Source organism: Gracilinanus agilis, chromosome 4, assembly GCF_016433145.1.
Source record: "Gracilinanus agilis isolate LMUSP501 chromosome 4, AgileGrace, whole genome shotgun sequence".
In the NCBI taxonomy this organism is placed as follows: Eukaryota; Metazoa; Chordata; class Mammalia; order Didelphimorphia; family Didelphidae; genus Gracilinanus; species Gracilinanus agilis.
The window spans coordinates 45,773,216-45,845,304 of record NC_058133.1 but is presented as its reverse complement, the minus strand read 5'-3'; the positions used below and the strand labels follow the sequence as shown (position 1 = coordinate 45,845,304).

Genomic DNA, 72,089 nt, shown 5'->3' with positions numbered 1-72,089 from the left:
AATCTATGCTCATCTTCCATCAATATTTTTCTTGTCAGTAGCAAAGCAAAATAATATAGCACCAAGAGAATTCGATTTGGACCCAGATGACCTTAAGTCACCATGGGTTCAAAACCATATACCTATAGAAGTCAAAACAGCTCCATTTTAAACTATGTACCTGCTGAAGTCAAAACAATTCCATTTTAAATTCATGTAACTAGATGGTTTGTAATAAGATAAAGAAAACTTTGGTTCTGGGTATTTGTGTATTTAGTAAAATTGGATTCACCAGTAATAATAATTCACAATAATGCCAGCTGTAATTTCAGGGTACTTAAAGAAGCAGCTGGGCTTGGGGAGGATGAAGCAAAAGGAAGAACAACCACTTGTGTGACTGCTATTAGACTGGTCAAGTTTCATAGGGTCATAAATAGTCCTGGAAGCCGTACCATAGTACAGCTAAAGCTGCTAGTCTAAAGCTTCTCCACCTGGCATTTGCGAAACTTAAAATAATGTGGGTGACTATATTTTGATATAATTGCTTTCCTTTGTAATCCTGTGTGTTTTATTTTATGCATTTGAAAACAGTATTCTGAGATGGGATTCATGACCCAAAAAATCATAGTCTATAATCTAGTCCAAGTCCCTCATTTTACAGATGGGGAAACTGAGACAAAACAGAAAGGTCATCCAGATATATTTATTTAGCACCTACTGTGTGAAAGGCACGTGCTGATCTAAGAGATGACTTTCCAAAGGTCACATGGTCAAAAAAAAATAGCAGAGCTGGTCTATGAATCAAAGTCTTATAATTCCATGAACATGGCTAGAGAAAAGTGAAGAAATTCAAGAGAAAACACTCATTGGTCTGAGGAGAACTGAGAAGCAGTTTATGTAAAAAAGGCTAGAAAGAACTAATTAAATGGAGTAACTTTGAACAACACTATTATTGGAACCAGGACAATGCTAAAAAAGTATTGGACTTAGAGTTAGAAGATCCAAATCCTGTGTCTCAGCTATCCCTCCTATTCCAGCTCCACCTTCATCTTTTCTGTGACCTTGGGCAAATATCTTCATGTCTCTGGGTCTCTGTTTCTTTACTTCAAAAATGGGAAAGCAGAAAAAGATAATTCTAACTCTCATATGCTATAATTCTAAACCTATGATATATTTTACTCTGTAAATATTTCCCATAACATGGATTTTCCTCATGCTGGTTGTAAAGTAGGGTTTTATGGATCACTTGCCAATGACTATATTTTTAGAACTACATAGGAGAAAAGAGGGAGGGAAGGAAGAAAAGTGATCAGTTGGAGATTGGAAAAGAGTAGGAAAAAACCCCTGTATGGACCTCTAGTTGGTGGTAGCCCAGAAGGAGAGAGAAGACTCGGGAATCTGAAGACAAAGCAAAATATTCCAGCTCTCTCAGCACCAGTTTGTTCCATGGTCCCTGAGCAAGAAATCCAGGAAGGGTTCCTTTCTTCCATGGCTACTAACTGGGAAATAAAAGGGTCATCCAGCAGAATAGGACCTACTTGAGTCTCATTTATAAAAATAGGAGTATCTTATCAAATTGAGGAAAGACATATAGATAAACCAGTCCTATCTTTCCAGCTGCCTTGTCCTGGCAGTTGAGATCTCTGAATTTCATAATGGAAATCTTATTATTTATCTTATCTTCATGGATGATATAATTAGTATAACATACACCACCAATCCTGGCCTATAGAGAATGAAATATCCTAGTCAAAAACCTTATATTAGGGCTTTTGTTCTCCTCTAGAAGGTAAGTAATGAAGTATAATAAAGACTGAATAAAAAAGAACTTTTTAACATCATGAACCTAATGGGATGGAGAGTCAAGAAAACTAGATTCTAATTCCAACTCCATCAAGGCTTCACTGAGCCATCTGGAGCAAGCCATATGATCCATGTGTCTATTTCCCCAACTAAAAGACTGAGTATAATGACAATTGTTTTGTCTTTCACAAAAGGCTACTATTAATTAGTTAATTACTATAATTAATTACCCAATTATGACGAAATAGGTCAAAATACTTTGAAAAGTATAAATCCACATACAAAAGCACAGTCTGGTTTTTTGTTTTGTTTTGTTTTTTACTTTATTGTTTAATTAAGAAAAATTTTCCATGGTTACATGATTCATGTTCTTTCCCTCCCCTCCTTCCACTCCCCTCCCATAACCAACGTGCAATTCCACTGGGTTTTACATGTGTCATTGATCAAGACCTATTTTCATATTATTGATATTTGCAATAGAGTGATCATTTAGAGTCTACATCCCCAGACATATCCCCATCAACCCATGTGATCAAGCAGTTGTTTTTCTTCTGTGTTTCTGCTCCCACAGTTCTTTCTCTGGATGTGGATGGCATTTTTTTCACATAAGTCCCTCAGAATTGTCTTGTGTCATTGCACTGCTGCTAGTACAGAAGTCCATTACATTCGATTTTACCACAGTGTATTGGTCTCTGTGTACCATGTTCTTCTGGCTCTGCTCCTTTCACTCTGCATCAATTCCTGGCGGTCTTTCTAGTTCACATGGAATTCCTCCAGTTTATTATTCCTTCGAGCACAATAGTATTCCATCAGCATGGTCTTATTGTCTTAAGGAGAGCAGCATTATTTTTTTTTTGCAGGAAATAATGTAGAATGAATTGTCTTAGGTAAATCTTCTTTCCCTCTTTTCTCCCATGTCTTTCTAAAAGTAATGCTCAGGATAGTTTGCTTGGACCCAGGTAGCAAACCAAACATTCTATAATTGGTGAGATATATTTTTGCACCACTACTTCAAAAATTGATTGAGTTCAAGAAGGTCAGAAGCCTGAGGGAAAAACAAAGGAATTAAAGGCAGGATTATTCTAAGCATTTAGAGTTCTACTGGTTTCTGCTGGGTGCTTGGAAGTGTGGATTTGACTCACATAACTACTAACTTCTGCTGGATGCTAGCAGATAGATGTAGCTGTGGATTTGACTCACAAAAATAACTAAAGTAACCCCTGAATCTACGGTCTAAAAAGATGAGATCCCTTTATGCAGGGAGGAAGTCAAATGAAAGAACAGCAAAGGGCTGAAAGACAGCAACTCAATAGATAATAATGGCCCACAAAACCAACAAAAGTGGACAAAACCAGCATCTAACAGCATATTGCATTTTATTGATTTTCTCAGATAAACAAGTGACATCACTGATTCTACAAAAAAGCAACAAGAATAGAATAGAAGGTAGAGGGGGATTCTGGTTAGGATAAAAGCCTAGTAGTGTGAATTATTCTTGCTTCCTCCCCACCCCCCTGCCAAGCAGATTCCTTCTACCTCTTATGTTCCCTAGTCACACCTGTTGCCTTCCTCACCAGTCAGATGGAAATCAGTGGGCAAGTGAACCCTTGGGTAATGGGTGGATGAGAGGAATGTTTCTTATCATTTATTCTCCTTTTATTTAATAAATGTCTTTTTATTTAAACTAATAAGCCCTTTGGCTGGTCTATTTTTTTTTTAAAATCACCTTGATGGGGGCTCATGACCAATGGGTTTTGATTAGATTCTAATTCAAAATTTGCCTTACACCAGAATTACACATGAAAGTGTATATCTTCTTGAGTCTTTAAAACTATAGCACCCTGGGAATATGTTTCCAAACAGGCATTTATTTTTAAGGCTGTCTTTTTTTCCTGATGGTTGTTGTAACTCACTTTCCACAAAAATTATTCCATACAAAAGGAAAAATACGTGGTATTAATTTCAAGAAGCCCATGAAGGAAAGAAACCCAAACTACATTACTATTAACATCATCACTGCTTTGGAGACTGAAAATAAGAAGACCTAAAGTGGAAATACTCACCTCTTGTAAGTAATAAATCTATCCTGAGACTTTTTGATGGTAAAATGGAACATATTTAGTATTCCACTTACTTTGTTAACAATGATAGCTGGGGTGTCTTTGGGGGCATAGAAGTTGCCAATGTGTCTGTTATTATTCTCAAACTTATATTTGGATGAGGCCAGATGAATTTCCTGAGTGAACTTAGGTGAGTAAATGAAAGAATCTTTAGTTCAGATACTGGTACATTCTTCTGGTTATGGAGGCTGAAGATGGAAGGGGAAAAATGGAAAAACAACACATTATCTTAGCCAAAGAAATGAGTCTTCCCTTCTAATGCAAGCAATATTTAATGTGATACAAGTAATCACCAATCATGATCATATTTATTTTATTCCCTGTGTATTCCTCCTAGGAGGTCATTTGGAAAGATGGTGGAGGCACAGTTCGCAACCCCATTCCTCTGGGGGCAATCTCTTTCTGAAATAGAAGCCAGATGGAAATTCAGAAGCTTGTGATTTAGGTTTACTGACTTTACTGGATAGAATCTGATATTAGAGTTTTTCATCATATCTCACACCATTTTGGCATCTATCGTGCTGGCTGCAAAGGATAGCAACCAAGTCTCAGTCCTCTCTACCTCTGTTCACAGGCTCTCTTCTCACTCCACTATTCCTCCTAAAATATTTGTACAACCTGTTCCTCTGGCTCCTGCTTTTGATAGTACTAACATTCTCTGGTCACCCTCCTCCATTTCCTAATAAGCTGCAAACACCCTCAGTGATGCAGCACCCAAGATCTACTTACATTCAGTTGCTTTCACTGGCTTTTCACCCTCACAACTATGGGAAGTAGGTACTACTATTATTGCCATTTCATAGATGAGAAAACTGAGTTAGACACTGCTTAAGTGACTAGCCCTGGGTCACACAGCAAATAAGTGTATGAAGCTGGATTTTAACCTGGGTCTTTCTGACTCCCCAAACACCAGCTTTCAACCCCTAGCTACTAAAGAACTCAGAAATAATGTTGGTGAAAAGTTATGGAAAAAAGAAACAGATTAAATTGTCTAAGAAGAGGTGTAATAAAACACTGGCAGCATCAAAAACCAAATGAGAGATTGCCAAATACAAAATATATTTGAATAACAAATATAGTGAAGAATTAAAGGAAGCTGTGGAATGAACAAAAAAAAATCCAAAATCATGAGAGGAAATGAGAAATGAGGTAAACACAGTGAAGGAATCTTGGGACTAAACAAGTAGAAAACTCAGTAGTTTAGAAAAATGGGATCAATTCTGTTCCTCTGTGGGAGGAGGCATATATTTGTTCAAAATATTGTGAATGAGTGAGCTTTGAGTATTTAATTACAAGGTTATTATCATGATTTTTGTGAATTAAGATTCGGTTTCTCTATCTGCAACATGGTGAGATGAGGCTAGATGATCTCTGAGGTCCTTGCAAGTCCTAAAATTTTGTAACTTTACAGCTTTATGATTCGATGTTCAGTAAATCATCAGGAAAAGATTTTATAGAGCACTGATGGAATTTACAGAGCATGACAAATTGAGCCCAAAGCTCTGAGGGGGGGGGGAGCAGTGTGTAAAAGCATCAGAAATGCAAGCCTGAGTCAGATCTATGATTCATCCAGCCCAGGAATCTATCTCTGATGTTGACGCCAAGAGATGTTTGTGAATATACATACACGAACACATCCCTCGCTCCTCTGAATACTCCACAATGGATTTATCATTCAAGAAGTTATCTAAAGTCACTGTTCAGTTCTTTGTTCACCTACTGATACCATCTACTCAACATTTTCTTTGCTCTCATCTACACACTTAGGTCATTTTACTGACTTCCTTGATAAATGGTTCTGTTCTATTTGCTGCCTGCATACCCTATCCTCTCCCTTGAAAACCAAAAGATCCTACTCTTGACATTTCTCAAAGTCCTCAACTCCCATAATGCCCAAGTCTCCTCCATTTTAGCCATCAGTCAATGCAATACCGCTTTGACACTTATATTCACTTTGAACTACTCTATCTCCAAAATCTCTGACCCAAAGGTCTATTCTAACCACAGCCTCCTTGCCTGTAACCTCTCCCACTGGTCTAGATCCACTAAGCTGCCCTTTGTCCTCTTCATGGTCCCATTTACTCCTTTTCTATTTTGTCAATCCTAAAATCCCAGAATCTTAAAGCTGAAGGAACTCCAGGACTCCAACCCATATCAAGAATCCCCTCTATAACATTAATGATAATTGTTGATCCAAATTTTGTGTGAAGATGTCAAAAGAGGGGAATATTCTTCTAATCCAGTTCATTCAAACTTAGGATAGGATAGCTCTAATTGTTGGAAAATTTTTCGTTGCATCAAACTTAAATTTGCATCTTTTGTGGCTTCCATTAATTGTTCATAGTTTTGTGTTCCGGAAAGAACAAATCTAAGTTCTATCCCATGTAACAACCCTTAAAATGCCTGAAGAAAATGATCACGTCCCCTCTCCTGAGATTCTTTTCTCCAGGGTAACTATGCTTAATATCGTCAAGCATCCGATGGCATACACAAGAGCTCTCACCATCTTGGTTCCCTTCCTCTGGAAATAGAAATTTTTCTTTTCTTACATCAGGCAGCCTTCACTCTTTTATACTATTTTTGAGCTTCCTTACCCTGAAAATCTCTCAAGGGAATAATCCATACTATTTCAACTCCCCCCACCCCAAGTAAGCCTTTACAATCTGGGACCTCATCCTACCACTACTTCACTGAAACTGCTTCTCTGAAAATTCCAATTTTCCTTCTGATTGCTAAATCTATTTTTATACCTTTTGGTGATGGGGTGGGGCTGGGGAGGCATTAATTCTCATCATCCTTGAATGCAGTATAGCAGAAAAAACATTGGCTTTGGAATCAATCAACCAATAACCATTTATTAAATACCTCCTTTGTGCCGGGCACTGTGCTAAGTGCTGAGAATACCAGATATGGCATGGGTTTAAGTCTTAGCTCTCCTGCTTACTATATGTGAGCCCTTAACCTCTCTGGAACTCAGTTTCCTCATCTTTAAAATAAGAAGGTTGAGCCAGATAACCTCTAAGGATTCTCCCACTCCTAAATCTATGATCTTATGTTGTTGGGGTTTTTTTTCTGCAGAGGTGAACACCCCTTCATTCTTCGAACTTTCCCCTTGTCTTCCGTGACATTGAACTAGCCTGTCTCCATCAGTCTGCAATGAAAAATTCTTCTCTTTCCTCTTAGTTGGCCTGTCCCCTAACACTCCTTTTATCTCTCTATAATCCAATCTATTACCAACTAGATACAGAATGACTCCCAAATCAATATCAATGAATCTGGTCTTGCTCCTTCGCACCAATTCTGCATTTCCAATTGTATTTTGGACATTTTCTCTTGGATGTATTGGTAGGACAACACATTTAATACATTTAATGCCAACCTTCTTATTTTAAACCTCAAACCAACTTTTTTTCCTGGTGTTCCTATTTCTTTAAATGAAAGAAAGCTAAAGTAGCTAGTGAATAGAACACTGGCTATAGATCTGGCCTCAGATACTGTGTGACCCCTCTAACAACTCACTTCACCTCTGTCTGATTCAGTTTCCTCAACTGTAAAATGGGGATGATAATAATAATACCCACCTCCTAGGGTTGTTGTGAGGATCAATTTGAGATATTGTTTCTAAAACTTAGCACAGTGCCTGGCACATAGTAGGTTCTATATAAATGCTTATTATCTTCTTCTCCTTCCCTTCTAATGGTACCACTAATTATCCCAGTCACTCAGGCTCAAAACCTTGCAGTGACCCATGATTGCTTCCTTTCCTTTCAGCCCCTTCATCCAATCTCTGACAAGTATTATCTGTTCTTAATTTTCCTTTCTCACCTCATTGCCATTCTTCATCTCTCTAAATCTATCCTTTGTTGTTGCTCATCCTTCAATTTTGAAGAGGATCAATGACGTCATGAGCTTATGTCTTGACTTGCAAATGAGTTGGATTTAAGTGAGGCAGAGTTGCACAGATTCATCAACCTCACTCTTTTTTTTAAACATTTATTCATAATTATGTTTTATTGACAAAAATTTTGGTGTGTAATCATTAAAGTATAGTGGCAAGATAAAAGTTCAGGATGACTGACAGTGGTCTGGGATGCAGTAGATGACCTTGGCATCTTTGGTGTTTGTCCAACCTCTAAACACTCCTCAGAGCCTTCTTCAGCTACCTTCATGACCACTGGGACAAACTATTCTCATTTACCCATTCCACAAGGGAAAGACTTCATATGCTTGGGGTAGGCATCTCCCTAACTCATCAATAGGCTTGAGGTCCATCAGTTGACCCTTACTTAGTCTGCCCATCTGCCATGATGATTTTGCTGGGGCATGGCCACTGCACACACTACAGCTTCTTGGAGACACAACTGAAAGTTGAGTGAGAGGTGGACACCAAAGGTGATTGAGCCGCCTTGAAAAGGACTTGGCAAGCCCTCACACTAGAAGTGCTAATCCTCCCTAAAAACCTCATGCACTCATCTTAACTAATCTTCCTAAAGTATCCCTTTGATTTTGTTACTCTTATTCTGGTGTCTCCTCAGTCTCTTCTGCTATATCTTCATGACATGCTTTCCAAGGGTAGGTATCCTCCAGTGTTCTTTCCTGAGCTCTCTTCTCTTTTTTATCAGTACTATCTCACTTGATGATCTCATCATCTCCCATGGGTTCAACTGTTATCTCTATCCTAATAATTTGAGGTCAATATAGCCAGCTTTAGTCTGTTTCTTGAGATCCAGTCCCACATCTCAAACTGTATTTTATTTCAAACTGGATATTCCATAAGGACCTGAATAACATGTCCAAAGCAAAACTCTCCAAAAGTTGCCCCTATTCCAAGTTTCCCTGTTACTTTGGAGGATGCTACCAACTTCCCAGTCAACCAAGTCCTCAGATTCAGTGTAATACTTGAATCCTCACTCTCTCACCACATATATCCAGTTGGTTGCCAAAACTTGTCATTTTTACCTTCACAACATCTCACAATCTGAACCTTCTTCTCAATTCACACAAGTACCACCCTGGTTCAGGCTATCATCACATCTTGCCTGCATTATTGCAATAGGTTCCTAATTGGTTTTCCTGCCTTGAGTTTCTTTCCCTTCCTTTCCATCCTCCACAAAGCTGCCAAAAAATTTTTCCTAAAGTGTAAAGCCTAACTATGTCATTTTGAGTTTTTAGAAAGTGTGTTCACAACTCTCTAGGACCAGTACAAGAACCTCTGTGTGCAAATCCCAGCTAGTTGTGCAAGTGGATAGTGCATAATACTGTATAATTCCCAGCTTCTCTTTTTTTTTCAACTTTGAGTTGAACTATTCTTGGTCATAGGATTATAGATTTTCAATCCAGAAAGAATCTTCTAGCACAATGAGTCCAAGACCTTTATTTTACAGATTGTAGTTATTTTATAGGTGAAGAAACTGAAGCACTATGATTTGCTCAGGGATATATATGATAAGTGTCTTAAATTATATTTTTGCCTAGTCTTCCGGTGCTTAGCATAGTTCCTGCTGCATAGAAGATACTTAGTAAATGCTTATTAACTCACTGGCTTACTGATTCTAAGTCCAGGACTCCATCCACCTGTCATACTGATGGGCTAATTCAAAGGATGGATTAACTTTCAACTACGTGTCACAGTCTGAACAATAGGCATCTTCTCATCCATTAAAGTTTTTCCTCTTAAGTTGATCACTTTTGAGGAATCATCCATCACACTCAAGGAGGAGCTGTCATATCATGATGCTTAATAAAGTCAGTACAATATCACTTACCAATAGGAGGAGGATCTGGTGGATTTCATCATTCATAAAGTCTCCTTTCCATTTGGTCCTTGCATAGGATACCCCCTATAATAGTAACATAGCTATATCTACCAGGTTCATGTTTACTTAATAACTGCAGGGATGTTGACCTGTTATTTCAATTCCTGCTTAGTATCAAGCTCATATTAAGTGCTTAATAAATTCCTATTTAAAAAATAAAAATCTTATTTTCTGTCTTAATTACATGCTACCTTAGTAACTATGCTACCAATCTGCCCCAACAAATGTATATTGGTTGTTTGATTTTAGCAGAGTCAAAATGAAAGAGTTGGGAAGCTCAGAAGGAGGGGAAAAAGTATTCATTCTGGCTTTGACTAAATCACCATAGGCTGATGAGTAGGGCACTTAAAGCAGAGTGGGTGTTTAATAAATATTTACTAGTTGACTAAAAATACCAAGCACACCCCAAGTTCTCATGAAAAGAACAAGCACCTTTTGGTGAGCCCTTGTGCAATGTGGCAGCATATATGTCTTCTTTGGGGGTCAAGTCACATCTTAGACCTCAGGATTACAAGAAAACTTAGTGACATTCTCATACAAGTCCTTTATTTTCCAGATGGTCTAGAAAGATTAAGTAGTTTGACAATGTCATAGTCTGGTAAGGAAGAGGAAACCAAATCTATATAAGCTAGATTATAGTCCAAACTTTGAGTTTTTCTTGTTTTTCTGGAAAATCTTGTACATTTGTCTCCTCTTCTTGACATACACTGTTACTGTCCTATTCCTCATCTTGTAAATGTTAAATGGTTTGGCTACATATATGAAAATTATAAATCTTTTATTTATAAAAGAGGTAAAAGTAGCAAAATACAAAAGGATAGAAAAAAACATTAACCTGTCTAACTAAATATTGTTCCAGTGCTTGGCTCAGCCAGGACTTGTTAACCTTCAATCAGAATTAAACTATCTCCAGAAGACAGGAAGGGAAAACCAGCTATCCACTCACCCAAGACAATGATTGGAGCTGAAGGTGACTCCTGAGGCCAATTTTCGTCTTTGAGCAGACCTTCTTCTTGAAGCCGATTTCCTTCCTGGAGTGACTCTCTTCTTGGAGTTCACTCTCTACTAGCCTCCTTCACCAGATTCCTTCACCAGCCCTCTCTCCTCAGGGATTTTCATGGCTTTTATGGTGGTTTCCTGTTCCTTCCCCTTTTCATGGGGGCCAATCACAGTTTCCAAATTGTCTGAGTTCTCACCTTTGGAACATCTTTCTGAGTGTGTTGGAACATCTTTCTAAGTTTCTCGCTTGTTCTCACCTAGCATCAAGTAAGGTGTAAACTCACAGAGAACCAAGAATTCCCCTTCACAACCTGGACTATAAAAATATACAACACATTTTATAAGGCATGTAACATATATAAGATATATATGTACAGCATATTATTTTCAATATATAATATAAAAATTTGCCTTCTGCTAGGTCTTTCAGCTACTAGTCTCTTCTCTTCACTTTTTCTATAGCTGCCCAGTCTAATCTTTATAGAATCATGAATTTAGATCTGAAAGGGACCTTAGAAGTCAGCTAATTCAACAGATGACAGAGGGATAGCTGGAATACTCTGCTGGTATCCTCAAAAAATCAAGTACTAATAATAGCACAGAGTGATTCCTTTTATCATGATGAAGATCCTGATTCCATGTTATGACAAGAAACACTGAGGTCTCCAAAATTTTGGATACATTCTCTTTCACTCTAATCCCCTTTGTCATTAACATTCTTTACCTCCTCAAATTACTTTGGATTCATCTTTATAGATGTAGACATCCCCTTGAGTGCAGGGGTCATTTTGTTTCCATTTTAATAAGTAAACAAACATTTGGTGAATTCATGGAATCACAGAATCTCAGGCAGATGGGACCTCTGAGGCCATCTAGTCCAACTCACACCTAAACAAGCTTCCATTAAACAACATAACCAACAAGTAAATATTCAACAAATCTTATCTTTAAGAAATCTAATGAAAAAGAAATGCATCAGATTTCTTGGCAACCAATTCCACTTCTGGACAGTTCTTAATGTTAGGAAATGTTCTTTGACATCGAGTTTAAATTTTCCACTTCTCAACTTCCATTTCTCGCTCCTAGATGTGCTCCCCCTAGGGTAAAACAGAATAAATCTAATCTTACTTCTGCATGGGTCTCCTTCAGGTACTTTCAGATAGCTTGCATGTCCTTCTCTCAAAGTTTTCTCTTTTTCCATGGTAAGCATCCTTCCACTGATCCTCAAATGCCATGATCTGGAGGTTAAAGATAGCCTTAAAATATGTTACCCAAATCAAATGCAGCACTCCATATCCAATTTGACCAAGACAAAGGATATCGGGATTATTTCCTTCTTGTTCTTTGAAGGAACACCTCTCAATGTAGCCTAATATGATTTTAGCGTTTTGGGGGTGCCATATCACACTGTGACTCATGAAATTTGTGGTTTACTGAAACTTGCAGATCTTTTTCAGATAAATGTCCATCTAGCCATACCTCTCTTACCTTATGATATTTTTTTGAACCAAACAGTAAGATTTTATATTTATTTCCATAGAATATCATCTTACCAGATTTGGTCCAATGTTGATGATTCTGGAGACTTAAATATGTTAATGGACATGTTAGCTGTTCCTTCTAGCTTCATATGAACTGCAAATTGTATAGGCATGACCTCTATTCCATTGTTTACTTAGGTCATTAACTAAAAATGTTAAATGGCATAGAGCTAGATACATATCCCAATGGAAGGCCACTGGAGACCTCTTTCCAAGTTGACATCTAACACTGAATGACTGACTACTCTTTGGGTCACGCTGAATTGAATTAATATCTAGCTTTAAATTTCTGACAGTATACGACAACATTCTGCAGCTGTGAGGGTAAGACTTGCTGTGATAAAGTTGTGTCTCTATTCCTAACCAATTATTTTTGAGTCCAAGTCACATTCACTTGGGGGAAAAATAACAAACTTTCATTAGTTTTAAAAGTGTTCCTTACTTTTTGCCTCATTTTTCAATGTGTCATATATCGTGGGAAACTTTATTCTCACTGATTCAGAGCACCATAGATTTAAAGCTATAAGCAACCTTAGAGATTACCTGATCCATTGGCTTCATTTTCCAGAAGCAGTTCTGAAAATCAATTAGTAGAATTTTAGTGGAGGAAAGAAACAGTCAACCCAATTGCTGCAGATAATGATTGACTATTGAATTCCATCAATCCATTGGCTCTTAGGCTGAGCATAAAGGAAACTTGCCATTCAGACACAGAGCAGCAGGACCAGTGAATCAACCATGGATCCCCAAAAATAGTAAGTTTGACGAAGGACCGGAGTATAAAAGCCATAACTACTAATGTGTAACTATTACATATATTAACAACCATGGCGCCTAATCTGTGAAACTCATTTATTCCCAACATAATTCTAGGATTTTATCCCCTAGGTCCAATTTATGGACTCTATACTTCTAAAGCAGGATTTCTTAACCTTTTTTGTGTGTTAAATGATTTCTTTGTCCATCTGTAGAAGCCTTGGACCCCTTTTCAAAATAATATTTTTAAATGGGTTAAAAATAAACACGCACAAAAGAAACTGAAAATTAGTGAAAGTTAAGATGGCTTTTTTTTTACATCTAAGTTAATGGACTCCCAAAAATCTATTTATTGACCTTTTGGAGTTCTGTAGCCCCAGTCTGAGAACCCTGTCTTAAAGCAAAGTCAAAATCACAAACAGTAGATCTCTAGATATCTGTGCCATTGTTGACGAGTCTAGGAACCTCATCATCTCTTCTGAGTACTAGTCAGGAATATTGGCCCATGCAGAAGAAGAAGGAATATCAAGAAAAATTGTACATCTATCATTAGAGAACCAAGAAAGACTGCAGTGAGCAGGAGGATGGAGAAAGATTTAGAAGTGGCCATAAGGGAATGGCCAAACAATGTAGGGCTGTTCCCTTTGATGTGAGAAATAGCATACAGACAGCAGAAAAACTGCTTGGAATCATTACTCTTTAAAGCAGGACTCAGATACTTATTAGGTGTGTGGTCTCAGACAAGTCTATTTACCTATCTGTCCTTCACTTTATTTACAAAATGAGAGAAATAGACTCTCAAAACTTACTTGAAAGGGTTGTTAGGGAAAAGAATTTTGCACACCTTAAAGTAAAAATGAACTATTATTATGAAGTGTTTCATGTGGACTTAGAAGAAGCCATTGTAGATGAAGATTAAAGGCCCCAAATCTACAATTAGCATGGGTGATTCGATTAGAGGGGGATATTTTGGAAACTGCATCCTCATAAATAGCAAGACCTCAAGTCTATTAGCATGAATGGTTCAGATTGGGAGCCACATTTTGAAAACTACATCCTTATAAATAGCAAGACCCCAAATTTACTTTTAGCATGGGTGGTTTGATTTGGGGGGGGAGACATTTTGAAAATGACATCTTCATAAATAGCAAAACCCCCAAACTACTTTTAACATGGGTGGTTCAAGTTGGGGTGGGGACATTTTGACTTCTCATTTCCTGTTAAAAATAAATAAATGCCTATGTGAAAAAATTATTTAATTGGAGAACAAAGTTAGCATAATTGAACAGAGGTATCATTTAACCCAAAGGGAATTGAAATGGGATTCCTTCCCTCTCACTTTGTCCCTATCATCCAGTCTTGGTCACTACTCTCTCTCCAGATTGAGGACCATAAGGTGAAAGCCAGTTCTGAGAAAGGAATCACTGGCTTCCTCTATGACCCTCCACATCCCCACTCCACCACAAACCATCCCAATACTTCCCTCCCTCTACTTCCTCACCTGGTCCCTGCTCCAGGAAACCAGAGCTACCATCTCCAACTAAAATAATAAGAGAGAAGCTAAAGAAGAGCCCTGTCCAGAGACTCATGATTTCTCCTAGAAACAGTGGTGCTCTGTCCTTGTCATTCCTCCAGTCCTGGCTAATGTGCCTGCTTCCCACGCCATGGCCTCCAGTGGCCACAGCCTTGACTGTGAAGCTCCACATTTATGGGTTCCATTAATATATTTCATGCCTAAAAGTTTTCCTCAGCCAAATTAGTTTGGGGAAATCTGGACTCTGGGATCTCTCTGACATTCTGTGAGAGAGAACAACAGGGCCAAGGTGATGCTCTTCATCATGGCAATGAATATTGAGTCTGTGGCAGCCACTGGCTTTTATGGCAGGAGAATAAATCCCACGGGGTGCCCCTTGGGTTGTTTGGCTTTGCTGCCTTTTTTTAAAAAATTCATTTATTTTTTAAATCACCCTGCTGTATGGGGGAGGACTTCTCTTTTCAAACAGAAGTTTGTTCTGGTTTGTTCTGTCTGGCTTTGCAAAGCCCTTTGGTAGGATCTGGAGCATCCCTTTGGGACATTTTTCTAAAACCACCTTGTTTGGAGATGCTTGTGATGAAGAAATGCCAAAAGGTCCTTCTATAAGCATTCCCCGTTGATGAGATTTTTGCCATGACAAATGTCTGTTGGATTTCTATTTGGAAGTTCCACGTATGAAAGCCCAAAAAAGCTCCAAGATTCACAGACCTAAATGCAAAGGGAATTCAGAAACCACCTGGTCCCATTCCCTTATTTTACAGATGAAGAAACTGAGCCCCAGGCAGGGGCAATGACTTGCTCAGGATCATAAAGGTAATAAACTTCAAGGGTTGCATTTAAAGTCAAGTTCTCCTTGTCTAACGCCATTTCTTTTTCTACCATAACCAGAAGAAATGTTGGACCAGGGAGAGAAGGGTCAGATGGCCTGGATTTTCATCCCACCTCTGCCACTAACAGGCTTGAATCTCATCTCAGGCACTTTCTAAGTATGGTCTGGGAGAGATCAATTCATCTGCTATAGCCTCAGTTCCTTCATCTATAAAATGGGGAGGTTGGACTTACTGATCTCTATAGGGCTTCTTCTACCTCCAAATCCACTTTTTTAATTTGTGTATCATCAGAAATTGATGATCCTTTCCTTAAGGGAAATATGTTTCCTTTAAGATTTTTCCGTTAAAAAAATTTGAAAGATATGTTGACGAACAAGATAATCCAGCTGGTTAGTGCCTTGCTGCACCATCACACAGTCAATAGGGCAAAAGGACAGAGCATGGTGACCCGATCATTTTATTTGATAGATCATCCTTGGGGGCACAGATTTTTCTCAGAACAAGGCAGGTTTAGGTGAACACCAATTTTGCAAACACAATCACATTACATTCCTTTTCTAACTCTTGTGTAACTCTAATCTTCCTTTCCTCGTGTCCTACCAAATCATATATGCTATATACTTCGTCTAGATTAATGGGTTTTCAATATGTTTAAATAAGATCTTGCCAGGTAAATTTCTTCTGTTTCCACACATCACATTCTGTGGCGATGCTGCATACTTTTTAAAGTTATAATGTGTATAAATATAATTCATAGAGTTTATATGCAACATACTTTTAAAGTCTTTAAATATGAATAAGTAATCAATTTCAAACAATTTGCAAACTATTAACGATCATATGACGCTAGCTCCATTTCATCAATAATTAGAAGAAACACAAATCAAAACAATCCTGAGAGCTCACCTCAATTCCAGGAAATTGGCAAAGATATTAAAAGAGGGAATAGTCAATACTGGAGAACTTGTGGAAACACAGGTACTCTGATACATTATTAGTTAAGGTCAAGTATTCAGGAAAACACAAAAGAAGTGTAAAATGTCCAAAAATTCTCATGTATTCTTTTGAACAAGAGATAGTTTGCAGGGTAAAGGAGGGAAGGGATATATTTGTAAGTTCAGGTAACTTAAAATAAAAATGATATGGATACAGTTTAAGTCAATACAAATAAAATAAATAAATACTCTTGCAAAAGGATACAGGGAAACTCGGGTTAACAACCAGGACAATTTATGTCTTTCAGATTAGAATCATTGAGTTAGAAGAAGTAAAACTTTAGCTGGCATTTTCCACACTTAAAAGGAAAACATTGGGTCATCCAAGAATCATACTGTATGCCCTCAAATCAATTTTGTGAATGAATGAATAAAAGGGAAAAAAAGGACTTACTTTGTGCAAAGTACTGTGTTTAGAGCTGAGGATACAAATAGGAAATCAAAACAGTTTCTCTTGAGGAACACACATTCTAAGGATATAACATGTGATTTATGATGAGAAAATAAGACAGGTAAGACAAATGCAGCAGACATATTGCCATTATTTATATTTTTATCTGAGAACACATATGATAAAAACCAATCTGCAGGAACTCATGGTAAACAGAATTTTCTGGAGATTTTTAATCACCTGCTGGATAGTACCGTAACCCCTGTATTGGAGTGTTGCTTCTACCCACCCTCTGTCCTACTGGGGCTGGTACTTTGGATATACACCACCACAAGCTTGTCCTGGGGGGTCTCTAACACACTTCTCTTGTCAATCCAATACATGGTTATTATCCTATAAGGGACATTAATTATGGTACTTATAGTCTTATAGTCTATAGTACTTAGTAGCTCCCTGAAAGTCATTATTCTTCCCATCTGAGCCTGGGAATATCTACAACATTGTGGAGATATCTACGGAAGGACTTAAATACAAGTCTTTCTTGATTTTCCAAGTCTGAATCTCACTCTACTATATTCTATCTTCCCATCAAAACAGGACTCTAGTTCCTTATTCCTGGACCCCTACATAAGTTAGGATCACACTTGGTTTCTCGACTTCCATATTAAAATGTTGACATCTATTGAATCCACTGGGAAAACCCAAATAAGTCCTGATATTTATAAAATTTATCTTGTAAACTGAAAAGTAGAATTTTGCATTTATCCTTATTGAATTTTACCTTATTAGACTTGTTTCAACATAGTGATCGGGACAAGATTTGGAGGGATGCTGACTTTGTCACGTTATCTATCCACTCTATCTATGGGTCATCCAAAAATCTGATCAGTATATCATTTAAGACATCTTCCAAACCAAATCCCTGCTAAAGCAACTCAGATCCTTGAGACATCAAACTGAAGACTATTTCTAAGCTGATGTAGATGACTATTTCTTTGAGTCTGGTCATTCAATCATTTCTGAAACAACTTATCTATGCCATCACTCGAACCATCTCTCTACAACTTTTCCACAAAGAGAGGTAATAACTTTAACAAACACTTAGTAAATAATGCCTATAGAAGTCCTGTGATCTGTCACATTAGTAAACCAATCAAAAAAAGAAATACATTTAGTCTTGAAAGGTCTGGTCTTGATATTGCCATCATGATTCATTGTGATCACTGCTTCTTTCTAGATATTCACTAACAATCACTTTAAAAACATTATGTTTTAGTCATGCAAGTAATCAAAGTCAAGCCCACTGGCATCTAATTTTCAGACTCCATTTGCTTTATATTTTTGAAAATCAAAATAACCTTTGCCCTGTTCCAGTCTCAGGATTCCTTTTCCATTGCCCATAATTATTCAATGATAGATGACAATAGCTCACAAATCACATTTGCTCATTCTTTCAGTAGCTAAGAATATAACTCATTTGAATGGAGTAATTTGAGTTATTTCAACCACTAAAAGAAAAAAGGAAAAACCTGTAATCACAAGCAAACAATATATTGACTGAAAAACAGAAGAATTGTATCAAAAAGTTCCAGAGAGGATAAAGTTAACCTGTTATCAATTTGGTAATTATTAAAGAAGCTTTCTCAAATCACATTTATAACATCTTATTGTAAAGCCTTTGACTCAATTCCACACTCATGGCTATTTCATGCCTGAAAATACATACTAAGAACTATAAAGTATTTGAAATCCACATAAAAATTATTCTCTATTTAAAACATTCTATTAACACAATATCAAGAATAATTAGTATAAAATATTTTACATCAGATAACTTAATCCTGTTGTGATTTTATAATCAAATATGGCTTCTAAAATAAAGTAGAGAGGGGGCATCTGGGTAGCTCAGTAGATTGAGAGCCAGGCCTAGAGACGGGAGGTCCTAGGTTCAAATCTGACCTCAGACACGTCCCATCTGTATGACCCTGGGCAAGTCACTTGACCCCCATTGCCTAGCCCTTTACCACTCTTCTGCCTTGGAGCCAATACACAGTAATGACTCCAAGACAGAAGGTAAGGGTTTTGAAAAAAAAATAAAATAAAACAAAATAAAATAAAACAAAACAAAACAAAACAAAGTAAGTAGAGAATTGACAAAAAAATTTTTGATTAATCATTTGATGTATTGGATGGCTTCATGAAGCAAGGATATAACAGCAATAATACGTAAAACAACTCTTTCATCTCATTTTTCTTCAGTGGGATCAAATGCCATTTGGGGAAAATAGTACTTTATATTCTTTATCATATCACTTTTTTGTAAGTGTTCGATATATTCCTGTTTATTTTTCTATGTTCTGTTTTGTAGCCTTAAGAAGTGTTTCAAAAGTATCTGAATGTATAAAATAATAGTAAATGCCCTACATGGTGTGATGCTGCATTGTACATAAAACTGTGCATATATTAAATTTTGTTTGTCTCAAAAAAAAATGCCATTTGGACTTCACAAATGTAAATAAATTCTCCATGTATACCAAGTAAAGACAGAGAATAAAGGCTTTTAGCTTTAATTTGGAGGTCACATTGAATCGATGAATGAAGAGGATTCCTATATATATCTTGTTCTTATCCAAGAAGACACAAAAATATCAAAGAAGGTTGAATATTTTAATAGACTTATTAGTATCCTGAAATTAAAGCTAATGGAAAAAATATTTAAAACAATACCAATCTCACCAGCAAAGCAAGTCTCCAAGATCACCACATGATGAAAATGCTATCCTCTGCCAAAGAAGGAATTTTTGGAATTTGAGTGTATGCCATCTTCCATGATATTTCCTTCCTGAGATTTCTGTTGTAGGTGTGATATGTGTCTTCTATCATGCAATGAACAATAGACAAATGCACATTACATAAATGTTTAGGTATACCCTATATCAGACTATTCAATGGAGTGGGATGAGAATTGGGAGAGAGAAAATCTGAATTTTAAAATGTCAAAAGCAATTGCCAAAAATTATTTCTACATGGAACTGTCCCACATGTTACTTTTCCCTCTTAAGTTTCATATTATCAGAAAATTTTATAAGGATTTCATCTAAGCCTTCTTTTCTTCAGTTTAACGATAAAAATGTTGAATAGCATAGGGTCGAGAACATGTGCCTGGGGGTGCACGCTACTAGATATTTCTTAAGTTGGCACCAACTCATTCATGGATTTATTCAACCAATTTTGAATCTACTTTATTATACCATATTGCTTACAAGAACAATAGAATCTGGCCCTTCTTTTTCTCTTAATCTCTAACTTTCAGAGTTAAAAAGACCCCTGTTTTGAGTTTTTAACCAATACCTGAAGAATATATGAAGAATAACTTAAAACAGGGGTCTTTTTAACTCTGAAAGTTAGAGATTAAGACGAGTGGTCATTCGGTCTTTGATTGAAGACTTCCGATAAGGGGAAATCCACTATCTATCTCCTCAGGCATTACTCATTCTGCTTTTTTTATTAGATCTTAAATATTAGGAACTTGTTCCACACCTTGAGACTAAATTTACCACTCTGCGACTTCTTATTGTAACCTTTGGCATGAAACTGAGGAAGTCTAATCCCTTATTCATATAATAGCCTTTCAAGTACTTTAAGACAGCTATCAGGGTCCCTCTTGAATCTTTCCTTCTCTGGACTAAATATCACAAGTTTTAAAAATTATTTCTTAAATGGTATGGACTCTCCAAGACAACTCCATGGGACTTATAATGAAAAAAGCTATCCACCACCCTAGAAGGAACAGCGGTCTGAAAGCAGATTGAAGCATGCCAATATTTACTTTATTTTCTTTATGATTTTTTCTCTAGTGTAAGAAATATGTGTCTTGTTTCACAACATGATGAACATGAAAATACGTATTATATGACAATATGTACAACCTATATCATATTATCTGCCTCCTTGGGGAGGGATGAAAAGTGAGAAGGAGGGAAAGAACATAGATTGCAAAATGTCAGAAAATTATTATTTAATATTATATTAAAATGTAATATCAAAAAATTTAAATAATAATTATAATAACAAATTTTAATGACGTGCACTCAAGACCCTTCATCATTTCAGTTGTTCTCATTTGGAAGCTTCCCAGATGATCAGTATCTTTCCTAAAAATATGAAATATGACACAATATTTCAGATGTTATAATTAGAGAAGAGCAGAGCAGGATTCATATTCCCCCTTTTTCTTCCTTCCCCTCCTACTCACCATCACCCTCCTTCTTATCCTATTCTCATCTAGTTTGATGGAATTTAAATAGAAACAGTTCTGGGGCAAGTCATCAACCTGCTTTTATTCTTTTATGTCTGTTGTTCTATGGATTGTTGCACTGGTGGAGAAGATAGCTTCTTTTCCTAGTAAAATAAAAATATTAGGAAGCACATCCTCCTTGTGTAGGCTCATTGAAAGCCTTGTTGGTACAACTGTACTAGCAGACAGGTCATCAGGGATGCGAGGCATCCTGTCATGGCACTACATGATTTTGCAGTCTTTTGCTAGGTCTATATTTGAGAAACTTTTCCTTCCATGTTGGATGGAGATTACGATTATCTGGTGTGAGAATATCCATCAAAATGTTTTGCTTACGTTTTCACACTTCAATGCTATTTATAGATAATTGTGGGCACCAGCAATCTATGATGGGCAGGTAGGTGCAATGGAAAATTCATGAAGCATTAAGTGATACATTAAGCGGCCCTGAGCAAGTCATTTAACCCCATTTGCCTCAATTTCCTCATCTGTAAAATAAGTTGGAGAAGGAAATGGTGTCACAAAGAGTCAGACAACTAAAATAACTTTATAACAACAAAAATTCATGATAATGGTCCAGTTCAATACTATCTAATAGTTGAGTTACCTGGGATATTCGGAAGTCTGTATCTGTGACCTGGAGATTTATTATCCATAATGAAGTTTTTTTCATTTAAGACTTAATTGTTTAAATATATAATATTTTTATTATTTTATAATAACGTTACTTATGCTGCTAATTATATTTATTCTTATAAAAATAATTTTAAAACATGTTATTATTATAGGCCTTTTATTTAAGAACTTGGTGATTATTGGGTAGGGGAGCATTAATAAAAATGTGATCCTTAATTTTTAGATGTTATGTACAGGTTATTAAAGGCAATATAAAAAGAAGAAATGGAAATCACACTTAAGCATTTGAAGTTAGGAAGAGTAAATGGGCCAGACCAGATATATATTGAACAACATGAACCAAATGAAAAATATTAATTAATTAAATTAATTTAAAAAATCTTAAAAACCTTAAGGATTTTTTTTCTTTTTACAAAACATCTCAGGGGAGACAAGATTCCAAAAGAAATTTTGAAAGTCATGCACAATATTAGTACTCGAGAAAGTCAATCAATAACTACCGAACTATATGGCTACTTTCTCATCTTTGTCAAAATTTTGATGAGAATTATCTACACTGATAACAAAAGTATCCTAGATGAAAATATAGAAGGCAAGATTTTTGGGGGGAAAGAGGTTCTATAAGTGGCACCTTGATACTGTCACACAATTGACTGAAAAGTGCAGAGAATGCAAGATTCCTCTCTCTGTTTATTGTTTATTGATTTTTTTAAAAAGGCTTTTGAACAAATGCACTCTTAAAGGCTGTCCTTTGTCAAAGACTCTCTCAAGCATTAGTTAAGATCATACAGGACTCTTTGATAAATGCAGTCTCAGAGACAGCTCTATTCAATTACCCTCTGATTATTGATGTCAAGAAAGAATCAATCATGCAAGCAAGCAAAGATTTATTGAGGCAGCTAGGTGACATAGTAGAATAGCTGTGAAACTTAAAATTAAGAAGACCTGAGTTTGAATATTGCTGTCAGACGCTCCCTGATTCTGTGCTCTTGGACAAGTCACTTTGTGCCTCAGTTTCCTCATCTATAAAGCCAGGGAATTAAACTTGCTGACCATTAAAGTCCTTTCCCAATTCTAAATCTAGGCTCCTATAATTTGAAGTACCTACTATGTGTCAGGCATTATGCTAGATGCTAGAGTATACAAATGCATTAGACAAGGATAAATATTTTTGCCATTAGTGTTCATCACTGCTACAGAGGATAACCTCTGAAGATTCCAAAGGAAAGAGGAGCTCCACATATAAAGTGAGATCTTCCATAGTCCCATTTCAGAAAATATTGAAGTGGATTCCCAATATTCCATCCACCATTGAAAGCACTTCCAACCTAGTCAGGGAAAACAATGTGCACCCAGAAAGGTAAATTCAAGAAAATTCTCAATTAGAGAGAACAGTAACAATGGGAGGTACTGGGAAGGCACTCTTACAGGAGATTGCAGCTGAACTGAGCCTTAAAGTAAACTAGAGACTCTAAGAAGCAGAGATGAAGAAGGAGTACATTATGGGCACAGAGACATGGGAAATGGTAGTGGAATGTAGCTTGTGTGAAGGGGAGTGACACAAACTAAGTCCACAGAGGGAAATGGGAACCATTCTGTGGATGGTGTTAAAATGCTAGGATGAAGAATTTGTATGATAATTTATTTTATTTTGTTTTTTATTTTTAAATGTTGATCCTTCTATTAGACTGTGAGTAGCTCCCAAGGATGATGTTTTTGCCTTTCTTCCTATCCCTAGAACTTAGCCTTTTGCCTAGCACATTGACTGCTGTCCTTTATACTCAAAGATGACCAAAATGGCACCAATGGTGTCTTTTGACTCAAATATATTGGATTTAAGTATAGTAGAGTTGCACAAAGTCATCAATCTCACTTTCTCTTTCAGAGTCATAAAAAGCCAGTGGTGAGACAAACGTTGTCTTCCTTGATGTCTAACCAAGTTCTAAGTGCTCCATAATACCCGTTTCCACCTTTTTCGTGGTTATTGGAACAAATCATTCTCATCCATCCATTCCATCAGGGGAAGCCTTCACAAGCCTTGGGCTGACACTCCACTAACACATGGTGGGTTTGAGACTTGTCAGCTCCCCTCAATCTGGTTTTTAGCCCACCTACCAGGACAAATTACCAGGGTGGGTGGGGGGAGCACTGTACCTGCTTAGAAATGGGAGTTCTTGGGTTCAAATCTGGCTTCAGATACTTCCTAGCTGTGTGACCCTAAGCAAGTCATTTTCCCCCAACTGACTAGTCCCATTCTTCTGCTGTGGAATCAATCAATACTTAGCATTGGTTCTAAGACAAAAGATAAGGGTTTTAAAAAAAAACCTTGCAAACATAAGGCACTATAAATGTTAGCTATCATTAGCTCTCAGATGCTTATATACCTTAATCATCATTCCATGAGTACTGCGGATGCAAATAGCCATGAAAGAATCCTATATCCTCAAAACACATCGTCTTTTTTTTCCCCCTTCAGTCTCACGGGGATAAAGAGTCCATCCCCATTCTCTTGCCCTCACCTCTTTAGATACATTGTTTTCCATTTTTATTTCCATTTTCCCATCTTTACTCCATTTTTTATTTCCATTTCCCATATTTATTCCATCTTTATTTCCATTTCCATATTTATTTTCATTTTCCCATCTTTACTCCATTTTTATTTCCATTTCCCATATTTATTCCATCTTTATTTCCATTTCCCATGTTTATTTCCATTTTCCCATCTTTACTCCATTTTTATTTCCATTTCCCATATTTATTTACATTTTCCCATCTTTAGTCCATTTTAATTTCTATTTCTCATATTTTTTCTGTTTCCCATATTTATTCCATCTTTATTTCCATTTCCCATATTTTTTCTGTTTTTCCATATTTACACCATTTTTATTTCCATTTCCCATATTCATTCCATTTTTCCATATTTATTATACCATTTTTATTTCCATTCTTTCAAGGAATTCACCATTCTCCTTGACCAGCCTGGAGAGTAGAGACTCCTCTAGTCTCACCTTTTCATCAAGTGAGGATACCCACCTGCTTTCTATACAGATATAATCATTACTTGGTACTGGGCAAGAAAGAAAGACAAAGCAGAAACTTTACAGGTCACTGCAATAATCCCTTTTCTCCATTCTTCCTAAAACTTAGATCTTCAGTTGCCTATCACTCTTGCTGCTGGCTCCAGCTGTCATCCTCACAGCTGCTCTTTAAAGTAGCCACATTTCTGGTTCTCCAGAGGGCATAATGAGGACTGATGGGTGGAAGGTGCCAAAAAACTTTCTAACAATTACCAGCTGGCATGGGCAGCTTCACAAAATCATGGGCTTTCCACCACTGGAAATAAGCAGGGAATGGCGGAATGATTCTGTCAAGGATGCTTCAAGCAAGATTCTTGCCTTGGGAGAAAGGTGGGATCCCTTCCAATTCTATGAATTTATGCTTTTTGCATTCTAAAGAGTGTCCCAGTGGACCCCCTAGTGCTATAGAGAAAGGAAGTGAGGGAAGAGGGGGAAATTATCTTTTAGCCTCCGTCCTTGGATTCTCTACTTGATTCTGGATTATACTTGGGCTGGCAGCCATTCAACATGGCAGCCACTCAATTGAAATCAACATGCATTTAAGAACCTTCTATATATGTGCCAGGCATTACACTAGTCATGCTCGCAAGGGTCATCTAAGAATGCAGACTATAACTTTCTGAGATGCTCAGGAAGTCATTTTTGTCCCAGCTATGGGAGCAGGAAGAAAATCAGGTTTTATATCCCAGATTCCACTTTTGCTCCTCAATGGCCTTTTGGTGGCTGTATTTTGGCCAAAGTTTTATGAAGATGTTTGTCCAAAAAAAATTCATGCATGAAAAGGTCACGAAAGCATACAAATTCAAGGAGATTTAATCTAAAGATTCACATATTTCTCTGCAAAACAAAACAAAACAAAACAAAACAAAAAAAACAGGTTAGAGAGCTAGATTCCATGGTTTGTTTCTGTTATTACTATTATTGCTTCACATTCATAAGAAGCTTTTACTGACATGACACCAACCATTTGAACAGGTTTAACTAGGCCAATTGAAGTTAGACAAACAATCCAGCCACATCCAAAACCATTAGTGCTATTTCGTATTCAGCCCAACAGAAAACAAAATTAGGCATGGTCTCCATCTACTAGGCTTGAGTGCCAAGCATGCATTTAATTTGCCCATCGTGGGGGAAAAACAAAACAAAAATAAAAAGGAACTTCTGAGGCAGCTCAATAGCACAGTGGATAGAATACCAGGTTGGATTTGGAGGGACCTGGGTTCAAATCTCACCTCAGACACTTCTTAATCTAAGTTACTTAACCCCGATTGCCTAGCTCTTGCCACTCTTCTGACTTAGAATCGATACTAAAACAGGAGGTGAGGATTAAAAAATAATTTTTTGCTAAATCAAAGTTGGCTTTTCTCTGAACGGCTTTCTTTCTTCTTGTATAATTAGTTATTTTATCTTTCTGCTTATCTTTTTGTTTTTGACAAAGTTTCCTTATCTTGCTCATGCTGGACAGGCAGGAGCCACTCACAGTCTGACCTCATTGCTTTCTAGCTTGGGGTTTCGACTTGCTCATTTTCTCCTGACCAGGGCTAGTTTCAGCCCTTTTTTGGTAGCCTGAAGACTCCCTCCCCATCCCCTCCAAAGAACTTGCTATGTTAGTGCTGGATTTAGCTCCTTCTGCAGCCCCAAGCTCCTGAATTCAAATGATACACCAGTCTCAGTTTCCCAACAGCTCAAATTACAGATGTGTACCACTAAAGTCCAGAAAAAAATGTCCTTTAGGACAGAAAGACATCTTGAATCTGTTTATGGAGTTAGTAAAATTCTACAAATTCAACTGTAAACATTTTTATTAAGTGCCTGCTAACATGTGCCATACACCATGCCAGGCAGCGAGGAGAGTCGGTACAAATGAAAGTTTTTGCCTTCAAAAAGATGATTTTCTATTAGAGCCTGGGCTGTATATACACATTGGAACCCTGTTCCATATATGCAAAGATAATTTAACCAAGATTCAATCAATAGTCCATAAACATTTATTAAGAGCCTACCCTGTGCTACGTACACCAGAAAAGACTAGGGGGGGAAAGCTAGGCCCATCAAAAACTTCCTTGGAAGAATTTTTTTTTAATTGTGCCTTCCTCAATCCCATGTGGGATTTGTTGTTCAGTAGTTTTTCATTGTGTCCAAATCTTCATGACCCCTTTTAGAGTTTACTTGGCAAAAAATAATTGAAGTGGTTGGTCATTTCTTTCTCTAGCTCATTTTACAAAAGAGGAAACTGAGGCAAATGGAGTTAGGTGACTTTCCCAGGGTCACACAGCTAGTGAGTGTCTTGAAGTCAGATTTGAACTCAGAAAGATGCATCTTCCTGACTCCCAAGCCTGACATTCCTCCTCTTCACCACCTCGCTGCCCTATCTGTGACATGATCTGTCAAAAGAAAGAATCTGAGCCATCCAAGGCAAAGCCCAGAGTTTTCCAACTTACCATCTGTATTTTGAGTGTCATTTAGAGGAAAAGAGAATCCAGAAGGGTTAAATGAAAGGTTGCATCTCAGTTTGTTCCAATATAGTTAGGGATAACACACATTTCTATACACACAGATGTGCACGTTTATGGGTGTATGTTTGGTGAATATATATGTGTGTGTTTTTTTACACATGGAATAACTTAAAATGGCAAAGCAATTAGCATTTCTTTTCTCGTTTGGCTCTGATAACATCCCTCTAAGAGGGCAATTATTATCCCCATCATCCAGGTAAGGAAACTGAGCCCTCCAGGTGCTTAACGTTCCATTCATCCAAGGTTTCAGGATTTAGAATTCCAAACTAGATCTTCTGACTCAATTCCCACGTTCTGATCGCATTTTCTCCACTCTCCTCATTGAATTTGCACAAAGCCTTCATATCCCAAAGATGATATATCTAATAAGGAGGAGCAACAGTAGCCCGGAGAAATACTGTCTACTCGAAACAGTAGCACTTTTTTGAACTGTATTTTCAAATGTTATTAAAACTCTCTGGGATGTCTTTCAGAACTGATCTCATTTCTCTTAGAACCAGGGCAGGAGCCGAAACTCATCGGCAAGAATAGTTTGTGTTTTTTTTTAAATGTTTCCATCTGTCCTTTAACTCTCCTTTAAGGAGCATAAAACCCAGAAATATGTTTCAATTACATTTGTTGGATAGGATTAGACTATCCCTTGGGGACACTGGGTGAATTTCCAGTGTTTGAGAGGCTGTTAAACTACTCATTAGCACATTCTCTTAAGGTCTTTAGGAGAAATAAAATGAGATGAAACTCAAGCATACCAATTTGGTCACTTGCCGCAGTAAAAAGGATTGGTGGTGAAAATAAAGCTTTGGCTTCTCTGCATCCTTTTTTCATTTATTTAGGCTACCTCTGTCTTTCAGGGCAGAAGGGGGAAGAGTGTCCTGGCTAGACCCAGAAGGCAGAAAGACCCAGTGATGTAACCCTCCCGTCTAGGTCTGCGCTGTGTGACTGGGGACGTCGCCACCAGGGCTGGTCTCCTAAGTAACAGACAAGTCACTATCTGCTTTGGTGACAAAGTGGCATCCTCTTTTACTGGAGGTAACTGAACTTTAAAGATAAATTTATTTCATTTATTTATTAAGGGTCTGCTGGACACTGGAGACACAAAGACAAAAATAGCCATCACACAACATGACTTCTTCCAATTCACTATTTGTAAGGTTGACCTTTTATAAGATGTTATTGAGAAATTATAGTGAATTGGATATTCTCTCCAAACATATGAGCTATGATCCATCCGTGCCTCAAGGTGAGACATTTGGCCATTTCCTCCTTAAAATTAATACACTCAATATATTTATTGGTCCTAGAGTTCTCCTGATGACGCATGGATACAAACAAAATAGTCAGGCTATTGGTTATCCTTCCACTTGTTCCATCACCAACCAACCCATACCTTCTTCCGGTCATGAATCACTTGGATGCCATCTTTTCCATCGATTGCCCTGCTTAATGCCCTATTATATGGTTCCACAGGGTTCTGGTTTCCCACCATGAGACTGTCTAGCAGTGAGAGCTAAATTTAAAAAGTTAATTCTCTTGAACAGCCAGGGGTTACCCTCTCTGATCTCAGAGCAGGAAATTTAGACTGGAAAGGAGGAAGTCTTACTAATTTCATTTAAAATGTCCTGTTAAGGAGTTATACTTATAATCAAGGACTAACAGGATAAGAGGAAAGCTGTGAAATTAAAATTCTACAGTCCATCCGTCCCTGCCCGGGATAAACTGATTCCCTGAGATCTCGATACTGTGCAGGGTGACTGCTTTTTATCTGCACTCTCAGTTCCCTCAGTTGCCCCATCCCTCTACCTGGAGGGCTGGATTCTTGGGTCTGAACTTTCCAAGTGACTCTTATTTTCCATCAGCACCTCTCCTTGGTTTTAATGCCCCCCAGTAGAGTACAGACTCCTTGAGGGCAGGTATTCTCTTTTTGTAGTGCCAGCTCGTATCCCAGTGCCTGGTACATTTAAGCACTTAATGTTTATTGAATTAAATTTTAAGATATTTCCAGTATTTTAGGTGGTTTTTTAAAATACAGATTGCTTCCACTTATCCTCTTTTGTAATTTGGCTTCTGACTCCATACATCTTCTCCAAGGCCAACCCTAAAATCCCTGTTTTCTAACTTGCCCTGACCAATGGATCTCTTGGTCTTGGCTTTCTACTCAGGAATACCTCGGGACCACTGCCATGCCCTCGTGGTGCCTTCCTAACTCTATGGGTTATTGACGCCATATGCCTCCTGCACTCTGGTTCACAGGCTAAAATCAGAGCTGCAAGAAGTCTTGGAATAGCGATGAGCCATTTCTGTCCCCTCCCCTCCCCCAGGCCCATTTTAGTGTGAGGGAATCTTTTTGTTTCTCCCAAATCAATGGCTACTCCAAAGCTTTTCTTCTTCCAGCCTTCCTTCCATAGTGGAGACAGGCCTTCTTATCAAGGCCATTCCCTCCCTGTATGTTCTCAATAATCTTTTCCAGTTGATTATCCATTGTCACCTCCTCTTCTGGTTCCTACAGCCTACAACAATGTCCAAGTCTCTTCCCTCATCTTTAAAAAATGCTCCCCAGATGCTACTTGTCCCCTCAAGATATAGGCCTATCTATCTCCTCCTAAAAAAAAAAATCATACTGTTTCCACTTCTACTACTCTCTCCAAAATTACCAAACATTTCTTGGCTTACAAATCCAATGGCCTTTGAACAATTTTCTCATCCTTCTTTACCTCCACCAATGAGTTCTACCCTCTCCTCCTGGAGACTCTTTTCTATGAATTCATGACAACTTTCTCCTGATCCTATTTTCCTTTTGCTGGCTCATCCGTATCATTCCTTCCGATGGTGGATAGAATCCGAGGCTCTGGACTCTATTCTTTCTACATACTTTATTTGGTGCTTTCATTAGTGACCATGAATTTAAATGGTCATTTTTATGCTGATTAACAAGCACTTATTTTTTAACAGATTACTATCTTGTTTTTATGTCAGATTTTCTCATGTTTCCCTCTTCCCTCCCCTTTCAAGAGAACAATCTTTTATAACAAAGAATTTTTAAGAAAAACTTGGAAATAACTGGCAAAAATCATCATCACATTAAAAAGATGATTTGTTAGATGCTATGTTCTACCCCCCATGGACTCCCCTATCTTTGCAAAGGATGAAGGGAGGATGTCTTCTCCTATCTCTTCTTTGGGACCAAACTTGTTCTTTTATCTTTGATTGTTTCGTGCCAACATTTTTAAGTGTCAATACTTTCTAGCCATTGTACTAGGTCCTGGGAATAGAAAGGCAAATAGAAATAATCCGTTTTCTAGTTTACATTTCATCACATCCCAAATCATATATTCAGCTCCAGTCTCTCTCCTGACACGTGCCGTGTCAGCAGCACAGCTACGTACTGGACGTTACGTGCCATAGACAGCACCAGATGATTGTGTCCCACAAAGAACTCACGATGACCTCCCCATCCCCATCTTTCCAATCTCCTCTGCCTCTGGGAAGGGCGCCCACATTTGCCCATCGCTTCAGCGTGATCTCTCAACTCCCCATTCTGTCATCCAATATATCCCATGTTTCCAAACTTTTTCTATCTCCACAATATCTCTTGCGATCATCTCCTCACTAGTGTAAGAGGGTGATTTTAGGGGAGGGGACTAGATGGTGAATAGAGGCCAGTATCAGAAGATTTAACGGGTTTGGGGCACCTAACAGAACCAATGTTAATAGGGGGACTGAGGTAACACACACAGACCACTCAACAACAGGAATAGATGTTGGATTTATTGTAACAAGGATAGGTGGGAAGGGAATTTGGATAACCCTAAACTAATATCAACGACCTAAAGCTCCCTCCCCCTAGATCTAAAGTTGTTCCCTCACAGGAAGTCTTCAAAGCAATTTCCTACACTGAGCCCAGCCTCTCTGACCCAAAAGATCCCCAGTCCTAGCCTAGAAGGCTGCATTAAACCAGACCCCCTCTTTGATGGAACAGAGAAGTGGTCTATGGCTGGTCATCTGCACCGCCTCAGTCTCCTCAGGTCTCTGCAGGTTCTACACCTGGAATGGCGCGTTGGGGATGGAGAAGAGGCTGGATGGAGATGGATCCCATCTTAACTTGAAGCTGGGCGAGTTGTCGCTTTAGCAGAACACAAGCGACCAGAGAGCAAGGACTCACGGCCGGTACCTCCTAGTGTCTCGCACACAAGCGGCCCTTATGAAAGTTGGGGTGGAGATGCGAGCTTGTGCCTGAGAATCCCCAGCATTTGAAAGTAGAAACAGGGCTCTAGAAGGCCAAATGTGAGAGGGGATCTGAATAGGAGAGGAATCTGGCAGATTCCAGAAGAGGACTCGCTTCCAGGGGAGAATGAACCAATTCCACACCCTCCCCCCTCAGAACTACTATATATATATATATATATACACATATGATATATATTACATATATATAATGATGTATAATATATAATAACCCAAAGGGTTATTTTACCTTTATTACAATTATATATAATTATAATATATAAATATAAATATATAATGTAAATATAACATAATTATATTATTCATATATTATAATAACCCTTTAATGGTTTATTATGTTTAGCTTGCTTTAAGGGAATATTTGGATAAGGTCCAAAACGATCTTAAAATTTCATAAAACTTAAACCTCCTCTGAATATTTGTTTACTGTATTAAATGTGTTCCTCTTTTCAGAAAACTGTAAAAATCTTAGCTGCCTTGCAAGCATTCATAATTATTTTCTTCTAAATTCTGGAGAATTTTTAAAAAACGACTTAACAATGGCCTTTTACTACCAAAAGGTTGGCGGACCTTTGAACACAACAGAAAGTATTTCTGGTCAGGGGCATCTGGGTAGCTCAGTGGACTGAGTCAGGCCTAGAGCCGGGAGGTCCTGGGTTCAAAACCGACACCCACAGGAAGTCTACTGAAATCTTAAAAGATGTTGCTGGCTTCACGCTGTGGACAATAGGGGAGGGGAGGGAGGCAGGAGAGGGACAGGGAGGCGGAGGTGGCTCGCCTCGAAGCATTCTGCAAACACTGGGAGGCAGGAAGCTAAGGCTGGCTGAGTCCCCGGTTTGGAGGGTTAAAGGTATGGGGAAGGCCGATAATGCCGAGCTCGGGGTTCAGAGGGCCGAGGAGCTGTTAGGGGCTCCCCCCACTGCAGGCTGATGACCGATAGGGCACGATTCTAGCCCGGGAAGAGCCACAGGACAGGAAGCGAAGAACACCGGCACTACGGGGCCAAGAGGCGGAGGGAAAAGGGCCGTGTGGGGTTGACAGATTGGGGCGAGGAAGACTCTGCTCGTACAGAGAACTGAGAGCCAGGGAGGCCTTTACACAGGCTGGGATTTGAACCCAAATCTCCTGATGGCAGATGCAGTGCTGCCAATTAAATTTCCATTTCACTGCATTTCAGAGCTTAGCTCAGTGGCATACGATTGGGGGGGATCCGAAAAGGCATTGTTGGGGGCACCTGGTAAGGCTTGAAGGGAGAGTATAGAAAACCTGGTGGGAAACCTTTGCAACAGCGCTGAGGCTGGAGACAGAAGGCCCACCTTGGGGAATATCAGAAACCAACTGCACTGGGCCAAAAAAGTGTGGAGAACCAAGACGTGAAATTAGCCCAAAAAGCACACCCAGGGGCAGGGCAGGAAGGGCCTTGAACACTGACTGGAAGCCCCTGCGGGTCCACTTGTCCATAAGGCAGACCGCGTGACCTGGACAGCCCGGCCCTTGACACTGTGCTGGGCGGCTCCTCCTCCTCTCTCTGCTCTACTCAATCCCGAGCAAGGCCCAGTCAAACAGGACTGAGAGAGAGAGAGAGAGAGAGAGAGAGAGAGAGAGAGAGAGAGAGAGAGAGAGACTGTGTGTGTGTGTGTGTGTGTTTGCTGGGGACGAGGTTGCATGAGGAATCTTTAACAAAACGCCATCCCATGAAGGCTATCTGGCTGCTCAATGGCAGAGTTGCTGCTGCTCCAGTAAAACAAATCACCATCATCCAAACTCTTAGAAATGTCAGTCGGAAATTATCTTAGTCCGGAGGCATTTCTAATTCTGCCCCCTCAAATAATATATAACTATGTGTGGGTCTATATGTCTATATAGTTTATATATTTTAAATACATATGTGTGTGTATAGATATGTGAAAACTGTCCTTTCAAATAACTGATCATGGTTTAAAACCCAAGTAAACATTTTCTACAGTAATGTGTAATAAACATCATAAAAACTCAGTTTCATAAGAATAGCTTTTTCACATTTATTGCCCAGATACGTTTAAAAAGTTCATCCTTTAATGTAATATGGCAATAGCCCTAATACATCTGTAAACAGAATATTACTAAAAAAGATTTAAATTGGCATGTAAAATACTATGATTATGGATGCAGGAAATTATTTAATTTTAAAGCATCTTAACATAATCATGTATAACTATGTACAAAACATACATAAATCTCAATTTAAAACATATGAAAGAGGTAATTTCAAATCACACAAGACGTAATAAATATAGAGCTTGCTTTGTTAAAAATCTACATTGTACATTCAAGTAGAGGCAAAACTTCCAATGCCAGTTACACTTGAGACAAAATTAAACATTTACAATAATCGGTTTCCTAAAAGTGCTACTTTTATTCTGTAAAAGGAAATGCTCCTTCTAGTGCTTCGATTTCCATCCAAAATGTCTCTACATTCTTTTATTCACAGAACCATACGCTTCTGTTACTAAAAATCCAAAGCTTTTATATCATTTTCAATAGATAACATTTCAGTTCTTTGGAGAACAGAGGAGAGGGAAGTGAGAACAAACAACTCAGACAACCTTTCTTAAAACCATTAAATATAATCAAGTTTATCCCACTTTGCATCTCAGACATGAGGATTTGGGGACACTAACTTAGCCAACTATGCCTACGGTAAGCCATCTGCGTGCTCTACGGGTGAGCGTGTACAGGCCAGAGAGCATGAAGCAGAGCAGCCGCCCTCGTGCGAGTCCGATCTTGACGCCATGCTCCATTTCTGAGTTGTACCTTCCCTTCCAACCTGATAGGGTTTAGTGTCTTCTGTAGCTACATTCAGTACACTGCTTGAACTGTTGAAAAAAACACGTTAGCATTACTAGGTTTTCTTTATATTGGCTTCATTTCAAGATGAACTTAACCCTCTAAATCACATTCCCCGGCAGGGTCACCACCAGGCGGGCTGGAGGCAGCCCTTCCCAGCACGTTGCCCGTCTCTCAGCTCCCACACAGACCCGCCGACGGGAGTCAGAGCTGGCTGCGAGCCGTGCGCGGCCCGGGCCTCTCGCTGGGCCCAGGCCTCTGGCCGGCCGCCCGGGGCTCCTCTCTTCAGGCTCCCCAGACAAGCACTTTACACTTCTCCAGAGCATCACGTGAAGCAGCATCACAAATTCTAGTGCTCAACTCACGTCATTCAGAAATACAGGAAAGTTTTCTCTTTATTTTTAAACTAAAAGGACTGACCCACTGAAGTCTTTGGTAAGTCTGATACTTCATCACCTAAACATCCTACAATACTTTTCAATAGAAATTGTTTTATTATAAAGTTATCAGCAACAGTTCTAGACTCTAGAACATTTCTCTTCAGACTTAATTTTGGTTTTCTTAGACACTATTTGTAAACGGCATACAAGAGCCTTGTATTTGGAACTGGAAGATATGAGTTCAAATCCTGCCTCTGCTACTACCAGGATCTCTTCAGCATTCAATGTCATGCAGTAAAATGAGGTACTTAGGCTGGGGGTTCTCCAAGGTCCCTCTCTCAGTCACACACTCCTTAAAGAAGTGGCAAGACTCCAAAGACAAATAGCTGAAGGGGATGGGGGAGTGGGGAGAGGGCGGCTAGGTAGCAACAGTAGATAGAGGCCTGGAGTCAGGACTTGGGTTCAAATCTAGCTTCAAATATGACCCTGGGCAAGTCACTTAACCCTATTTGCTTAAAGTTAGTACTAAGGCAGAAAGCTGTTTGTTTTATCTAGGGGGCAGCTGGGTAGCTCAATGGATTAAGAGCCAGGCCCAGAGATGAGAGTTCCTGGATTTAAATCTGACCTCAGACACTTCCCAGCTGTGTGACCCTGGGCAAGTCACTTCAACCCCATTGCCTAACCATTACCACTCTTCTGCCTTGGAACCAACACATAGTATTAGTATGGGTTTAAAAATAATAACAAAAATTAAAATGGGCTATCTCTATTAATAACAATAACTTCTTAATCTGCCAATAAATATTAATTACAACAAATACACAATTGAACCTCCCTGAGATATTGTCCCTGAGCTCCATGTCATGGTAAATTAAATCACTTTAGGGATGTTTTAGGTCATTCAATAATGGGATGCCACACACAAGAGAATTTAAGACACTTCTTACTAAATTCTGCCTCATAGCAAAGTTATATTAAGGTTGCAGTATAGTTCCATTTTATAAAATTTTTTTGACAATCTTATATTCTAAAACTACTTTTTCCTGATCTTTGGTTTGGACTCTGAGTCTGTTAAGGCTCAGATTCCTAACTTGATTCTTGTTGAGACTGAACCAGCTAGTCTTGGTTATCTTTATAACTTAAAGGCAAAGTTAAGAATTAGAGTGGTGAGGTTTATTTAGGATTAGCATAGTCTGTGAACCCTAGGAGATGCAGAGAGATGCAGTTCCTTGGGGAACCTGGGAGTTTATTTGGGTGGAGTTAGAATCCCTTAGAATGAGAAATCCTTTTTATCCTTATATATTTTAAATAAAGTTTATTTTTCTTTAAAAATAAAATAAAATAAAACTACTTTTTATGATTTTGTTCTAATTTCACAGGCTCCTAAGTATGAAAGAAGGGAGTGATAATCCATTTCAAATTTTTTTTTCATTGTGTTGGCTTTCAGAATAGCCAAAAGAAATATTATTTCTTTTCTTTGTGAAGTGAACAATACTAATCAAACTTAGAGATAATTTTGAAAGGGGATAAGTAAGCCAATGATACTATCTTGTTGCTATAATAAAATTTAAATTTCCCACTGAAAGGAAGTCTTTAATTTTAAGTTAAGTAAAACTACACTTAACAACAACAACAATGGCTACTACACAGCTTCTATTGGTCACTCCCGGCAAAAGAGAATTTCAAAAACATTCTCTGGGCTCACATTATTTCCATTTTGACTGATAATCAGTTACATTTTTACTTACTTTAAATTCTTATTTTGTATTTAGTTAAGATCAAACAAATATTAAAAGACATTTTTAAGTCTTAAAGACTGTCTTCCTCAAATTACCAATTTCCATTTTTGTGATAACTGACTGAAGTCTTATGTTTTTGCTAATATTTTCAGCAAGCTTTTTCCATATTTCCCATTTGTAACTGCACTCTTAGGTTCCTTTAGAATCTCATTTTTTTTAAATCATCTAAAAATACTAAGAGCTCTTTCCCTCCCCCACCCCCATTGGAATTTCTTCTTTTAAAGAAAGCCAATCAATCCCCTCACTTCTTACTTGGGGGGGAAAGAGACTGCTCTCCCTCTCTCTCAGATCCCCTCCTTCCTTTCAACCAGAATGCTTCCCACAGCACCCTAGTTTCTGCTCAGAATGGCTTCACCCCACACTCACCTCAGCTTTCTCCCTAGTACCAACTTCTACCAGCAGTTGTCTCTGCTACAACTTCCCTACTTTCCCTTTTGCTTGGGTCATTCTTTCCCTCTAGGATACATCAGGCATTTTCTTACCAGTCCATTGGGGAAAAGTCCAACCCAAAGCATAGTAAACGAAGCCAAAGAACAAAGAGAATGAAAATCTTAAAAGTATCTTGGGTTGAGATAAGGGGAAAAGGTAGGGAAATCTAAAATTACACATCATCCTCAGACTGACTCTTCTTCACCAAGCAAATTTAGTAGATTGATGTATGTTCCTTGTCTTCCTATTAAAAAGATTAAAAGGGCACATTTATAGAAATTTTAAAATAGATACACAACATTTTTCCTCTAAACAAGTTTCTAATTATCAGGAACTGATTTGGTATTTGAAGTACTTTTTTAAAAAGCTAATTAATTACTTGTCATTAATTCTAAATCATTACATTTTTAAAAGATTTAAGTAATTGAACTAACATTATAATATGTCTGTATGTAATGCCTGTATTTGGTCAAATACTAAAAATTATTTTCTATGGACAATGGAAAGTTCTTCCATGGATGAAGACTTTGATAGGGCAGCTTTTGTTTCAACGATGCAAGTGCCTAGAACTTTTCAGAAGTACGTGAAAAAAAAGTCACCTATAGGCTAATACCTATTTTCTGATATATGTTGAACTGTCTGGAAAAGTTGTGAAGTAGAAGGAGAAGCAGGAAGAGATTTAGTGATTTTAGATGTGCATACTGAAGGCTCGGAGTTCAGTGCTAGATTGTCCTGATCAGAACCTGTAAGAGAGAAAGAAAAAGAGTAGAAATATTCATTTATTCAAAGTTTCTCTGAAGTTTAAAATAACTAGAGAGAGAAATGATGTGGAATGGCCTAGGATAGGTCTGAGACCAACAAGGTTAAGTGTTTTAATACCATTCTAGACCTAGGATTCCAATTTCCTCAGAATGCACTTCTGTGTTATTAAACAATAAGTCTGAGAAGGGCCTTGACATGAGGAACTCTTGGGTTGAAGTACTTGGTTTTGTGACTCTGGAACTAACCTTTCAGTGACTCAATTGTAACCTACAATTAATTTAATCCACAGCCCAGTTGCTGAACAATGATGAAGAGAACTTCCACATAGAGTTGTTCCTTGAACTGATAAAAATCACAGAGCTTACCAAAAAATAAGACTTTAAAATGTGCTACTCTGAACTTATTTCTAAAGGAAATATGATGCTGTCTGTAGATACTCCTTCCATTGATGCAAATCTAACCATCTCTATAATTTAGTAAATAGTCACTAAGTTGTTTTGCCTGAAAAATTTATCACCATTAGGCCAACTTTGTGAGAAAGCTCTTCATCAGAGCAACTTTAAGGTGAGTGGGATTTGCCACATCTTATATTTCTCCAGCAGGGCCTCCTAAATGAGGCACTGCAGGAAGATCTTAGTAGAAAGATTTTTCAGGGCATTTTTATACCCTGAAGTGACTTCAAGGCTTGGATATCTAGTTATCATTACTGATGAATCTGATTGTAAGGATACACAAAAATCCAAAATGATTTTGAAAAACAAAAATGAAGTTTGTATAGTAATTATTTGCATTAATAAGCATACATCTAAGTGAAACATTTCAAGTTTGTTTTTCTTCATTTGCAAACTACTTACTTTCTGAGAAGGCACTTTGAGGTTTCCCATTTTCTGAGTTCTTATGGTCAAAGGAAGTCATGGTTAAAAACTGTTGCTTTAGCCAACCAGCTCGGTCTTCTTCAAAGGCCTGCCTCTGTGAAAGGATGGATGCAATCACATTAAAATGAAATAAATGCCTCTATACATGTCACACACCATTTGTCTATTTCCCTGGTAATTCTTGGAAATATTAGCTAATATGAGTCTCCTAGAAATCTGAGGACAATCATCTATTGGTTCATTTAAGAGAGCCAGACTTTATCTAAACTTATTATAGGCAAATTCACTGTCTAATATATTCAATTACTAATATCCTCTGAATGGAGCAGTTTAAAAATACATGGCAGAATGGTATATATAACATGTAAAGTATGTAAAATGTTAAGAATCTAAAGTTGAAACTAATAGCAGAATACACTAATAGATTCTATGTTTCTGTACATTAAGCCATTAATCAATGGGAGGTAATTATGTGGTATTGGAAAAGTATTACTAATAAGTGTTCTAGATTGTCACAATTATAACAAAATCACAACTTTATTTTCCACATTTGTAAAACAAGAGCCCATATCTGCTCTTCCTTTCTTCATAGGACATTATAAAGATCAAGCAACAATATAAAGGAAAAGGCTTTTTAAAGTGTAAAGCATGACTGACCAATACAATGATCCAAGGTAATTCCAAAGAATCCCTAATGAAAAATACTATTCACCTCCAGAGAGAAAACTGATGAACTCCTGAGTATGGACTGAAGATATTATTTTTCTTGCTTTTTTATGTTTTTACATAACAAATATGGAAACATGTTTTGTAAGTTGTTTACATGTATAATGGGTATTTTATTGCTTGCCTTTCTCAGTGGGTGAGGGAAAGGCAGGAGAGAGAATCTGGAACTCAAAATTTTTAAAAATAAATGCTAAAAATTAAATAGAAAAAATAAATGTAAAACATTATACCAATGTTAGGCATTATCACATTAACTTGTTCCTTTAATTTCAGATCATTAGAACATATGGAGGACTTAAAAACTAGTGAACTTCCATTCAAGCTTTAAAGGACAAGGGCCAAAGAAGTGGTAATGAGTAGCTTCTAAGGCTTCTAAGAGCAGTATTATGAATGTCTTCCCCACTCTTCTCATAATCCCTAAAAACAACCTCACGGAGCACAGGATGTTACAAAAACATACAACAAATAAATCTTGTTTTATCAACTAAGGAGAAAAGCAGAAAGTGATTTGTCCTGTGCTACTCTTTCTGGATACTGACAAAAGATAACTGACACCCATCAGAGCTCGGCTCCAGGGTAAGAGGGTCAGCTCTTAAAAGCTGGAAATGTTCGAAGAGGCCAGACACAGTGACACAGCCCTAAAATTTCTGACATGAGGAAGGCTGAGGCTGGTGGGTCTCTTGACTGTCTGAGTTCCTACATGCAGTAGAGGTAAAGCTGATCTGGGGTGGAGGTCAAAGTCTGGCACCAATAGAGAGTTGAAGTCTGGCACCAATAGAGAGTGTCCCTGGGAGTGAAGGCCCTCAGGCTGCCTACAGATGGGCAAACTGGCCCAGGTTAGATAGATGGAGCTGGTTAAAGGTTTCATGCCAAATGGCATTCGAATTAGGCCCATAAATGACCACTGTATATCTAGTCTAGCTGAGCTAGAGAAACTAGCATATCCCCACCAAAAAAGGTCTGAGGAGGCGTTTTCAGTAAGATCCAATGCATATCTTATTAATATGAACAAAACAATAAAAGAATAGATTCTAACTTGTTTCTAAAGAATTTGAGCACAGACCACCTTTGACTCTAGGTAAAAAATAGTGTGTGTGTGTGTGTGTGTGTGTGTGTGTGTGTGTGTGTGTGTGTGTGTTTTAAAGCACACAAATAATCATATTAAATGCTGACTCTTTATGACCATTCCAGCTCTAACTACTTGACAAATCCAGTCATTTAAATACCTCTAGCCCTAGTCGGATAGCAGCTTCTGTAAAACTCCGTCTTTCTTTATCAAAGTTCTTTTTTTGTTCTTTAAATAAGGCCCATTCTTCTTCAAGACGTTCTTTTTCTTCCAATAAATAACAGTCTTGTAATAATGAAGAGGTGTCATCATCACATGTAGTGAACTGCTGCTGATTAAAAAAAAAACTGTTTAATTTCTAGGATGGATCAGCTATCGGGTTGAAGTCCTTTCAGGAGCCCTCCCTAAAAGTTAATTTGGAAAAGGTTAGCTAATGCATACAAGACAACGTTTTAAATACTATTAAAAGAATACCATCTTTGAGGATTATAAAGTATGGTAGTTAATTAACTGATACCTACCTGTAAAAGCTGTTGCTGAGTCTGGATCATTTCTTTACACTGCTGAATTTCCAACTCCAGTTTTTCAGTTTCTTGTTCATGATCCTGTCTTGAGATAACTTCTTCATCCTTAAAGCCTCCTAAATGCACCCTTGATACTGTGATTCAAAAACACATTTAACAGGGGTATAAAAGTTTATAGGGAAATCTAAGGTATTCTTGCCACTCTAAATTTTCATAGATTCTTATAAAATGTAACTTTTTCTACAGGAATAGATCATCTCTGTTATTCTAAATGTCAAAAACCACCATAAGCCCAAACTTCAAGATAAATACTTTCTTTCAATGCCATTTTTGTATGACAGAAACAAGTGGGTTCAACTGCAACTATAGTTAGCAGGTACAGGTATCTCCTCCACATTTAGAAAATCCACATAAAATTTTTGGCCCTTCCATTGTACCAGGGAAGTCTGAATTTTTTCTTTTTCTTTAAAGGGGTGTTTCTATAGTTCCTTATTACAAAATTTTGGTTAAGTATTTGGTCAAAAGCTCTATGTGGGTCAATGTTAAGGGCACTCTACTTTCTAGCCTTTGTGTATCTGCTGGCTTTTGGATTCTTTTTGCAAACTTTAACTTTTTACTTATTTTAATTTTAAGAAAGAAATTGTGTATATTTATGGTATTAAAAGATAGAATGTCAATATCATGCAATCCAATACATATTTTTATGCATTTTTGAGTTTCCAAAATTTTTCTATGTTGTCTGCTGCCCTTTGCATACCATCTACTGCTTCTACAAATGTCCCCCCCCTCCAAATTCTCCCTTCTTATGCAGACCCATGATATATTGAAAACACGATGGGGAAAGTTGTGATGTGGAAGGAATTCCTGTATTTACTGTGTTAGAAATTAAGTAATTTCTTCAGAATATTATGGTTTGCCTCAAACCATATCTGTTATGTGGCTTTTGTGGACATTTTTGTCCAAATGCTTATCTTTGCTTACAGAAGATAATTTTCACAGCAAGTCTGTGTAATAAAATTCACATAGAATTATGTTTTGTTGCCACTACTGGTTCAAAGAAAAATATTTAACTTCAGACTTACTTCTTTATTACAAGCATCAGCACATGAAAATGTTATGTTGAGACTTGTTCTCTGGTATTAAATGCAAGATTTATAAACTTTAAACCTAGTTGTAAAATCCAAGCAGTTTATTTATTGCTGATAATGGCTAAAATCAAAGTAATATATTTAAACACTTAGTTTTGGGAACAGAAATATAAACATTATTTTACTAGTCATTCTTCCTCCTAAAGCCATTTATCAGCACTGAGTTTATAGCTAGGCAATTTATAACAACTTTTTTTTGGTAGGACAATAATTCCTTCAAATAAATAGGCTTTCCCAAATAGCCAATTTATTAATAACCAGAACTCTATGTAATTTCTGTTTGAAGTAAACATACAAAATATTAAAGAATGGAGTCTGGAAGTCTACACTAAGAAATGTCTAAGGCATAAAGAAAGATAGAAATCCAATGTGAATTTATGTTGCATTAAAAATAGTATTTGATTTAAAAATGTTTAGAATAAAAACATAATGGCCAGATTCATTTCCAATGGTAGACTATACCTATACTGGCACAAGGAGTACACGAAAGAATTTTTCTCAAAAGAATTCTTACTGTATATGTTAAGTATATTTCTCTGGGCAAAACAATTCTAATATAATGCCTAAAAGAAGATAAAATCTTTTACTTCTAAGTATCCTGATTTAAATAGTTTTCCAGTACACATACTAGAATGTGACCCCATAATTAGTTTTCTAGGTATCCTTTCAACAAGGGTTAAAAAAAAATTATGTATAAACATATCACATTAACATGTGAAATAAAAACTTCGAGTAAGATTTATCAACACATTTATCTTAACACTTCTCTGGGAAGTGTTATCACACTCAGGGTCATACTTTAGCTAAAAACGGAAATAAACCATAATAATCACCTTGATTATCAAGTTTTTCAACATGACTTTTCAAAATTCGCCACTGTTTCCTAATGCTATTAGTAAGTTGCTCTCTCACAGTTTCACAAGAGAGTTCCCACATATTTTCTTTACTTAGTTCTGAAGTATCTTCTTCAGCATCTGACAGTACCTGCACATAAATGGTAGAAGGGAAACACATTTAGAACGTATCCACATTGTAACTCATTAATTCAGACTGATGAAACAGAACCATTTTTCTCTTTCATCTTTACAAGAGCTATTGTAAATTAATTTTCTTATGCTAATAATTTTAAATTTTTGCTAAAACTTCAATGCCTATTTTCTAAACACAAAACTTTTGCCAGTCAAGAGTTCCCCTTTACTCCACAATTTAGTCTTGCTGACAAACAGACTGAATTCTATCTTAGCTCCTCCATATAGTGTGGAAGTACAGTGTGAACTCCCAAGCTGCTAGGCCAGAGGAACACAAGCTCCAGCAAGTCCTACAACAAACTGGGTAGGCTGCCAAGATCCTGAGATGCTGAGGGCTGACTGTGAGCCATCTGAGGATCAATCTAGCTAAAGTAGGGATGTCCTAGGACAAGAAGCAGGTTAGCCAGTGCAGATAGCGCCGAAGGCCAGAAGACCCAGTGACGCACCTGTTAGCAGCGGGGCTCTGGGAGCTCTTGGTCCTCTGACTTCAAGTTGAAGAGAAGATGCTGGCCTGTAGTAGTTTCCTCCCAAGGAAGAATCACAGCCCAGTCCAAAGAGAACAACATCCAAGCTCTGCAGGGCACTGGGAGGTCGGCCACAAAGGCTGTGGGAACCAAAGGGGCCCACCATGGGGATTTGCTTTCCTTCTTTTTTCTCAGGTACACTTTCTTCTGCCAAATGACTCAGGGGCAATAAGATACACTTTCAGCTCTAAAATTCTATACATTATCTATACCTTATAGCCAAGAAAGGTATGAATAATAAATTTCTTAACCTTCTTTTTATTTCTCTGGTAGAAATAAGATTTATTCAAACCAGTCTTTATCTAAATACAATGCTTCTTAACAACAGGAGAGAAAAAAATCCATGAAGTTGTTTATAAAAAGCAGAATACACACATTAGCCCTGCTTTCCTATCGACTTCTACTTTATAACTAGAGATTTATTTCTTTAGAAAATTCCTCAGCCAACACACCACCCACAGTTAATGAAATTTGCTGCAATGTTAATTAGAATTGACTCAACAAGACAAGTACAAAAAATAAAAATACTGTGGCATAAAGCCTGTCTGAATAAATGGAAGCAATATAAAGGATTTAGAAAATGACCAACCAGGAAATTAGTTTTATCTTCCTAAAAATTAGAGACACAAAATAATTTGCATTTCACTGAATGACATCAAATTTATTTCCTGTTATATAATAAAATTCTACTTGTTAAGTTTAAAGGAACTTTGAGATCACTCCCGCTTTGCTCATCATTGTTAAAATCAGAACTAAAAGATTGTTCCATATTAACTAAAGCTATATTATATTTTGCAAGCTACAGAATCTCTACTTTCTCCTTAGAAAAACTGAAAATGAGAATATGCTTTTCTTTGACTTTTACCAAATTTCACCTCAACATGAACTGACCAGCCACATTCCAGAGCAAGAAGAGAAAATGTTCTATTGGTGTCCTTGTATCTTCAGGTTCGCTTTAGCACAGTGCCTCAAATGCTGTTAGCATTTACTTAATATTTGCTGACTTGAAACAAATCATTGGTTTCAAGTTGTACTTTCTATGGATCACAGTCATGCATATACAACTGACCAAAAAAGGCCTACTGAGCTAACACACAATTACAGAGAACACTTTCGCATGGCTGGAGGGATCAAGGGGCAGAGAATGGCTGCTTCTCCAAAGTGAAATCCTTCAGCCCTAAAAAATACCCATTATCAGCCCACCTGCTAAGGGATGGCTTGTAGCGAGAGCTCCTAGACCTGCCTAAGAGAGATGAAGGCATTCAGAGAGGCTTTCCTGTCATAGCTATACGGTTATTGGGGTTAGGCAAATTTTTGCTGGCCTTAGGAGCAACAGAGTCTAGAAAGCAGCAAGATATAGTCTCTAAATATATTTGTGAGGTAAAAAAACTGAATATCTAAAAAAAAAAAGAAAATTAGTATGGCCTAATTTAGATCACATATATAAAACTACTTGGATATAGATTATAATCAAAGTGCTAAAAACATTTTATAACAGGGGAGCAGTTAAGTGGCTCAGTGGGTTGAGAGCCAGACCTAAGGATGGGAGGCCCTGGGTTCAAATCTGGCCTCAGACACTTCCTAGCAGTGTGACCCTGGGCAAGTCACTTAACCCCCATTGCCTAGCCCTTACCACTCACTCTTCTGCCTTGGAACCAATACACAATATTGATTCTAAGCAGGAGGAAAGGAGGGAAGGAGAGAAGGAAGGAGGACTCAGAAATGATCTACTCTAGAAGAACTGTCTATATTGGTCAGTCACCCCCTAAGGAATAGGACCCTGAAGATTCAGGACACTGCAGCCCCTTAAAAACCATAAGATTGAGCCTCAAGATAAGGGTTATAACCAAGTAGACAAAAACTAGGATTAAGCAGATATGAACTTTTTTGAGAAGAACTTGATTAAGGATGGTATGTACACCCTAGCAGGAGACCCAATATTCTGTGTCCTCTGGTAGCCAGGTGTAACTGCAGCTACATTATTTGGAACAAAAGTAATGAACTTCATGATGTCAAAGACTTGTGATTTTATTGCTGTGAAGACTCCTTCCTCCACTGATACAAATTAAAACTTCCTTATAGCCTAAGAGGGTTGCCTCAGACTCGGAGGCTCAATGACTTGTCTGTGGTCACTTAGATCTCTCTTTTTTATGAGCTTTTAGTTTTAAACCATTAGAATGGTAAATTAATAAATTATTAAGGTTTTCACAACATTTTCACGACTTTTTTTGGGAAGGACATGAGTACAAATGCTATCTCTCCACTTCTCAGAAGGGAAAACTGATGTTCTGAGAGGCTGTGACTTGCTTATACAACTACTGGGTGCAAAATTTGAATCTTGAGTATGATTCTCAGTCCAGTATTTTTTCCGATAATCCATCATTGCCTCTCTACAGATCAGCACAATATTCACATTGACCAATAGGTAATGTCTCTATCCTTTTTAGATGCAACAACCCATGTTTTAAATTTAATGATTCTTTTTTATCAAACCACATTAAAGCATTTATAGAATACTATCTTACTAGAAGCTTTTCCTAATTATTATAATTAAGAGAAATCAGTCACTCTCTAAATACCTTCAGGGAGAAACTGAGAAACAAATTCTACATCCTACTGGACAACATGAGGGCCATGTAAAAGTATGTACATTGGAGGCCAGAGATCTTAGCAAAGGTACAATATTAGAATACACCCAATAATTAGACAAAGCACATTGTAATTGTAAAAAAAATCTATAAATGGTTAATCCAAAGACCAGAGTTTGACTCCTCACTAAGCTAGAATTAGTGTGTCCTTATAATAAGCATGTCTCATAAACAATCTGGGCCTCAGATTTCCAATCTTTTCTAATCCCTTTTCTAAAATTCTTATAAGCCATTTACTTCATATTTAAAGTGGGAATATTTTAAATTAACAGTAATGTAAATATGCTTAGCAAAAAAAATCAGTAGTTATACTAAATTATTACTAAAATTAGAGACAAAGAACAATTAACACTTCCATATAATAAGAACAAAAAGATGAGTTAAGAATTCTTGTTTATATTCATGTTGGCTCCTCACTCTAGTTTTGACCATGCCAGTTTCCCTTTAGAACAATGAAAGGGGATAGATAATTTCTGACTCATTCACTCCCACCCCCACCAATTTAAGCATATACCTATCCTGGAATGTTCGCTCAAAAGCAACCAGAGGTACTCCATTCCATTCCTAACACAAGAATATGGAACAAAAAATTTAGGAAAGGATGTTAATAGAGGAGCCACATAGTGCAGGTAAAATAAGGGACAGAGAACAAGATGGCTAAAAAAAGTATAGAGAAAAAGTCAAGCTCCTCAAAAGAAAAAACCTACAGGAAAACACAAAGTAATAAACTGGGCAGGATAGAGCAGGGTCACAAAACAATTAAGAAATATTATGTAATGGGGAAAATGCACTGAAAATTTCCAAAGAAAAACAAAGTAGAGAGACAAATTTGGCTGGTCCTCTAGAAATAATGGAGCAACCACCAGTCTCTAGAATGGTTCAAAAAAGAACTAGGAAAATTAAAACAGGAAGCAAGAGTAGAAGAAAAAAAAACTAAATATGTGTGTAAAAGAGCTCTCAATAACTTGGCAAAGCAAAACAATTTTGAATAATATGGCAAACACTCTCCAAGGAGGTGAAGCTCTGAAATGCAGAATTTGAATAGTTCAAAAATACAAATATAAAGGAAAAACTGACCCCCAAGAAGTCAGAACTTGAATTCTACAAGAATGGAATATTTAGAGATAATGTGAGGATCAATGGACTGCCAGAAAAACATGAAAAGACTAAACATATAGAACAGCAAATTATTCAAAATGGAACAGCATTTGAAAGAATTCGAAGGAGAATGAATGAAAGAAATCCACAGCTTTAATTGCTAAGGAAATGTATTAACTAAATTGTAGAATTTCACTATCAAAAGCCACAGATAGCACAAATAATCAAACAAAAGTACTTATATTCTCTAAGAAAAATGTAATAGCTCAGGACTAACCTATGTGTACAAGAAAATAAAGAGGTTGAAATATTTCAAAAAGTAAAGGGGATTCAGGATGTTCCTAAGGATAAGTTATCCTGCTCCTACAAAACCAAGTATGTAATATATTCATCATTAAAAATATAAACAATTTTAAGGAGAACTCATGCCTTAAGCAGACTTTAAAAAAATTAAAAGACTATTTGATGTGCAAATAATTCAAATGGCTGAAACAGGAAAGCTAAAAGAAAATTAACTCGAAAAAGTCTGAATAAGGAAGTCAATTTTTGCATGTTTCTAGAGCTCTCCTGTTTAGAAAACTGTTTAGAAAAGTTTACTACTGTTTAGAAAAGAAAATTTTTGTTTACATTGATCAAGGAGCAAAGAAAATAGGGGGTAGCTGGGTAGCTCAGTAGATTGAGAGCCAGGCCTAGAGATGGGAGGTCCTAGGTTCAAATCTGGACTCAGACACTTCCTAGCTGTGTGACCCTGGGCAAGTCACTTAACCCCCATTGCCTGCCCTTACCACTCTTCTACCTTGGAGCCAATACTCAGTATTGACTCGAAGATGGAAGGTAAGGGTTTTAAAAAAAAAAAAAAGAAAGAAAGAAAGAAAAGAAAATATAAAAAGATATCATCAAAGGGCAAAAGAATTTAAAGGGTTCTAATGATCTGAGGAGTATAAAAAAAGTCAGGAGAAAGGTAAAAGAAAGAAATGAGCAGACAATGCAGGAACTAAACATGTGACCTAATTAATTCTTTCTGGAGGTCAGTGGGGAAGCCAGGAGGAGGAAAAGAGTGTTATTCAGAGGGCAGTTTTAGAAAAGGATAAAAAAGTTAAGTGATACTTCTTAGTTGTGTCACCCTGGGCAAGTCACTTACCCCCCACTGCCTAGCCCTCTTTGCCTGGGAACCAATACACAGTAATGATTCTAGGATAAAAAGGAAGAGTTTAAAAAGAAATTCAGAAATACTACCTCTCGAAATAAGCAGATTCATTACATATTTATAACAAATCACAAGTATTCTATTATTGTTATATTATACATTATATTATGTTCCATATTTTAAAAATAAAAAATGGTAAGAAAAAAGTTAAGTGTCAATAAGAAGTTAGGAATGTATTTTTGGCAACTTGCTTATAAAAAGGAATGGAAAAATGGGGAGACTGGGTTAAGAAGATAGTTGACTGTAATTTGGGATGAGGAAGCAGGAGGAATCTTGAAATTTACTTTTAGAAAAGGAAGAAAAGATAAATGTATGTTAAAAGAATTGATAATATCCTTGGGTCAAAAGACAAATCAGAGAAGTGTTTATTTTAAAACTATGTAAAAAGATGATTATATACACTAAGAGATCTCAGAGGCAAAATTTTTAAAGTAGAATAAAACAGAGAGAACCTGAGAATATAATTTTAAAAGCCTAGAAAAACCAACAAATTAACAACTCTTAAAGCACAAACCAAATTGTCAAAATCAAACAATAAAGTGATTAAATTGAAAACAAAAAGATTATAGAAATGATAACTAAAACCACAACAATATTCTGAAAAGTCTAATAAACAGAATGAGGAAAATTAAATTGCAAGAATAAAAAATGAGCATCAGGTGATTCAAGAACAGAGTATGAACGTTATTAGAAATTACTAAATTATAGGCCAGACAAATGGAGAACTTAAAGGGATGAAAGGATTGTCTTTTTACAAATATATAAAAAAACCAAATTGACATCCCAAGTGCAGAGAAAAAAGACTTAGTAAAAGTCATAAATAAATTATCTAGGGGGAAAAAATATCATGTGTGGACAGATTTGGAAGCAAATTTTAGCAAATGTCCAAAGAGCAAACAAAAACTAAATGGAAAACATAGCACTTTATCAACCTCCTTAAATTCTGATGCCTGAATAAAGAAATGATAAAATAATAAGAACCACAGGCCAATTTCACTAGGATATTGTTATAAAAATATGAAATAAAATCTTAGTAAAGCTACTATTGCAATATACATTTAAAATATATTCAATAAAAATATTTCACTAAGACTAAGTTGAAGTTATACCAGAGACAACAAGGATAGTTCAACATTAGAATTAATAATCATATAAACAAAATCCATAGGATTATAACATGCAGAATTCATTTATTTTGTTTAAAAGAAATACACGTAACCATGAAAAAGTCCTTCTTTAATAAATGAATTCATAGGGGGCAGCTGGGTAGCTCAGTGGATTGAGAGCCAGGCCTAGAGACTGGAGGTCCTAGGTTCAAATCTGGCCTCAGACACTTCCCAGCTGTATGACACTGGGCAAGTCACTTGACCCCCCATTGCCCACCCTTACCACTCTTCTGCCTTGGAGCCAATACACAGTATTGTCTCTAAGACGTAAGGTAAGAGTTTAAAAAATAAAATAAAATAAAATAAATGAATTAATGTACAGACACATACATATTATTTACATAATATATATCATGTTATATATAACAGATATTAGATATAACATTAATCAAGAGAAGAAAAAAATTAGTTGCAGATAATTTACTCAGAAAACTCCAGAGAAATAATTGAAACAAGTTTCAGTAAAAGATAAAAATCATCAGTATTTCTGTATAGTACTAAAAAAACCAAGAGAAAATGACAGAAATTCTATTCAAAATGATAACTTAGAAAATGAATAACTCTAGGGAGAGTAAGGTAAGAATTTAAAGAAGGACTTGAGACAGGGAAGCAGGAGATATTCTCAAATGTACTTAGAGAAAAGGGAAAAGATACAAACCTAAATAAAGAGGAAGATAAGAACAACCTTAACAATGAGTGTTATAGAAACAACTGACTGCCATGTAAAGAATAACTACATAAAAACACACATGCAAGACTTTAACACAAATACAAAGAAATCTTTACAGAAATAATCAAATAATTGAAGCTTCATTTGTGTAGAGTAAAATCATGCCAATATAATAAAAATTATTAAATACCTATACTAATTTATTAATTTGATGCTATATCAACCTGCCACGGGAGATAACTTTGAAGAAATAAAGTAAAAAAATTCATTTGAAAGAGCAAAAAAGTCTTGAATCTCAAGCGTAATGGCTGACAAAAAGTGGGAGTAGAGGATCAATGGCATCATCAAGAAGTAATATTCTCGATTATTAGATATTAGTTACAAAATACTAGTTACAAAATACAAACAGTGGAGTCAATTAGGAAAGTAACACTCAGAAATAAATGAATGCTAACAGTCCAGGATTTTGTGTTATTTGGAATTTTGGCCATAATTATGGCCAACATGGCCATAATTAAAATATTACTTCTTTTAATATCCATCTATATCTATTTTAATCATAACAATTTGATAAACCTAAGAATACCAACTAATAAAGGGAAAGACTCCTTATTCAACATAAACTATTGGGAAAATGAATTGGTTGGAAGCTTGCCAGAAATTTGACTTTGACTAACATTCTCAGTCCATATACATACAGGAAGCTTCAAAATTACACACATGCCAAATATAAAAGACCACATAAATTTTTTAAAATAAGAAAATAGAATGAAGTGCCTACAAAAAAAGTAACCAAATGAGGTATAGAGATCATAAAAAATTTTGTTCACCTTAAATTATTTTTTGTATAAACAAACTCAATGCAGAAAAGAAATTACTAACTGTTAAAAAAATAAAATAAAATAAAACCTTTCCTTAAACTCTGATAAAAGTTTAATAACCCAAGATAGGAAACCAACAAATGTGCAAATAATCAACAATCACATGAAAGTTTGTTCCATCTCACTAGTAAGAAAAGTGCAATTAAAACAACTTAAGAAATTTCATTGCACCCAGTAAATTGGCAAAGACATTAAAAAAGGAAAAGAATCAATGTTAAAACAGCTGGGAGAAGACAACAGTAACACTCTGTTGCTAGATCTAAGTTAGTCCAACCACTCTAGAAAATAATATGACACTATCTGAATAAATTGTTCAAATCTTTTAATACAGAAATCTTACAAGTGTAGTCCAAAAAAGGTTAAAGATAGAAAGAGAAAGGAAGAAGAATCTCATTAATAGGGATTTTTGTTGATAGCAAAATTTAGAAACAAAATAGTTGGGGAACAGATCTATCATGTCAATAAAAGAGGAAGCAAACAGGAATTGGGTACAATAAGGAGAGTAATCCCAGATTTTGAGGTTTGTAGGACTCTGAACTTGACTCCCAACTCAAGCTATAACACAGTGGGCAAGAGTGAGACTCAGTAACTCCTTTCCAATTCTCAGTCCATGGTCCTGCTAATAGAATGAAATTATTATTGCACTGTAGCAAACAACCAGGGGCCTAGAGAGGTACATGGAAGATGTGGATGAAGCAATAAGATTAGAAGAAAAAAACAATGACCACAACAAACATTAAAATAGTCAAAGAAAAGGAGCCCTCTAGATCCTGAAGAGCTGCTAAGGGAACACACCTTTCTCCTCTCAGGAGAAGGCAGGATATGACATAACCATGCATAAATGTCTACTGTTACAGAATCCACCCCTGTGCCATATGACTTGGCTTGAATGTTTAAGAGGAAGGACACAAGAAAAGATGGAGTTAAGGGAAAATAATTAGTATTAAACAAAAAAGAAACTTCTTATTTCTTTCTAAAAGCCTTTTTCCCCCATTTAGCCCAAAGAAGTGTGCACTCACAAGAATTCTTGCAATTATTAATCTGAACAAAATTAGTCACTTAATAAATTTGATTATTAATGTGCAGTGCTAGGTTTCTCACTTCTTTCTCCACAATATCTCTTTAAACCTGTCTCCTGTTCTCTGGTCATCATCAGTCTAAACTCAAATTAGCACAAACAAAGCACCTCCTCACTCAGACTCTCCCCTCTGCTGCTCGCCCTGCACACAAGTCCAACGTGATCCTCTTGGGGTGAAGGTCTAACTAAAGCCCACGCCCTGCCTCCTCCTACCCTCCGTACACTCAAGACTCCAGGGGCCTCGACTGCTTCTGAGACCAGACGCACATGACTGCTGTTCTCTTGTGTCTTCACAGCTGGCTCCTTCTACCTGCCTTTCCTACACCCTGAAACCAACCCAGATTGTCCTCTGTACTCAATGTTGCACCCAGATGACGCTCCCTCTTTCCCCTCCATGCTTTTGCCGATACACTTTTCTCACTTCCACCTTTTAGAGGTCTTCACTTCAAGAATGTAGCTCAAGAACCAACCACCCTCCTACACAAAACCTTTCCTAATTTCTATCCCCTAACTCCCCATTCCTTTTAAATTTCTTTATTCTTTATTATTCTTTTAAATTTCTATCTATATTCTATGACACATCAATGTTGTCTCTCTCAATAAAATCTAATAAGCTCCTTGAGAAAAAGGTCTATTTAATTATTTATCTTTATATCCCTAGCACAGTACTGGGCATATAGCAGTGCTTAATAAATGCTTGCTGATTTAAAAAGAGGGTATTTTTTCCCCATGGTCTATGTACAAGGAATGGTGCTAGAAACTGGGATATAAATACCAGTTCCTACCTACTGGGAGCTAACACATTTAGTAGGATAATTTGCAAAAAAAAAATAAGATATAAGTTACAATGGAATAAGTGTCTATGACCTATCAATCACAGAGACATGAGATTGAAGCAGAGTAGAATTAGTTGTAAATGGGAGGGAGGGAAAAATTGGGATAGACCACTCATGGAAGAGACTTAATAGAAAGAAGGAAGGAAAAGGAAATAAGTATTTAATAAAAACATACTTTGTGCCAGGTTGTGGAGATCTCTTTATCATCTCTGATAATCTGATAAGGACAGTTTAGTTGATAAGGAAATAAGGACAGGACAAGGGAGTTGTCTTTTACCTCATGCTTCCAGCTCTGGCTCCAGGAGCATGGAGTTTATTTTATATATTTCAAGACTCATTTCACACAAAAGAACCCCCCTGAAACTTTGCAGTTTCTTTGCAGAAACTTTGCAGATGCGTAGAAGTTACAAATTATGTCACATCAAAACACAAAACATTGGCTTCAGAATAGACCAAGGCCAAGGCTGAATTTTGTCTAGGTTCTTATCAGAAAGCCAAGTTGGGGAGTGTCTTGGCCTTGGCTATAACAGGTAGCAGCATTCCTTGCTGTGTTAACAGTGTTGACCCTTTAAATTCAGGTTTAATAGGAACTTAAAGCTTTTCAATAAGGCCACAATACTTTTCAACAATAAATCACAAGGATCACAAAAGGGATCAAAAGAGGAGTCTCAGATTTTTATCTGTTCTCTTATTGGCTTCCCACACCAGGTACTGTGCTAAGTATTTTTTTTTATAACCCTTACCTTCTGTCTTGGAGTCAATACTGTGTATTGGCTCCAAGGTAGAAGAGCAGTAAAGGCTAGACAATGGAGGTTAAGTGACTTGCCCAGGGTCACATGGCCAGGAAGTGTCTGAGGCCAAATTTGAACCCAGGACCTCCCATCTCTAGGCCTGGCTCTCAATCCACTGAGCTTACCCACCTGCCCCCTGTGCTAAGTATTTTTAAAATATTATCTCCTTTGATTCTCACAACAATCCTGTGAGACAGGTGCTATTATCCCCATTTTACAGGTGGGAAAACCGGAACAAATTAGAGGTTAGATGACTTTTATCAGTTACACACCTAGTAAACATCTAGGGCTACACTTGAACTCGGGTTGCTCCTAACTCCAGGCCTAGTACTCTATCCCCTTACTGACATAAAAGGAATTTCAACAGGTCAATGTGGGAATGATATCCTCTAGCAATAGGAAGCAATGTGTACAAATGCATTGGGGTTGTACTGCATGAAAGCAACGGTATGACCGATATCAGACCACTTAGAGGGATGGAGAGAGAATCTGAATTGTAAAATGTCAGAAAACAATTGTCAAAAATTGTTCCTATATGTAATTGAAAAAAATGTGTTTTAATTTAAAAATTAAAAGCAAAAAAGCCTCAAATGCATGAGATTGAGAAAGCAGTCCCAGTTTATGATAGAATTTACAGGCCAAAAAAATAGAACTGAGTTAGACTATAAGAGCCTTGAATATCAAATGCAGAATTTGTAATTAATCTTGCAGAAAGTAATATAACTAGACTTAAATGATAGGTCTGAAGAATGGATTATGAGGTAGAAAGCAAGGAAATCAGTTAATATAGATGGCCTGGAATGGAGTTAATAATCAGATTCTACCTCACTTTCCTATTTCTGGACATCCATTCTCACCCATGCTTAGGAGGGAAAGAGGAGGAAACTAGCAAAGGAGCAAGAGGAGAAGTAACAGAGATATAGGAAGATAATGCATAATATAAGAAAATTGAAATAAGATACTTACAGTCCCTGAACTGTCTTCAACTTTTTCTTTAGGTTTTTGCTTTTGTGGTGTCAGAAGAGAAATCATTTCCTTTTTCATTTGCTGAAGGACTTTCTTGAGTTCAGCATTTTCTAAAAGAATTTGCTTCTGGCGTTGTTCATAGTCACTCAACAGAATTTTATACATTTCATCTTCATTCCTAGGAGGAAAGGGTATAGTCAGCATTAAGTATATCATAAAAAGGAATCTGAATTAAAATATAAAAATTTGTAAATTTTAAGTAAATGTTACCTAGCTTCAGTTTTGCCAGTTCTCCAAGCACCTCTCTTTCCATCTGCTCTCCCAACACAATTTAAAATATCCATAGCTACCAATAATAAAAAAAAAGACAAGTTACATATTTTCAACTTTTTGAAACTCCAATCTATAGTATATACTGGTAAGCAAAAAGAAAAGATTATAGGTCAGCCTGAATTGTTATCATATTTCAAACTACATGAATTCATATGCAGCCTAACCTCATCTCCCTGAGTACTTCTTACTATGGAAAGATAAAATGGAAAGTTGGAAGTTAGGGTAGGAAGTTAGTTAGTAGAGATAAAGTTATTGCCCAATGAGGGGTAAATAAAAGTTTAAAGTCTTTGATATAAACGTATGTGTTTATGACCTGTTTTATTTGTTGAACATTCCTCATTCCAAATGAAGCCAAAAAAATTCCATGTCATCTTGGGCTACTCTGAGACATCATACTGTCCAACACTAGGGATGTGGTAGTTCTACTGAGCTTTGCCTTGCTTTCTTTTGGCTATGGCCTTCTGAGGAAGGGTAGTGATGAACTGCAGTATGTTCAGAAAAGAAACCAAGATGGAAGAAGTTTTCATGAGCATGTAAGTATGAGTCTTGGTGGGTGGACTTGGTTACATGGGCTCTGAAGAAATGAAGACTTTAAGGGAGAGATACATAATAGCTATCTTCAAGTATTTGAAGAGCTGTCATGTGAAAAGGGGCTAAACTAGACAAGGGATTCTTAATCTGGTATCTGTGAACTTAAAAATGTTTCAAAATTGCATTCGACAAAATTAGTACTTTTTAATGCATTTAAAAACATCATTCTGCAAAAGAGACGGTCTCTAGGCTTTTATCAGATTACCAAGGGGATCTAGGACACAAAAAGTTATAAACACACATGCACACAGTTATTTAAGCTAAAATTCTATGACTAAGCTTTGGGGAAAAAATTGCCTTACCATTTAAAAACTTTACAAAGTATTTTATATAGATTAATTTATTTCATCCTCCGAAGGTAGGTAATATAAATGCTAGGGAATGTATGAGTATTCCTTCCAATAAAGCAAATCACAATATATCTGTATTCTTTAATCCTTGAGCTTTATCCCCCATGCCTTCCTCTATATTAATGGGTTGGGGTAGTAAATAATTCAACACACTAAGAAGCTTTCTTCTATATCTACATCAGCTCTTGAAACTTTGTGGCTATCTTTAGATTATCTCTTGTTCTTGCTATATAACTTGAATACCTTCTTTTGCAGTTGAAAATCAATCAGAAAATATCCTTTATGTCAAGTTTCTTTTGGTTTTTTTTTGTGTGAATAAGTAATTATATATGCATGCACATATACATCTACATATAAACATGTATATAGAGTTCTTTAAGCTCCTCATTATTAAAAGGGTAATAAGAAAATTTGTACTTCCAAGGCATAGATTGCTTTAGTACTTTAAAAAATGTTAAAAAAAAATTTGAATTCCAAATTGTCTCCCTTCCTTTTCCTTCCCCTCCTTCATAGACTTTACATGTTATGCCATGTTACTTAATCAAATTATAGGAAGAAATAGAGTAAAAAACTATAATTGTAATTGATCCTCAATGTACTCCTTTAGACTTAAGACAACCTAACAAAACAATAAACAAGAAATTAGGCATATTTAGATGAACTTTAAAAAAATTAGAAATTATAGATTTCTAATGATTATTGAATAAGAACAGAAAAGGCTTAACAAAATTCTCAGCAATATATGTGGCACCTTTACAAAAATTGGCTTTATACTGAAATAAAAAACCATACCAAAATGCAAAAGAAGTAGAAATACTGAGCCCATCATTTACTGACAACGCAATGAAAATTATATTCAATAAAGGGCCTTTGATGAAAAAAATTAAGTTAATTGCATACCAAATAATTTAATACTAATAAAATTAGTGTGAAAGAAAAAATTATAGAAACAATACAAAATTTCAAATAAAATGGTAATAAGACAATATATCAATTTTTTTAATAAGGATGCAGCTAAAGCAGTCCATAGGGGAAAATACGGATCTTTAAACATTTTAATCAACAAAAGGGAAAAAAAGTAAATCAATGAGTTGGGCATGCAACTATGAGAATTAAAATAATATATCAAAACCCTCAAAAACAAACGATACAACAGAATTTCTGAAAAAAATCAAAGTATATAAAAAGATATAAAAAAATTAATTAATGGAGCTAGGGTTTTTTTTTAAATCAATAAAAAGTTAATGATTTTTAAAAAGGAAAATCAAAAGCAGAAATGGAAAATTCACAACAACTGAAGAATAAATTATCAGGAACAATTTTGTCCATAATATGCCAACAAAACTTAGAATTAATGAATACTTACAAACATATAAAATAGTAGATTAATAAGACAATAAACTTAAAACTCATTACCCAAAAAAGAAATTTAAAATCAAATGAACTCCCCAAAGCAAAAGTTCCCAGACCAGATGGATTTATAAATAAATTCTAACAAACATCCAATAAACAAGTAATTTCAATAGCATACTAACATTTTTGCAAAAACAACAAAAAAAAAGGACCTAATTACAACCTCTTTTATATGATACTAACATAGTCTTTATACCTAAATATAGCGGGGAAAAAAACAGAAAAAGAGAACCTCAGACCAAAATACTTAATGAACATTAATGATAAAATCTCAACATAAAATATTAGCAAATCAGCTACAACAACATCGTATAAAGATTAAACACTATATATTTTACTTTATACCAGAAACATAGAATTGTTGATTCAATGTAAGGAACATTATAAATATAATAAACCACATTAATAACATTAATAATAAAAACTACAAGATTATGTGAAGATATGCTGAAAAGACTTGACAAAATCCAATACATGTTTATATTAAGAGCATTTTAAAAGTTAGAAATAAAATTTCCTTAACATAGCAAATAGTATTTATCTAAGCCAAGAATAAACATTAAATGTAAGAAAAGTTGCCCAACCAAATTAGCTCAGGGGAAAAGCAAGAATGTCCATTACAATAATTACTATTTAATACTGTGCCAGAAATGTCAGTTAATTTATAAAGAGCAATGAGAAAGAGAAAATAAGGGAACAAAATATAGGTAAAGAAATACTATTTATTTTTTCAGATAACATAAGTTATCTAAGAACCCTAGAGTAAACTAAAAATTATTTGCAACAAATTCTAAGTTGTAGAATATATATAATCCACAAAGTTAAAAGCAAAGTTCAAGAATATAATAATCCACATAAATAATTAGTTTTACTATTTCTTACCAACAAAACCATGCAGAAACAAAAACAAAAGAAATCTGAATTAAAGTCTAAAATATTTCAGAGTCTATCTATGAAGACACAAACTAAAAACCACATAAATCCAACCACACAATACAGAAATAGAGACAGATCTAAATAATTGGAGAAAACACAGGTAAGTTGATATAATAAAAATAACAATACTACTTTCAACTAATAGACTTATTCAGTACTACTCAAAACTATCAAAGGATTATTTTATAGAGCTAAGAAAAATAGCAAATCATCTGGAAGAACAAAGTGTTAAGAATGTCAAGGAAAATTATTAAAAATATGAGAACAAATAGGGCTTAGCACCCAGTAGTTTCCAATCTACATTATAAATGATTATATAAAACAGTAATCACTAAAATAATTGAATACTAGACTAGTTAAAAAATAATGTGGAACAGCTTAGTTACACATCATAAAGCAAATGAACACGGGAACACAATGTTCAATAAACCTCAAAAATCCTAACTCCTTGGGGTAAGGACTCACTATTTGGCATAAGTGCTAGAAAACCTGGAAAGTAGTCTGGCAGATATTAAGTACAGATAAAAATCTTATTTTCATAAATCAAGATAGAAGTCTAAATAGAGACATGGCCAAATACATAAAAGGTGACAACAAAAGCATAGCAGAAGAGCAAGGAAGAATTCTCATCTGTATATAGGAGATGGGATCAAAGAGTATAAAAATAGACAATTATCAAAATTCCTTGCCTCTAAAAGACAATACTACCATCTGTCAGACTTGTTGTGAGGATAAAATGAGATATTTTTAAACATTCTGCAAACCTTCAAGTTTACATGAACACTAGTTACTGTTATAACTAAGAAGTTCTTTGCATAAACAAAACCAACTCAGTTAAAATAGGAAAAACAAAACAGGTAACTGGAAAAAAGCAAGTTTCTCTGATAAAATAATCACATTCAAGACATTTAAGGGGCTAAATTCAAATTTATATGATTATCATTCCCCAACAGATACATGGTGGTCAAAGAAACAAATACAAGTTAACAACATTAAAACATGTTCAAAATCACTAATAATTAGAAAAAGGCAAATTAAGGCAATTTTGAGCTTCTACCTCACACCTCTAGGACTGGAAAAGATGACAAAAGTAGAAAAAGATAGATATTAGAGGGGCTATGGGAAAACAGGCATATTAATATACATAGTAGAGCTAAGTCTTAGTTTAGCTGTTCTGAAAAACAATTTTTAAAGATTTCCAAAAAGTTACTAAATTGTAAATGTGGTTTGACTCAGCTATATACCACAACTAGACATATACCCTTAAAAAGATCAAAAGTAGAGGGGAAAGACAACTATTTGTATCATCTCTTTTTATGCTGGGGGGAAAAAAAAACCCTGAAAACTAAGGGGATGTCTATCTATTGGGTATTGGCTAAACAATTTATAGTATTTAGATGTAAAATAATATTTATTGTGCCATAAGAATGATGAAATGGTCAGTTTCAGAGTAAACTGGGAAGCCCTCTATAAAGTGATTACAGAGATGTGAGTAGAAACAGGAAAATAACTTATACAATGATGGCAACATTATATATATTAAAAAAAACTTTAAAGAATTTATGCCTGATCTATGAAATAACAAACCACTATATCAGAGAACTAAAGATAAAGTACACAATCAGGTGATGACTTATAAAGAAGGAGATACACATTTTTGGAACATGGCCAAAAAGAAAATTGTTTAGCCTGACTATGCATATTTATTATGAGGGTTTTATTTGACTTTTATTGTTGTTGTTCAACTGAGATGAAGAAATGTGAAGTGAAAATAAATATTGAAAAAAAATTTAAATACTAAAAATTATTTAGCTTATTGCCTAGACAAAAGCTTTTAGAATCTTTCTTGAATGGGTATTAAAAAAAAAAAAGTCAGACCCACAGTTTGGACAACCCTTGATCTAGGTTGATTCTTGCCCAGATTCCACTGAGCTTGAAGTGATCTCTTTCATAGGACTTAGCACTCCTCTTATATATAATCATTTAAATTATATTTTTCCCCCTACTAAGTTATAAGGCCCTTGAAGGAGGAGACCATATTTTTCTTATCTACTTTCCCCACCATCTATCCCAATGAAAGGAATATAGTAGTAACTTGAGTGGTCTGAGAAATTAACCCTAAAATACCACACTTTTTTTCCATTGTAATTTACCCTCCTCCTGTTCTAACTTATTCTGAAGATCATGACACAACTGCTCCTTGCCTTATCAGTTTTTAAATGGTCTTTAACTAAAATGAATTTAGAGCAGACTATTTTATATTATCTTTAAGGCTTAATGTTTCTATACCGCTTCAAAGTTAGAAAAATAAACAACTATTAAGTATAGCTGCTCATAAGCAAATCAGAGAATTCTTTCCATAAAGCTGTATTCTGGTTGCTTTATAGATGATTTTCTTGATCTAAAATGGTAAATGTATAAAGCATGAAAACCAACACTCCAAACTAACATGCTAAGTCCCTTATATTTGATTTCTCAAATCAAAACATATCCCCAATAATTACAACTTCTTTACCTCTTTACTACTTATTTTTCAGATGTTTACCTGTTTTTTTATCCTTTTTATTCATAACAAGTTGATGAAGACGTTCCTTTAGCTTGTTATATTCACGCTCTTTTCTCTTCATATCATGATTATACTGAGTTGCCCGACTCGAAATGATATTCTGTAATTTTTGTACCTTAAAAAAAGGTATTTGCTTTTAAATAGGTGTCCCTTTAAACAATGTATGCATTTGTATTATAATTTCAAAAGTGAATAAGAAAATAACCTTTCTCCCTTGGATATTCTGGATGAGGCCCATCCCATTCATCCCACCACCAAGTCTATATTAACTGGAAAGAAGCCATATCTGAAGAATTAAAAAATTATTCTTAATTCAAGAAGTAATTCAGACATCTACTGTGTACAGAACACTTCTAGTCACCAAGGTTTTTAAGTAAGCCTTACTTTCTTCCATCAACTGAAATACTGTCTTGTTATGGCATAGAGATGACTGCTTGACTCTCAAAGGCTCATCATGATTATAATACGAAGGGCTTCAAACATAAGTGCAAAGACTCTTGTGTCTATTGGCCAAGAATAGCTTAGCTAAGTTCAAAGAGCTCAGAGTAAATGGTGGAGAAGAGTACCACTAGGTGAGGAGTTTTTTTTTCCCCCAAAGGAACTCACCAAACCACTACTAAGCAGTGGAGAGAAGTAATCTGCATATACAACCTGTATGAATCACAAATCTTGGAGGTTTATTTATTCAATAACATTGAAAAAAATGGTAGTCTTAATTACCAACTCAGAATTAAGTCCTTCTTGCTATGCAACCCTCCTTGCACATGCATAAAGGCCACAATTTTCCTAATTGTAAGACCTTTCCACAATTATTTCTCTAACTTTCCCCCTTCAACTCTAAAGCACAGCTCACAAATTACTAATGTAAATCCAGGGTCTATATGAGAAACAAAATCCAGAACTCTTGCTCATTATTAGTGTTTGTATGTCCTATGTCAAGAGACAATATTCTAACTATAATCACTGTCAAAATGAGATCATCAATTGGGTCTACTGTAATTTTCAAGTCAAAGTGTGGTCCAGAGTTCTAGAAAAAACTACCTAATTCAAAGGACTACATGGTTTTCAGTTAGTTGCCACCTATTTATTAGATATATAGTAATTGAGGTAAAAATCATTCCAAAAGTGTTTTAAAGCCATTCTCAAACTAGTAATTAACTATAGTTAATATGCTTTATACTACTATTGAAAATAGGCATTCTGGATTTCCAAATTCTCATATGTTAAGGGTTGTGTTTGCAGGACAACTGAGACAATAGTGTTCTTAAATCATAGTTGAGATCTAGTAAATAAACAAGTTGAGATCTAATGAATAATTCTTTGAACCCAAGTTTCAGATCAGTAGGTCTAGCTATAGCATTGTAACTAACTGGTGCCAAAAATGATATTTGGGATATAGTATTTAATATTTTTGTACTAATTCTTATCATGCTAAAAATTACTAATGCATGACAATGTTGAGATGTCATTAAGTGAAAAAAGAATGTGGGACAGGAGATGGAAATATATGGTGGATGTTAGAGGTTTAATCTTAAGTGAAAATAAATCAGAAGAGCAGAGCAGTTAGCCAGGAGATGTGAAGTAAATTAGCTATTGACAAGTATACCAGAAGGGATAGTAAATCTTAACTTGAAATTTTATTGAATAAGTTGCAACACAGCACACCAACTGACAATGGAGTACATAAGATTTTGCTCTTTCCTACTTTAAGGAAAGAATGGATACAAAATCCATATACCTTATACTACCAAAAAAATTCACTAGGACTTGATCAATAATAGCTATGACTCACCTCATCCTTCTCATTTTTAAGTAATTGGTGCAAATTTCTGTTCTTGCCTTGTAGCTGTCTGTCTCTCTCCTGAAGCCCAATCATTTCCCTCCTAGATGTTTCTAGTTGTTCCTAAAACATCCATATTCAGCCTTGAGTAAAGTTCACACAGAATTCAAACCTAATTTACTTTTAAGAGTCTAAAGAAGTTATAGATACATTAATATTTTTGCCATTCTAAAATAAAAGATATTGTCTATTTTCAAACAAACTTTCTTTTTTAATGAAGACTGGCTATAAAATAAGACAATTATGTTTAAACAGCAGAATTTGCATAGACAAAGGAGTGCTATTTCCTGTGAATTAAGCACTTTCAAAGGTGACACACATTACAGTAATGCTGCCATTACTCAAAGTGTTATTGTGACTCCTGGAATAAGCTTAAAGATTATGCCACAGTCCTTTGAATAGTCTCAGGAAAGACAAATCTTTACTTTTTCAGTATTAATTTGGTTTTGGAAAAATGAGTAAGAGTCCAATTTAGTGAAGATGGTCAATAATATGTTTTTGAATCAAAATTAGGTATGACTATAAAGTAATTTAACTGATTTTCTTACACGGTTTATTAACTCTAAAGACAATTTCACAAAGAGGAATCACAAAAATGTATTACACAAGGACATGATTAGAATAAAATATGTAAAATCCCAAAGTGCCTACCTTTGAAGGGAACAATATGCATTAGGGTGCAAAAGTTTTGGTGATTGTGGGGTTTTTTAAATTAAATTTTATAGTCACATCTTATGTGCTTCACTTGATTAAGAACCCTTTGAAATGTTCAAATTTTTCCAATCCTGGAGAAAAATAACTAATCGACTATTGTTTCCCCTGTATTTCCTGGGCCCCACCTATTAAGGAAGTAAGATTAGCTGTAGATCACAGTAGTTACTGTTCCAATCTGTAAAGTTATTCTCCTCAGTGGGGACTATGTTATTGCTGTGAATTTGGACTTGAATTTGACCCTAATTTAGAACAGAAAACTACCTCCCAGAATCCAGAAGGCACCCACTGCACCAGAAGATCCAGAGTGAACTTCGAGACATGACGAATTTGAACTTTGGGGGTGGGGATGGGGGTGGGTGTTGAACGTATTTATTTTGAATGGACTTTTATGCCAGAAAGAGGACTGCCCCCTAAATGGCCTTTTGTCAATGTACCAAACATTGGTTTTGCTCTTTCTCCTTTTATTTCCCTTTTATCTCTTAATTATTGTAAACTTTGATTATGTTTTCATGATCCATTGGAGAGACTGGATTACAGGGGGGGATGTAAAGTTGAAATGACCTTGTACCCCTTTAAACTATATTACCCAAACTCCTTTTCACCATACCCATAATTCCTTAAGTTTTTCTTATTGGTAGCAGGCTGTATTGAAATGGGTTTTTTGGCGTGGTCATGGGGTCTTTGGCACCTAAGGCAGTGTGGTGAAGGGTGAGTTGGGAGTCTTTCCCAGTGTTTTAATAAATCCTTATAAATATCATACTTTGGAGGCATTGAATATTAATTTTAAAACTTACAAATCCAACTCTAGAAAATGGGAGGACTGTAACTCAGTTCCATTTTGCAGTTCTGAGCTCTTCCAAATAAATTTTAAGTCCTGTGAAGTGACTTATAATTAACTATCATAGATCCTTTAGAACAAGAGAACCAGCCCAAGTCCTGAATGGACCTTTTAAAAAGCCTCTGAATAGTCAGTCACTTCCTCCAGGTTTGCAACAGTCCTGTGGGTAGGTGATAGATAATATACTAACCAGAGCACCGAACAAGACTTTGAGCTAATCTCAATTGGTTGGTCTGCAGGATGTTAAAGAGAAAGCAAACATTCTTACAATAAAAATAAATAACAAAAAAAAAAAGTGTTGCTGTTAATCAGCTGGGCACAAGTGAAAATAGTTTTAAAAAGCAACTGATACTATTCTCCATTAGGTTATAAAGTGGCTAGACAGGCAGCAGGTTGTTAGGAGCTGAGCAAAAAGCAGCCTCTAAAATCCAAAAGAAATCCAAGAGGTCACAGGAGGGTTAGGCCACCATTCTAATATATATAATACAACTTTTCCTGCCAAGGAACATAAATGTGTGTTGTTGTTGTTTAAGAAAAGTAGGGAACAGACTGATCTAAATAATGAAGAAGTTCTTGTACAGCTAAGAGAGACAGACAGAAAGATGTTCAGGGGCCTTTTTAAACAAGGAAGATGATGTGAATATAAGCCTATATGAAGAAAGATTCAGTCTGAGTATTGCAATTCTTATTATAGATTACATACCTAATAAGAAACAAAAAGAAAATACATGACATCCATGGTACATTTAATTTGAAAGATCTCTTTTTTTTCTTAGTGAAGTTGTTGGGATGTAACACACACATCAATGACTCAGGGGAAAAAAAATTTCTCTTAAAAGAAACAAACAATCCTAACATCTTGCCTAGTCTTATTTGGAGGCCCAGGAGATTTCTGAAAAGAATAGCTCATCATCTATGATGACTTTAAATCCTGGCCCACTTTTGTATTGTGTACTGGCTCCTTTAGTACAAGTGTCCTTCTGAAAGGAATATCTTTCTCAGGATTTTTGCTCTAGTTTAATAAGACTTTTTCATTAGTGTCATCTGCCTTGTTAGGAAACAAGTTCTTTATAATCATAAATTTCATCATTATTATTCCTTAACTGTATCTGCTATATCCAGATGGTCACAAACAGTTCATAAAGTAAACATCTTCATTATAAATATTAAGATGTAGAAATTATTGCCTTCTTGCATTAAGTGCTTGCATTAACACACACAACAATAGTAAGATAATTATCACTAAAGTTTATTTAACATGTTTGGCAAATAAAATAACTGAAAATGTCTACCATCAATTTACATAACATAATTTGAATGCAAATTGAATATAATTTCTACCTTCAGCTTGGAATAGCAGTTCTGTAGATGGTCCATATCACTTCCCAGTTTCAAATTCTGCGATTCCACATTTTCCTGAGCTAGGAGGTTCTTTCGATGAAGTACAAGTAGTTCATGGATACAATTTAAAACTGCAACTATATTTAAGTCTCTTTTAACCTCTTTACCTTTGGACTCTTCATATAATGAAGGAAAACCTAAAGTAGTAAGCTCCTGGTAGGAGAAAAATATTATTTTTCTAAAATCATTTGATGAACAACTTAAAACATAGATGACTTTCAAAACTATCCCCAGAACACTTAAACATTGTAACATAGTTGTCCTTAGTAAAATATTTGCTCTCAGAGCTTTTAGACATTATGCTTGAATAAACTGATTTTTCATTATTTTATTTTTTAAATTACCTGATCAAGATAGGATATACTCTGGTCAACATTCTCTTCTGTGCAGAAAGCCCTGAAAAAATTGTGCACATTCTTTGCCAAAGGTAGTGAAGTACACAGAATTTGCTGTGAGTATAAACTTGAAGGAGACATATTGGTTTCTGAGGTAAACTGAGAAATATTTTTGCTTTCTGAAAAAAAAAAAAATCAAGAAAAAAAATCAATATAAATTATTTAGAATATGTACCCCCAAAACATTCTAAGTTACATGGATTTTAAGAGTACTTTCAAATAAGAACAAAGATTTTTTAAAAATATTTTATTTTCCCAATTACATGTATAATTTCCAACATACATTTCCCAAAATTACAAGATCCAAATTATCTCCTTCCTCCCAGAGATGGTAAGTAATTTGATCTGGTTGATACATTACATTTATCACGCAAAACATACTTCCATATTGGTCACTGTTTTAAGAGAATACTAATAAAACCAAAACCTCAAAATAAAAATATAAATAATCTGAAGTAAAAAAGAGTATGTATGCTTTGATCTGCACTGCAACTCCAACGATTGTATGAATAAGCATTTTTGATTTTTAAAAAATGTAATATTTTGTTCTCATGGGGCCAATGCATAGAATAGCTTCTAAATCATTTTTCTCTCCTCCTATCCCAAACACCATAAAATTAGGGCATAAGTCTTTAATTTTCATCTTAACATTTTTTCCCATTAATTTGGGCCTTCTGAATGACAAAAAATCTACTCAACCCACACCTTGTTCATTTTTTAAAATGTCAGATAATCAAAAAGCATTTTATTAAGCAATCATTACATGTGAGTCCCTGCCCTCAAGAAGCTCATAATCTAAAATAATATGTAAATAAATATATTGAAGATATATACAGAGTACAGGGAAGGTAATCTCGGAGGACAAGGCAAAAGTAACTGACAGAAGGTAAGGATTAAAAAAAAGACCCACTGAATACATACTATGTAACCATCACTAAGTCACTTAACTTTTTGAGTCTTAGTTTTCTCATCTAGAAAATGGAGACAATGATGCCCCTGATCCCTACCCTCCTCGTGCTCTTGTTAGAATACACACCCACTCATCTCTATATGAAAGCATCTATGTGTGTCGCAGACTTACAAGAAGCCATGATGAGCACTGTGCTACTACACATTCTCTCTGAGCAAAATAGGGCTTTCTGCCACAGATCAGTGGCTGCCTCAATCTGGCTGAAGACCTCACAGAAGAGCCTCCCACCCCTTTAGATAAGTTCAGAACAAAGGAGAGAAGAAGCCCTGGGCCCAGAAGGGCCACCCCACACCCCTCCCCTCCCTTAAATCTGTGAGGAGGCTAGAACCACACTCCCCACATATTCTCTGACCTTGGGCATCTCTCAAGGAAGCAGATTTCCTTGAGGCAAGAATAAACCTCCATCAGCACCAAAATTGGGTTTCTACACTTATTAAGAACCAGCTGAATCTCTTAACTAAGTTCAGACACAAAAGAACCAAAGATCCACTTAGGCAGTTACAAGACAAAATCAATGAACTGTAAATAAGATCAATTAAAAAAATAACAAAATCCATTTCCTCTTCTCAGAGCTAAACAAGGTGGGTAAGGCCAGGCCCTAGGGATAGGGAGCGAGCCTCCACCCTGGCCAAGAGAAGACCTCTTTGTCAGAGAAAGGAGATGGAGGAGGAAAACATGAGATGAAGAGATGGGAAAAGAAGAGGCCAACACTACTGGGCTTCCGTTATGAGGTCTGTGGCCCAGGGTGAGGGCAGGAGCCGGGCTCAGCTATCCACAGCTATGAGGGAGTAACAAAGGGGCCGGCCCACCGCAGCTGAGGCCAACATGAGGTTGTGGAGCATGGGTTTTTTAAAATATAATTTTATTATGCATTTTTAAATAACATGTACTTATTTTTTTCTTCCTTCTATCTTCCATATTTAAGCAAAGCAGATTCCAGCACTGGGCATAACCGAAACTGTATGTCACATTCCCCTCCTGGTTAACTGAGTATCTCTTCAGCCAAGTTTTCAACAAGCTAGTTATTTAATCCAAATAAGAATTTAAGTTCATTCGAGTTACCACAATTTATTTTTTTCAAAACTAGGATTACCTGATGAAGGGATTGGTACTGTAATAGTCCTCCAATCTCCCATAGCAACCAAGACAGCCAGGAGACCTGAGTGACTGGCTCAGCAATGAAGCATTCAGCCCTACACGGCTCTCAAAGTCTTCTACGTAGGCATCATCTACAAACACAAAGAACATTTGGGAACACCCAGAGTAACTAATGCAGTCATAAGATTAAGGAAGATGTAGGAAAACCTCAATACCTAACCATGGGATTAAACTAATGGTCTCAAAAAGGGAGTGGGGGAAGAATGGAGGAATATCAAATATTTAGAATAAGAAAAGGAAAAAACCAAGACCCAAGGCAGAATCCCTATCTGGTGAGGCTCCTATCTCAAGACTACAGGGAGCTAGTTAGCTGGCAGAACAGATAACAGCACTGAACCTGCAGTCAGGAAGACTTGAGGTTTATCAAATCTGGCCTCAGACACTTATTAGATGTATAACTCTGGGCAAGTCACCTGACCATCTGCCTCAATTTCCTCATTTGTAAAATGGGAATAAAAACTACCTTGCAAGGGGGAAGCTGGGTAGCTCAGTAGATTGAGAGCCAGGCCTAGAGATGGGGGGTGTCCTGGGTTCAAATCTGGTCTCAGACACTTCTCAGCTGTGTGACCCTGGGCAAGTCACTTGACCCCCATTGCCTAGCCCTTACCACTCTTCTGCCTTGGAGCTAATACACAGTATTGACTCTAAGAGGGAAGGTAAGAGTTTAAAAAAAAAAAAACCTACCTTGCAAAATTGTTGTTTCAAAAAAGATAATTGTAAAGTTTTTAGCACAATGTCAGGCACCTAGTAAGCACTATATAACATTAGCTATTATTATTATTAAAAAGCACTTAGGACAGTCTCTGACACATAATAGCAGCCCTATTAAATGTTTATTCCTTTCCCACAATGGCATTATATGTTTTGCATGCTACAGCACTTAGAACTCAGTTAAGGTATTTTTAATAAATGCCTTCATTCATTATAACAAAACATATATACTATTATGAAGGCTATGGTGCAGCTTATAGAATGAACCTCTACCTATGACAAAGCAAGGTAACTCTGTAACAGAATTTTACTTTTTATTTCTTCTTAGATTTAAACTTATGGTCACCAGAAGTTAAAAAACAACAATGACCAGAAAGTCTATTCTTTGGACAAATGAAATCCATTCTTTGTTCTGTAGCAATAGCCAATGAGTCTAGAACTCATAGTATCCAAAAGTTATTTTTAAAATGCTACATGCTAAATTAAAAAATTTCAAATTTTCTAATTACTTAAGCCATGGTTTCTACAATATTAAAAATACTAAATATTAAATATTATTTTTTATTTATTTTAATATCAAAATATTAAAATAGAATGTTAATTTATTAATATTAAAGATTAAAATATTATTATTTTAATTATTAAATATTAAAGAATGCAATATTAAAAAAATACAGTGGCCTAAATGATGATCCTACCTGTAATAATGTAAGAATGAGTTTCAGCAAATTAAGAGTCATTTTAAAAAGTATTCTTTAAACTGTCAAATAAAATTTTATATCAAATTCCTACTTTATAAAATAAGAAAAGCCATGTATGAAATGTAATAATAAATTTATAGTTAAGTTAACATTATAACAGGGAGATTTTATATGTATATATGTATGAATGAAAGCAAAAGACTCGCTTCTCTCTATATATAACAAAAGAATACATATGAAACAGGAATAAAGGGCAAGTCAACAAATGCTTGGATTTGTCTCCAAAGATCATGAAGAAGACAATAAAGAAGGCAAAACCAGCCTCTGTTTTTTTCCTATTCTCTGAACACAACTCTGGATCTATCATGGGTGAAGATCATGAGAAGATTCTCCCCATAAAAGATGGTATCCCACTAAAAGCAGAGAGGTTTTCATTTTTTCATTTTCATTTTTAGTCCAATTCTTGAAAAGTTTCAAATTATCCCATTATCCCACAATCTAAAAGTTGATCATTCCTCTCCTACTAGACATTTATCCTCATCATTTTTACTACCTCTATTCCAGGTACTGTTTTTAGACAAATGGGAGGCAAGTAATGGCCTACTTTATCTGAATTTGGGGGGGGGGGGGGGAAGCACAGTATTCACTATGTAAATGCCAAGTCAAAATAATTGTGCTTCTCTTATCCTAGTCATCAAAATGTATGTACTAAAATGAGAAAACTTTTACCATTTTACCTCCTAATACCTTGGTGACAAGGGGATTTAATAATTTTTAAGATAAAAAAAAAAATTCAATTCCTGTTTCTCTAGTTCTAACTTTAAATTTACTTTATAGAATCAGTAAATAAAATTAGACCTATCTTTAAAAAATAAAATAAGGAAAATACCCAGCGTAAATAGCAATATATTTTGTTGAATTTTCATCTTAAACAATGGTATATGGTATGGCCCCACCAAGACTGCTTGTAGTCCCATTACAGCAGTTCTAGAACTTAAGTCATCCAAATTCAGGCCAATCCTTTGTCCTATCCCATGTGATACATATTAGTTTTATTGAGAACACCAAAGACTAAAGTATTTCCCACTCTAGGAACCAAGGTAGGAATGTAAAGATGACTCAGTAGAATAACCAGTTAGAATCACGGAGTTTAGGTGACAGAGCTATCAAGAAAATTTTTGTATGTGGTTTCCAAGAACAAAAGACTCATAAGAAAAAAATTCATAAAAGGATACTCCAAAGAAGGGCCTAAAACACACCAGAAGGTTGATATATTCTTCCTAGTCTTCAAGTGATGAATAAGGATAAAATGTGGCATGAAATGGGAAGAAATGTAGGTTTTCATCTTAAGGTCCTCAATCATTTTTTTTTTAACACAACAATCTATAATAACCTCCTAGATCAATGGTCCACAAAGTATAGTACGTATACCTCAGGGAATAAGTGAGATGATCTACTTGGAGCTGCAAACTATTTGATTTTCTATTTGTTTTCTATTTTTTTTAATCTTTTTAAAGAAATTAAGTTTTACGAATATTTAATCTACAGTTTACACTGGAACCCTCCATGAGATTCTATGTCAAATGGGTCATAGCATATACTCCCAGTAAGGATCTTGAGAAATGAATTGGAGTTCCACAACTGAAGGGCTGATGGAGGAATCCTTAGCTATTCAATCACCTTAAGTATGCTGAGAAATATCACAGTTTATGTTTCTGTTTACATGGATGTACAGATACTATCTATGTAAACTAAATAAACCCTCTTAAATGAACAACAACTTAAAAGGAAACCACAGAATGAAGACTATTAATAATGCAAGCACAAGAAGGAAAATGCCAAAGCTAACACTTCAAGCTCTTTATAAGAGCCCTATTGAGCATATTAAAAAGTAAAAATTGCAATCTAATCAAATCTGACAAGATATTAATTTCCATAACTCAAAATTATCAACATATGAAATATAAATTCATATCTATTATCATTAACCATAAGGTTCCTCCTAAGAGCGTGGTGTCCTGAGACATTTGTTAGTGACAATATGAAATTATTTCAATTAGCAAGATATTCAGAAACTAAGTTTTTTTTCCTGAAAACTACGTAAATGCGTGGCCTATCAAAATTTTCATAAGCTACAGTAAAATCAGAAATACAATTATCAAATCTGATTGAAAATCTGCTAAATGAGTTTCAGGTTGGTTTGAACTCATTT

At 36.0% G+C, this 72,089-nt stretch overlaps 1 protein-coding gene across 4 annotated transcripts; it reads right to left on the bottom strand.

Moving 5' to 3' along the window:
- Positions 1–33,799: 33,799 nt before the first annotated feature.
- On the bottom strand, positions 33,800–68,500 carry LOC123243568 (SSX family member 2 interacting protein). 4 transcript variants are annotated; one of them, XM_044671560.1, is made up of 13 exons: positions 68,401–68,500; positions 66,287–66,456; positions 65,883–66,095; positions 62,942–63,052; positions 61,129–61,264; positions 55,231–55,306; positions 54,961–55,138; positions 42,901–43,051; positions 40,917–41,053; positions 40,556–40,726; positions 38,583–38,697; positions 37,580–37,709; positions 33,800–34,387 (listed from the first exon to the last, which is right to left on the bottom strand). In XM_044671560.1, exons 1-13 carry the CDS (start codon positions 68,441–68,443, stop codon positions 34,207–34,209), a joined length of 1,812 nt encoding a protein of 603 aa, XP_044527495.1. In that variant the 5' UTR covers positions 68,444–68,500; the 3' UTR covers positions 33,800–34,206. The 4 variants fall into 4 exon arrangements, with proteins under 4 accessions (XP_044527495.1, XP_044527496.1, XP_044527497.1 ...); XM_044671561.1 differs by having other exon boundaries at positions 40,556–40,723; XM_044671562.1 differs by lacking the exon at positions 62,942–63,052.
- Between the last annotated feature and the right edge of the window lie 3,589 nt (positions 68,501–72,089).

What these genes read in the sequence shown, in the direction of transcription:
- LOC123243568 (XM_044671560.1), bottom strand. Translation starts at nt 68,443, where the DNA reads ATGGGAGATTGGAGGACTATTACAGTACCAATCCCTTCATCAG. An exon ending in TTAAAAATGAGAAGGATGAG is followed by an intron (nt 61,265 to 62,941) that starts GTGAGTCATAGC and finishes CCTTTTTTTAAG; the next exon opens with GTACAAAAATTACAGAATAT. An exon ending in CAACATATATCAGAAAATAG is followed by an intron (nt 34,388 to 37,579) that starts GTATTAGCCTAT and finishes TTTTTTCAACAG; the next exon opens with TTCAAGCAGTGTACTGAATG.